The sequence below is a fragment of the Chenopodium album genome, chromosome 20, assembly GCF_948465745.1.
Source record: "Chenopodium album chromosome 20, dcCheAlbu1.1, whole genome shotgun sequence".
Lineage (NCBI taxonomy): Eukaryota > Viridiplantae > Streptophyta > Magnoliopsida > Caryophyllales > Amaranthaceae > Chenopodium > Chenopodium album.
This window is the reverse complement of record NC_137853.1, coordinates 35,728,636-35,794,635: the sequence shown is the minus strand read 5'-3', so window position 1 is coordinate 35,794,635 and position 66,000 is coordinate 35,728,636. Positions and strand designations below refer to the sequence as shown.

At 34.4% G+C, this 66,000-nt stretch overlaps 6 protein-coding genes and 1 pseudogene across 8 annotated transcripts; 3 read left to right on the top strand and 4 right to left on the bottom strand.

Annotated features, from left to right (window-relative positions):
- The first annotated feature begins 1,714 nt into the window (after positions 1 to 1,714).
- Positions 1,715 to 7,341, top strand: LOC145598656 (tRNase Z TRZ1-like). The gene is made up of 8 exons (XM_081655037.1): positions 1,715 to 1,980; positions 2,688 to 2,850; positions 2,978 to 3,048; positions 3,161 to 3,256; positions 3,885 to 3,998; positions 4,888 to 4,956; positions 5,049 to 5,123; positions 6,748 to 7,341. The coding sequence occupies exons 1-8, from the start codon at positions 1,744 to 1,746 to the stop codon at positions 6,820 to 6,822; spliced, it is 900 nt and encodes a 299-aa protein (XP_081511163.1). The 5' UTR covers positions 1,715 to 1,743; the 3' UTR covers positions 6,823 to 7,341.
- Positions 7,342 to 7,796: 455 nt separating this feature from the next.
- On the bottom strand, positions 7,797 to 8,551 carry LOC145599363 (germin-like protein subfamily T member 2 pseudogene; annotated as a pseudogene).
- Positions 8,552 to 9,708: 1,157 nt separating this feature from the next.
- Positions 9,709 to 17,943, bottom strand: LOC145597675 (putative aldehyde dehydrogenase). The gene is made up of 16 exons (XM_081653897.1): positions 17,753 to 17,943; positions 16,238 to 16,317; positions 15,827 to 15,930; positions 15,610 to 15,677; positions 15,422 to 15,479; positions 15,187 to 15,300; positions 14,780 to 14,863; positions 14,350 to 14,454; positions 13,031 to 13,144; positions 12,521 to 12,652; positions 12,351 to 12,440; positions 12,143 to 12,232; positions 10,868 to 11,077; positions 10,626 to 10,736; positions 10,142 to 10,221; positions 9,709 to 10,049 (listed from the first exon to the last, which is right to left on the bottom strand). The coding sequence occupies exons 1-16, from the start codon at positions 17,836 to 17,838 to the stop codon at positions 9,911 to 9,913; spliced, it is 1,665 nt and encodes a 554-aa protein (XP_081510023.1). The 5' UTR covers positions 17,839 to 17,943; the 3' UTR covers positions 9,709 to 9,910.
- Positions 17,944 to 27,188: 9,245 nt separating this feature from the next.
- On the top strand, positions 27,189 to 32,167 carry LOC145597120 (WRKY transcription factor 72B-like). The gene is made up of 6 exons (XM_081653286.1): positions 27,189 to 27,344; positions 27,524 to 27,619; positions 29,331 to 29,462; positions 30,100 to 30,696; positions 30,824 to 30,937; positions 31,184 to 32,167. The coding sequence occupies exons 1-6, from the start codon at positions 27,189 to 27,191 to the stop codon at positions 32,165 to 32,167; spliced, it is 2,079 nt and encodes a 692-aa protein (XP_081509412.1).
- Positions 32,168 to 34,541: 2,374 nt separating this feature from the next.
- Positions 34,542 to 44,371, top strand: LOC145596628 (ubiquitin-conjugating enzyme E2 2-like). The gene is made up of 6 exons (XM_081652836.1): positions 34,542 to 34,698; positions 35,400 to 35,533; positions 35,632 to 35,657; positions 43,507 to 43,596; positions 43,690 to 43,778; positions 44,015 to 44,371. The coding sequence occupies exons 2-6, from the start codon at positions 35,409 to 35,411 to the stop codon at positions 44,141 to 44,143; spliced, it is 459 nt and encodes a 152-aa protein (XP_081508962.1). The 5' UTR covers positions 34,542 to 34,698; positions 35,400 to 35,408; the 3' UTR covers positions 44,144 to 44,371.
- A 3,786-nt stretch (positions 44,372 to 48,157) lies between these two features.
- LOC145598998 (uncharacterized) lies at positions 48,158 to 50,768 on the bottom strand. The gene is made up of 6 exons (XM_081655411.1): positions 50,634 to 50,768; positions 50,339 to 50,444; positions 49,320 to 49,680; positions 48,778 to 49,243; positions 48,604 to 48,659; positions 48,158 to 48,485 (listed from the first exon to the last, which is right to left on the bottom strand). The coding sequence occupies exons 1-6, from the start codon at positions 50,674 to 50,676 to the stop codon at positions 48,438 to 48,440; spliced, it is 1,080 nt and encodes a 359-aa protein (XP_081511537.1). The 5' UTR covers positions 50,677 to 50,768; the 3' UTR covers positions 48,158 to 48,437.
- Positions 50,769 to 52,486: 1,718 nt separating this feature from the next.
- Positions 52,487 to 61,038, bottom strand: LOC145597576 (protein IQ-DOMAIN 31-like). 3 transcript variants are annotated; one of them, XM_081653776.1, is made up of 8 exons: positions 60,909 to 60,962; positions 58,030 to 58,063; positions 57,818 to 57,932; positions 56,799 to 57,104; positions 56,255 to 56,455; positions 55,439 to 55,513; positions 53,323 to 54,442; positions 52,487 to 52,817 (listed from the first exon to the last, which is right to left on the bottom strand). In XM_081653776.1, the coding sequence occupies exons 3-8, from the start codon at positions 57,899 to 57,901 to the stop codon at positions 52,786 to 52,788; spliced, it is 1,818 nt and encodes a 605-aa protein (XP_081509902.1). In that variant the 5' UTR covers positions 57,902 to 57,932; positions 58,030 to 58,063; positions 60,909 to 60,962; the 3' UTR covers positions 52,487 to 52,785. The 3 variants fall into 3 exon arrangements, with proteins under 3 accessions (XP_081509902.1, XP_081509903.1, XP_081509901.1); XM_081653777.1 differs by having other exon boundaries at positions 58,030 to 58,086; positions 60,909 to 60,957; XM_081653775.1 differs by lacking the exon at positions 58,030 to 58,063 and having other exon boundaries at positions 60,909 to 61,038.
- Between the last annotated feature and the right edge of the window lie 4,962 nt (positions 61,039 to 66,000).

The following is a 66,000-nucleotide window of genomic DNA, read 5'->3' as shown; positions in this document are numbered from 1 at the left end:
CTCCCCTCCCCTCGTCGGTCTTCCTCACTATCGAAACCCACCATTGAAATCCACCATCCAAAAACCTAAAAACACACATCTCCTTCACTGTTAAACGGCCGACCGACCCTCCCCCACCATCGAAACCCTAGGCGCTAGGGTTTCGAGGGTGGGGGAGGGCCGATCGACGGGTTTCACGGGGAGTGAGTAATGATATTAGAATCTAGGGTTTTTCTGGGCTAAGGAGGTTTTCGGGGGAGACCTCTGCTGGAGGTCGATGGGGGAGGGCTGGCGAAGGGCGGCGAACGGTGGGGGAGTTGCGGTGAGTGGTTTGGTGGCTGAAAAAGGTGGAAGATTAATGACTTAGGTGGTTGTGTGGTGGTGGGAGTAGTGAGATTGTTTCCCTTTGTTTTAAAACAAACAACATTGGCAAATTTTAGGTATTTTCATTCCATTCTTCTCCTTTCCCTTTGTCCATTCCATTCCGATTACCTCGTGAACCAAACGGTCCCTAATAATTTTCCATGTAATCTTACACCACTACCCTAAATTTTAAATTTGAACAGATTTTGCACTTGAGACCAAGAAAATTAACAGAATTTGCGCTTGAGAATAAGACTAATCAGTTGTCGGAGAAATCAGAGAATGAACGGTGGATGGAAAGGAGGTGAGCGAGGGAAAAGTGAAAAAGAGGGAAATGATTATTAAGGACTTAGAGTTGCTGCAAGCCTGCAAGTAAGTGTGAAAGAATTAGAAAGGGAAAAGAGATTAGGAGTTTTATTTAAGAGGCTTATATATGAAGGGGAATTGGGCTAGATAATTTCGGTTTCAAATTTCGGTTTTCGGTTTGTTGAACCTCAAAACCCAAACCGATCCGCAATCCATTTTGTTTAAATCCCAAACCGATCCAAATCGAATTGTAAAAAAATCCAATCCGAATTGCTAATATGGTTTACTTTCACTCCTGATAGGGATTTCCTTATCCTTCCCTCTATTTTCAAGCGTCAGTGTAGCCTGTAAATGTTGGACCAAAAAGACCGATTAAGGTCGGATCATGATCCTCCTTCCCAATTTTTTTTTTGGTTTTTTCTATACAGTAACCCTGTTTTTTTCACTTTTCTACGTTGTGCCCCAACATATATGACTTTCTACACGGTAATCCCAATATACTTTTTGTTTCCATACGGTAACCTTGCCGTTATCCTGCCATTAAAAAATTCCAATAGTGGAGTCCACCCTCCATTTATTAATATTATTTTTATCGAATTGGTATTCCGTCAAAGGTTTCGTGGGCTATTTTAGTCTTAAGGGTCCAAATTGAGCTCAGATTTGACAAAAAAATAACGTAAATGTCTCGTTTTGTGTGTTAAAATGTTAACACGTAAATCAAGACATTTCTTAATAAGCAAAACGAGGCATTTACGTTATTTTTTTGCCAAATCTGAGCTCAATTTGGTCCCCTCAAAACCAAAATAGCCCCCGAAACCTTTGACGGAATACCAATTCGATAAAAATAATATTAATAAATGGAGGGTAGGCCCTACTAACGGAATTTTTTAACGGCAGGATAACGGCAAGGTTACCGTATGGAAACAAAAAGTATATTGGGGTTACCGTGTAGAAAGTCGTATATGTTAAAGCACAACGTAGAAAAGTGAAAAAAAAAAAAAAAGGTTACTGTGCAGAAAAACCTTTAAAAAAAAACCATGAGTTTGTTGGCAGATGTGGTCGGCATTAGTCAAAAACTGCAATAGTACATCAAAAATGTCAATGGAGCCGAAGAATGACGAGTCGAACTGGGAATCAAATTCAGCAACAAGGAAGAAGAAGAAGAGAGGAATAAATATACAAGGCTATCAAATTGAGGGTTTATCAATTGCTGGTCAAGAAACATGCATAATCGTCCCTTCTCTCAACCTCGCTTTCGATATCGGAAGGTGCCCTCAACACGCCATTTCTCAAGACTTCCTTTTTATCTCCCATGGTCATATGGACCACATTGTATGTGCTTTCTTCTGCTCTCTTTTTAATCTTTATTTTGTTGTATTTCATGGGTTTTTTGGGTTTTTGAAAATTTTGATTTTTGGTTAATTTTGTCTGAGTTAAAGCCATAATCTTGATTTGGGTATTTATTTTTTAATAGTATTTTATGGGTTTCCTTGTTTTTAAATTAGTTTGATTTGGGGTTATTTTCTGTTGAGTTTTTTCTGAGTTTTCCAATGATCTTAATGTGGGTTTTTGGAGTATTTTCTGGGTTATGTATAATTTTGATATGTATAATCACTGCAATGGGAACTGTTTGAGATTGAAATTTGTGGATTGACTAACAGTGTTTTTTGAATTGGTGGTTGTTTTTGGAGGTTTTTTTGAAAAAAAATGTTTACTGAATTACTATGTTCTGTTTTTAGGATGTATATTACTCCCTTTGCCGTGCCTCGGTCATTCAAGTAATTGTATAACAAATGGAACACATTGTCTCTTCAATCATCTGTTGTTAAAGTAAACAAATTAACGGATAGTTTTGTTGCTGATACTGTGAATTCTGAACTTTCATAAGAGCTGAATTTTGTAAATAATATTCCTTTTTTTTTTTTTTTTTTTTTTTGACATATGCCTTTTCTAACAGACTATGGAGTATTTTATGAGTTGTGTCCATCTCCTAAATAATAAGTGTACTGTGTAATGTGATACACATAACATGATATCAGGGAGGATTACCAATGTATGTTGCGACTCGTGGACTGTTCTCTATGAAACCTCCTACAATTTTTGTGCCTAAAGCTATCAAAGAGGATGTGGAAAGGCTTTTTGATGTACATAGAGCAATGGACCAATCTGAGCTGAAGAATAATTTAGTTGGTCTAGACGTGGGTAATGTCCGTATTATATCCACATTTTCATTGTATACAGCTCCCTCCAAGCTTAATCTCTTCAATGATCATGCCAACAGTTTTTACTTAATTACTGTGCTTTAACTTTTTATTTTTATAATTTTCAGGAGAAGAATTCTATATTAGGAGGGATCTCAAAGTTAAAGCATTTAAGACATATCATGTCATTCCCAGTCAGGTACCAATTACTTCTTAGTTATATTTCTTTTTAAGATCTCATCTGTGTGGATCAAAGACATCCTTGAGCTTAAAACCACGTATACTTTGTTCACACATATAATATGTTGCAGGGATATGTAATTTATTCAGTTAAGCACAAGCTTAAGCAGGATTACCTTGGTCTTCCTGGAAATGAGATCAAGGCTTTGAAGGATAAAGGTGTGGAGGTATGTTTGGTAGCTGTATCATCAACTGAAAATTGTTGCATATACGGTGATAGGGTAGAGCCGTAGACTAAAAAGTATGTTTATTCAATCATGAGACTGTACATTCGTGTTCTCGGTTTATATCTGTAATTAGTCAGAATATATGATAAGAAGAGAATTTTGGAATGTAAGGGATAAATGATATACTCTGTATCTATTTTAGAAATGTTTTCTTACTTTAGATGTATCCATCTATTGAGTCCATGTAACCATTTAGTTATATGTCAGGGTGGATGTAGTTTGTAATTGCCAGACAAATACCATAACATTCTGAAGTACAAATTTGTATTTGTTGACTGCTTATTTACTTGTGGCTCTTTTTCTTAGTCCTTAATTCGATCAATTCTACACATGCCGTCTCAGCTGCAACTGAAGCTATAATTTGACGCCTTCTTGTGATGTGATGTCCTTTCAAAGTCTTAGGAGTAGGCTGTTATTGCATCCCCCCTCCCCCTTCCCCCCAATACCAACCCTGTAAAGCTAGAATAGTTACATAAGCTATGCAAATGCCTAAGTGATCACTGGTCAGCATTTTGGTTCTGCTGCCTTCTGCATATATCTGTCTGATGGATTGGTTTTACATTGGCAGATTACCACAACAACTACGTCACCTGAGATAGCATTTACTGGAGACACAACAGCTGACTTCATTGTTGATCCAGCTAATGTTGATGTGTTGAGGGCAAAGATTCTTGTGATGGAGGTAACTCACTTTATGAGCAGTTGATTTTTCAGATTTATTTATTGACTTTTATTTGTTCAATCAATGATGTTTCTTGATAAGTTTAATTTATTTGAGCTTCTGCCTTCTTTGTTGATTTGTTTGTTAAATTTCTGGTTGTTTGATCTGCAAAACGGATGTATATGATGTTTGTGTTGGTGAATTGTGATGTAAGATCCATGTGACCTGTGTTTATAAATTCTCTCTTGCGTATCATGCTCTTATCACAAGTTTTACAGGGAGAAGGAATACTTTTAGTCTTAGAACTCTTGGATAAACACTTTTGAATTGGTATTGGGGAAATATAGCAAGGGTTCTTGAGTTTTCTTTGTTTGTTGTCCTTAGCTGAAGACTTGAAGAGATTTAGTAGGGGATCACTTACAGTTGGAACTTGAAAGTCAACAGTTTTGGAAATGGCACAACCTCTTCCTTTTTTCAGTAATTACTTAAAAACCAAAAATGCCCTCCTCCCCACAAATGTTTTGTGTTTAGAGAGAGTTGAGTTTGGATTTTTGCTCTGTGAGTTTGCTGGATGTGCATAGCATAAGCTTATTAATAGTGCTGGATTTTGCTCACCACAACTTCAATGTTAATTCTAGAGGCAGCCTCTATTTGTGGGTTTAGAGCTATATTCATCTTATCCTTTCTCAAGGCACAAATCCCCAAACCCATTATGGCAGGGACGTCTGTGGGTTTCGGACCTTCTGGTACTTGTATGTCTAAGGTTGCTTGAATCCTCTATCAACTGCTGTTTCGTTCTCAATTTTTCTCTCCACTTAGTAGCTTCTTAGGAGAGTAATAGCTGGTTTTTTTTCCCCCTGAGATTCAAATGGTTAAATAGGCATGTTTTGTCTTTAATGCTGTCATGCAGTGCACCTTCTTAGACAAAGCAGTTGACGTGGTGCATGCAAGAGATTATGGACATACACATCTGGATGAGGTTCTTTTTCATCCCTTTGTATCTGATGTTTGCATAATGATGCTGCATTTTCTCATTGATTTCATTTGTTTAACGGTTTAACCATCATGCAGGTTGTAAAGTATGCTGAAAAGTTTCAGAATAAGGCAATTCTTCTGATCCACTTTTCTGCAAGATACTACGTAGAGGTAAGAGATTTAAAAATCCAGCCTTGTTTCCTTTTTCTAGTGGCTGTGGAATTGTTTGTTCTTTGAGATTTATTGTTTGTACATATGGAGTGAAACTATTTTCACTAGAATAAGTGCATGTCACTGATAGGAGATGACTTGGATATTTAGATCTTTTGCTGTCTGTCAATTCTTCTTTGTTTTCTAGCCTTAAGTAGTGTTCTATCTTCTAACAGTTGTGGTTTCTATCGTTCTTCGCGTAGCAAATCCACTCCTGGTTATATCTGCCCTTTACTTATTACTTTATGCCCTCAGGTTCTCATGAACATATGCAAGGTGTAGCTATCATAAACATCTGAATTTTGATGCCTTGCATTATTATATTCTGACAGCAGCTAATTAAGCTAAATAGAAATGATTTGTAGAGTAGCATTAATGTGAAGGTATTTTTTAGATGTCCAATTTATGCAAACTCCTGAAGTTGGCTTCAGTTTTGAAGCTAATTTCATAATATCGATCTTTAAGTGATTGGGTATACCAATCTATCCTTTCCCAAATTCACAAATTCAAATAGGATGGTGAGCAAGGTTGAGATGAAGTGGGGGGATTCCTGATTTTCTGGTAGTGAAATTAGTTGCTTCAATCAGGAGATGAGTTTGTTAATAGTGTTTGTTGATGGTTGTGCAGCTTGTGCTTACCTTGCAGAACTAAAGGTAATTTTTAGATTGAAATGGCTTATACCCCATAGGTTTTCTTAGAGTTGAAGGATCAAGGTGGCGGTGTGGATAGTTGGAGTGCAAGATTGATGAGTATTGTGTGTATTTTTTATTGCTTGGATTTCTGTGCATAGAAGTTATATTTCGTCAGAATAATGATTCTCGTCAGAATATTGCTGGGCTTTCTGGCATAGAAGATTATATTTGGTCAGAAATATTGTTTTTGTGTAAACCAATTATGCTGTGCTATTTGTGCTGAAGAATCCCAAGGATAATCTTTTTATGTCCTTCCTTATATCTAGGGCATTTGAGTTAAAATATTGTCATGTTTCTGGCTTGGCAATACTAGAGGAACTTGGTGGGTGGGGGGGTTCTTGCTATATAACAAATGGCATGTGTTTGGACGAAAAATCTGGTCCTGTCCATAACAGGAGAAGAGCTGAACTCGATGCCTCCAAAGATGGAGATATGGAGGGATAAAATATTTGGATCTTCACTCAGGAGCAAAAATTAACTAGTTGCATTGAAAAAAGCACCTAGATTCAGATTTTTTGCTGCATTTTTTAAGCTTAGTGTGTATATTTTGTTGCCTTGTGGTCTCTACACATACCCACCAAAACAAAAGTCATCTTATACAGTTAAATTTCTCAGCCTGATTGTGATTTGTGTTCTCACATTGAATGTTACAGAGTACCTCAGTTTCGCCTTTGCTTGGCCATTTATTTTACATTGCATTTGCTCCATTTATAACAGTGATGCTTAATTCTGTACCTAAAATTGCAAAGTAGTTACATCTTCTGACCCCTTAAATCGAATCCTACTGCTATGTTACTGTTCTGCCAATATTGTGTAGTATCACTTACTGTAAGCATTGTCGGTAAATCTATTTAGATGCCAAAATCCAGCTATTAATTATGCAGCTTTTGCAGGAAATCGAAGAAGCCATTTCGAGATTGCCATCAGCTTTTGCTGGCCGGATCTTTGCACTCACTGAAGGGATTTGATGATTGGTTTTATAATGAGGGCTTTCAGCCACATCCTTCTCCTGTACAGAAGCCGAGCTGTTTAGAACTGGTGCCTTTCTCTTCTTTTCTCCCCCTTAGCCCTCATTAGAAAATACAGGCATTTTCACATATGACATGTACTATCACCCTAGTAGATACCAAACGTGAAGATGTTACTGAATTAAGTTTCACGGTGAACCATGAAATCAATTTTGACCTCACTTTATAGCTGATTTTCACCCTAGTACTGTATAACCTTATTAAAGTGTAAGTATTAACTCAGTGCAACTCTAGTTTTAAATAGAACGAAATTTATCTCAGGAAGCTAATGTATCATGCCTGCGCTTGGTTGATAAAGAAACAACATACTCTGTATTTGTCTGTTGTCTTGTTTATTTCATATAGTCAAGGAACTCCGTTCGACTGTTTAATTGTATGACCCTTTAGCTAGTAACTAAGACTGAAGTGTCCTAGGGTTGCTAAAAGTGTTGAATAAATGTCTAATCAATACAGTTATGTTGAGCAAACCTTAATGGGTTATAATGCCTTTACTCTCATACTCTGAAATATAGTCTACTAAATTGTGTGCATTGGAGTTACTACTAAATTAAACTTTAAAAGGCTAAGTCTTGTACTGTATTAAAGACTTAAACTGCCTTTCTTCTTATGTAATGGGTGACATATTTCTTTGGCAGTTGTCAGATGTTCTCACATTCAACTATTCTGATATGACCTACTAAGACTTGCTTCATATCCTCAAAAGTTTGCATAAAAAATAAAGATATGTTTGACATCTCTTGCCAATAAGCAGGGGAATAACTCGAAAACTACATCATTTATTGTATTGATTATAATTCAATCGCATTAAACACTGATCCTTATTCTCATAATATCGTAAAAATAAATAATTAAATAAAGTGAATCTTCATACGAGTAGTATGTTTTTTTTGTTTGACATGATCATACTAAATTTATTATCCAAATTTGGATTCTATACTGTGGACAACGCTTGAATCTACTTGGAAAGTTTGGGATAGAACATGATCTGGAATTGAAGGTTGGGTGCCAAATAGAGTTGTGGATATTACCACTGTACCAGGATTCTGGCTGTTGAAAGCTGTTATAATTTCTGCTTTCTTATCTCCCACATTCTTCTGAAAATGAACTAATCCTCTGGGAATCGCAAACATCTGCCCTGGAACCAACACCTTCGAGTAGTACACGTTCCCTGTGGTCACGAAACCAACTAGAACTTTCCCTGTGATCACCACTCCACTCTCGCTTGATCGTGGGTGGGAGTGGGGTGGGTTCATCCCATTAGGTGCAAGGTCAACCCGGTTCATTGAAAGTCCAAGCATGTTTAGGGCTGGGAATGTGAGCACGTTCCCTGGTGTGACCTTCGATCCAAAAATGTTAGAAGTATTGCCCTCCTTCATCAACCCATCAAAGAAGAAGTCTTCAGAGGTCACATTTGAGGCTGGCTTGCAAGGGAAACTGGAAAACGAGGGAGAGGAGCTGAGTTCTGCTACGCAGAAGTCCAATAAGGGATCAGGATCAGCAGCGTGGGAGACAAAAGGAGCAAGCAAGAAAACTACAATGCAGAGTAAGGCAGCCATGAGTGTGGATTTGTGATAGTGTTTTGTACTTTTTTTTTTTTTTTTTTTTGTGTATGAAGAATAAGATTAAGGTGTTTATATAGGCTATTAACATGCGACTTTGTCAAGGACATGCAAAACTATTAACAAATGATGTTTACGAAGAAAAATGAAATATAGTTTTTCTCTTAATTTCAATATGGTAAGTTGTAGTGGTTGTGACTTGGAGGTAAAAGACTGATTCAAGTTGTTGAACATGGAAGAAGCTCATGTTTTGATTAGGAGTAATTTGGCTTTCACACATTGAACTAAATCAGTTACGAAAATACATATGTTATTATGTCAAATCGTAGTCTTGTCGATTATTCAATATATGAACTTTTAACCTTTTTACTGATTCAAAACCTTCTAGGCTGGTGATTGAGACTTAGGAATGGCAATTGGATTGTTCATCAAGGGTACTGGCAAAATGGCCGAGTGCATTCAGATCGGGTCAAATTAATTAAGGATTGTTTAGTTTATGAAAACTTGAGTCAAGTAACTTTCAGGTTGTTAATTAGCTAATTAGATAGATCAATCTCTCAACACATTATTTTCAAGTAGGGTTAATTTTGGTTATGGTTTGAGTATGGTCAAGCAACACGACTAGAATCAGTTTTTCACTTTTTCTAGATCTAGCAACACCACAAAGATGGAAAGGTGTTACCTTGAGCCTTAATTATTGAGATATAATACTACTTTCAACATAGTAAGATGACCATTATTTGTACACTCTTCACTTTACCTCAAATACTTATGTTGAACTCTCGACACTTAGACATAAGTATGATTATTGGACAATTCATTTTAGTTTAAGATCATAATTTTTTAACAAAATTGTCAAGTTAGACACTTGAATACGTACCCATATTAGACATACATACCCAAGATCGAGTACATAACATAGTTGAAACAGTTTACCAATATTTCTTGAATGCTTGCATAGTTGCATATTTCTGCATAAACAAAAATCAGGAGACAGACAAATTATGCGGATATATTTGTTTGTTTGGGCCTTTGGGGCACTGTATTGCCACTGATTCAAGATGAGATCACAACTTTTTGCTACCAGCATGGCAGCATCTACTTAAGGCCTGTTCTCATTTACTGAACTGAGCTGAACAAAGCTAAACTGAATTGTTTATGAGAGAAGGAAATTAGAAACTGAACTGAAATTAAGTTGTATAGAACAGGCCCTTAGTCCATTAAAAAGACACTAAACCTCGTCTTGAGCATTATACTCACTAATCGTTTAATATAAAATTGCTATAATGAGATGGAGTTAACATTGACAAGATCATTAAGACACAAAAAGAGCGTAAATTTATTTAAGATTATGTAATTCTGGTCGCAGTAAAAATGACAGTTTTTATTTGAAACCACTGTCTCCAATAACTAAGCTAATGTACTCAACTCCATTTCCTAACTTGCCACCATGCAAAAGCATTGAAACATCAGGTAGATGGTGGAAGTTTCCACTGGGAATGTACAGGACCAACATCGTATATGATTTCTCTATGGCAAGACCACACTAGCTTGATCGCTTCTGGAGTTCCAATTCCTGCACCCCTAGGATCTCCAGCAGGTCCAAACCTGGAGGATTTCAGGTCGAGAAATATTAATAAGAAATTACAATGAGCCATATATAATTAATATAATAATTGATGATAGGATATAGGGCTCACCAATGATTTTGTGGAGCTCCTGTAGTCCTTGCTCGTAAGCCAGCATAAGTGGTTCCATTTACTGTATTCCCAATAACTTTCTGCAATTGATCGAATTAACTCAGTTGCACGCAATATGTGTCATAATCAGAATTTTGTATGATTACATAATTCCCTACGTTCTTTGATTATATTGCGACAAAAGACTAAGATCAATGAACAAATTCTGTTTCCCTTGTTCATTTCCAAAATTATTTAATCAGATTCTTTGGCTTTCATGTATCATAATTATACGAATTCAGTGTCATTTACATCAGTGATTAACCCATGAAGCTATTTTAATGTTATAAGTGAATCATGTTATAAGTGAATCTTTTATTACAAAAACCACATAAACATTAGTGAGATGTCTTTTAAAAGGCCCATGTCCCCTGTTCAGTGAAAGGAAAAGTAGAAAAAACAGTATAAAAACAGTATAGAAAGCAATTTTTTTTCCAAATCTTGCCTGTAGGAATAACAAATCATTTGACACCACCGCAGCAGTTAAATGTGCATTCATCCTCTCCAAGGCTTCTAGCACCAATGGAAGCTGGTTCGCTTTATAGTCCGTGATAATCTGCAAATACCAAAGTCCATGAGCAATATATTACAGTTTTCTTAGGGACTGCCATTTAACATGCTAATATTAGGTTCTCTTTGCAGATATACACCAAAGAAAGCATGAATGAAGAGATAAACCAAACTCACTTGGAACGGTCCAAATATTTCTTTAGTCACAAGCTCAAAATTTGTGTCCTTCAAAATTTCTTCCAGGGGAACATATACAGCAGTAGGCTTAATGGCACCATATATTGAGGGTATATTATGATTCTCTAAAGCCTCACCACCAAATAGTACCTTTGATCCTGGTATTTTTAGCAACTTTTCCACATGCTCCAACATTGCTTCGGTTGTAACCTATGTGATAACACCAAGATCATTAAGATTAAAGCATAAGATCAAAGGCATTAAACCAAAATCGCTGCAGAATTGTTATTGCATGCCTCACAGATGTTGGAAAAGATACATGTCACTCCTGGGGTAAAATTATCTACAACATATCGACTATATATTTTTTCTGACAAGGTGCATGGGTAACAGGGTAAGTAGTCTCTAGCTCTCTAATATCTGAGCGATGATTAAAATCAACAAACTAGAACATCAACTACGGATATCAATTCCTCAAGAAGTTATCACCAAAAAGAAATTGCAAGAAAGGGTAAAAGCCTGATATACACACAATAAAACTAAAGTAATACACATTTACAGTACAAACACATCCAGAGGAAAGAAGGGAACATCCTCTAGCTCTCCCCTCTCCATATAAAAGGAGGGTGCTTTAAGAGGTAAAGGATATAATTGAATAAATGAAAAAAACATAAGAAGATCCCATGTTCCACTATGAAAATGACATGGATAATAGAAAATAACTGGCTGAATGTTTATTCAATAAGAACTTTTACTGTGTAGGAAACAAATAAAGAAGCACAATCAATATCCATTACTAGTGATTGCAATGATCTCTCAGAAAATAAACCAAATGTAAAGATACTTAGCAGTTTATCCAACCAAATGACATTTAGCCTGATGAACTCAGTGACATAATGAACAGCTCAGTGAAAGACATTCTCACAGATCCTCACAGTCTTGTGGCAATCAATATGTGAAAGCGGGATGAGACTGATTATTTTATTGTTGGAGTGGGAACTAATTCAAAAACTCCATTCCTTTTATTTAGTACAGGGGTGTTAGAGAATGAGACAAATAAAACATGTGGTTTAAAAAAAAGTTAAAATTAAGCCTTCTCCTAGAACATGAAAAAGAGCAGAAGCCCACCCCACTTCCCCCCCCCCCCCCCCCCCCCCAATCTTATTCTCAATCCTGACAAACACACATAATCTTTTTCATCCCCCACTGACTCTTATTATTCCAAATCCTACAAAAGCCATGAGCTGCAGCATCTCTAATGCAAATGGAACTTACAGTAAGAACAGGTCCAATAGTCAGGTTTTCTAGCTTCCTTCTAGCAGCAAGATCTTTCAACTTGGAAACAAGAGAACTTGCTGACCAGTTCTGCAATGAAAATCAGAGAAAAGATCATATAAATATACATGTAACATTGGTTTTACACTGGGGAATTACAGAAAATCACTCCTTGTAAAATATATCCATTACATTCAATAGGGTTTACCTCATGCATGAAAAGGATGGACTGTGCAGAGCACTTTTGTCCACTGCATGCATATGCGTCTTGATCACAAACCCAGGCAACATATTCCTCCTGCCAACAAGAAGGGTGGATATGAGAATTACTAAACCAAGATCATGGTTGAGATCATATGGAGTATGATAGAAGCAAACCTCCTGAACATCAGGGCCAAGGATTTTCCAATCAAATCCCGCATCCTCCAATTTAACTCGGCCCTTCAGGTCATCTGCTAATTTCTCTGCTACCCTAGAGCTTCCAGTGAAGAGGGTCATACGAGGGTTTGCCTGTACATGACATTTGGTTTGTAAACAAGTTTAAGTTGCTTTAATCAAATTCATTTAAATGGAAGTACATGAAGTCCTGGTGATGACCCAATCTTCCACCAAGACAATATGCATTATTAATGGATCTCAAAGCAGGAGATTAAACAGAATTTTAAGCAAGGTCTTATGATATGAATAGTATTCTGGTTACTAATTACAGGTAAAAGGTACAAAGATTCTAAAAAGGGAGCACAACCCCCTTATCTCGGAAAGAGGTTCACGCAATATATAAGTATACTATCGATACAGATGTTTCCAAAAGCAAATTTTGTAATGATTGTCCAAAAGCAATAAAATTAAAATTCTTTGAAATAGCATTGAAGAATGTTAGAATGAAACCTCCAACAGCAGTTTGTTCATCGTCTTGCCATCAGAGTTGATGAAGTCAACATCGTCAGTAGATAACCCACATAAGTGAAGCAGGCGCAGCATTTGTTCCATTACAATGCTAACCTACAAAGAAAAATTATTAAAAGAGTCAAAATTGTGTTCCGAACTTATGATCACAGATTTAAGAAGCAAGTCAGAAAATAAAAGTTACAACAGGCTTCAGTTATTAGTATCTCTCTTTGGACATATAATCACTTCTTTGTGCATGTGAACTTTATTATGCAAATAGAATAAATTATTATGCATGAATACAGATCATACATCACCAACAATCAACCAACAAAGCCTTAGCCCCAAAATGCATATCATACATACAATAACTAAAAGACTCGATGGATCCTTCTATACTTCTCACTGTTAAGAAGAAAAGCCAACCAATTATTTTAGTTATAAAGTAACAAGTCAACCAATTATTTTCAAAGAAAGGTTGCACGAAGAAACGAAAGTATACATACAATCACAGGGTTAGCACAGAATGCATCACACAGACAGGATTTGACATTATGTGAAGTCAATTGCCCAACAATGTATACTCTATTGTAGCAGCTTGCAAACAGATAGTATACTAGAGCCATATAAAGCGCTGTAGTACCTCTTAGAATCTGATACATTTACTTTAAGAACAGAGGCCATTGATAAATTGGTATACTAGAGCCATACATTACCTCCGTTTTATTTTATTTTTTTCAATTTACGTAATTTGACTTTTCATGCTAGGCGGCTCTAAAATAGGACTATTAGTATCTCTACTATTAGTAAGTAATAATTATAAACAGTTGATATTTGGAAACTAAAAGTTAAAATGATTCCAATAAGATCCCGCATGACTACTTTTCTTTTTTAAAAATCACCAACATTGGTCAAAGTGAAGTACGTTAATACCGCAAAAGTCAAATTGGGTAATTACAAAAAACGGAATGATAGCCTAAGATAAAATAGGATACAATGACATGTATGGCCCTCTATAACCTTTATACTGATATCAATAAAGACTGTATATTTTACAAGATAAATGAAGAGTTGCTATGTAGTTTTCTTTCTTTCTTCTTTCAGGGAATGAGAGGGGACGGCATTAAGGATTAAGGGTGAACCTGCCAACCCACACCAAATTAGGGCTAGATATTTCATACATCACACTGATTCACACCAGCTCTTATCAATATGAATGAAGCTTAATATTAACTCACACCAAAAATTAAAAAAATAAAAATAAATCTATACCACAAACATAGGCTCATGAAAATAATACAAATGCCTTTACTAAATACCTTGCTATCCACTTTGAGAAGAGGTTTGTTTCCCATGTAAAGTGCACCCATCAACTGTAGCACTGGGATTTCTAGAGGGAAATTGAAGGGAGTAATAATAGCCACCTGAAATCATAAATCGTCATTAAAAAATGCTGTCTATAAGGTATTAGCTTGATTTTGTGGGCATTGTAAATAATGGTCAAAACAGATTTTGACATTTTCAGCTACAATTGAGTTAAGCACAACAAAAAAAATGCAATCAAACTTTCAAAGGGAGACAATGTGGCAAATTATGCTAAAACTTCATGGGCAAATCAAAGTATACATATTACAATCATCACAATACTCTTTTTTTTTTTTTTTCTCTCTAATTCTACTCAGTATGCTGCATTCTACTGGTGTAAAAAACTCAAAATTAATAAGGGAATGAGTGAAGATGGTAACATACTGGTCCATAAGGCCAGCGAAAACCATGACTTTGCTGACCAAGATGATTCCCGGGTATTGCAAATGACCTTGCAAGAAAACGAACCTGACCAAAATAAATATAATCAGCAATAACATATAAATTTGAAAAAAAAATGAGTTGCTATTATAATTAAGGATATACTGCAAGATCATAGAAAAAGATAAGAAAGTACCATAACAAGTTTTTTTTTTTTTTTTTTTTTTTTTTTTTTTTTTTTTTTTTTCTCCACAACACATGATATCAAAGGTTATGCTTTCTACTTTTCACTTTTGACTGCAAGGACACAGCCTCTAGTTTGCAACCAGCTAAAACATAAAAATGGGTTTACCATTCAATAATAATATGCTAGTAATAAAGTGTTTTTGTTAAGGCAATTCTCCAGATACCTGGTCACCAGAGAAATTCTCAAGAAATTTCTGTGTAACAGATACTTCAGCCATAGCCTGCTCAAAACTCTTTGGAGAAACCCTTTGAACCAATCTAGCAAAGAACTTTGAAATCTGGGATATAACACATATAAAGTTACTAATTACTTTTCTGGAAAAAGAAAGGCAAGTAACTTCAAACAGCTTTGGTTCAAAAAAGGCAAAATAAGAAGATAAAGAATGAGCCAATGAATACCTCAGGCTGAGAAAGCTTGTCAGCTGCTTTAGTTGATATGGCTCCTAAGTGAAGATATCTGAAAATTCAGCCTCTTTGGCATAAGACAATTTCATAATTAAGAAGACCACGGTCCATAGGAAACTGTGGAGAGAGCATAATGCAACAATCATACAAGGGGAACAATTAGGAGAATTACAGGCACAAACCTTTCTGGGTCCTTAAAGGGATTATGAAGACCATGTTTAGGGCACCTGGATAAGCTATCTACAAATGGCTGAATAAGCAGTAAGCATGAAAAAAAATAAACATCAGATGAGTACATGTTTAGTGTCCGAAATGATTTTAGAGAATGGGTGAAATAAGGGGAGATGAAAAGTCTGTTAAGTATCACTAGAAGGAAAAGAGTAGAGCATCATGACATACCTTTATATTTGATTCACCAACCTCAGCAACCTTGATAAATGGTTCACCGTTCAACGGATCCACAATTGTATTCCAGGAAGGAGACTCGAACCATTTTCCATCCACTGAAGATCAAACAATTAGATTATCAAAACAACTTAGATTGAATATGCAAGTTTTTCTTAGGAATGGACTGCTTAACAAAAATTACTAATGCCATTCCAAAACAACCTAAGAGCACCAGTATCAGACTAGTTGACAAATTATAGATTACAGAACTCCTGTGAAAACATGGTCAGCAGCAGCAAGGCAAGGAGGGTGACATAATGATATATTTTGTAGTTGAATTAAATAGACAAAAAAGACAGCAAATATCCCAATTGTTAATTTATATTTTAACAAAACCTCATATCTACACTTTTTCAAACATACCCAAATTAAGCACTTTAGCTGGTTCTGAACCGGATACTTTGTCTGCATCTACAGTTTGAAAAGCTGCCAAGCTCATATACCTGCACAAGAAGGATTTTTGTGAAATTTGAGAGTTTAGGAGAAAGTGAGTCTCTCATAGTTGTAAAAATACAAGCTATTGAATATGCAATTGCAAAAAGAAAAAAAAAAGTAGAGCTGATAAAGCACAAGAAATCCCATAATGCTTGTATTTCTCGTCCTTAGTTTTGCTTTTGCACATGTGGGGAAGGCTGGCCTGAGGGATTCAAAGACCACACCGGTGATCTTCCCTCATACTATGACGATTAGGTATTATTTAATATGCAAGCACTCCTTCCCTGATCTCTAATCAACCAAACACAGCTACATCTTACATGTACGATCAAGCCAAGAAAGCATATAAATAAATTGTCAATTGCTATCTACTAATGTTTAGCAGTACTTTCCAATACCTGCCACACTGCCCAACTTTGTTAGGTACAACGATACAATAACAGCAATACGCAAAAGAGGTTTGTATGTACCAACAACTTCTCCTTAGCAGCACTCACACTGTGTGGCATTTCTATTGATTCTAGCTTTGTCTCTTATTACCTTGTTCTAACGTGCAAACTACTTAACTACTCCGTGCTACAATTACCTTAGTCATGCCAACAATGGCTGCCCTGATATTCTAATCGTTGGAAGTCTTTGCACGGCATGTATATAAGTGATCAGAAAGTTCATCTTTTACGGTATACTGTTCACAAGGTGTCCCAACACTTCTCTTATTACGAGTAAGTACTAAGTAAAGAGATGCATGTCTCTTAGGATATACTTCGTATGTGTTGTATGATGAAGTTCATCACTTCCTCTTGCTTTCTTCTTGACATAAATATGATCGTATTTGTTCATATGTATTTGCACATTGATTTACTACCTCAGTTAAAGTGTTAAACAAGCTAAATCAATTGGCCACGTCTTGGTATCTCAATAACTATATCGTGTTAAACCGGTTGTTTTCTCAACAATCAATATTAAACTATTATGAAAACAACAATGTTACTTGCCTAGAAGAAATATCTAATCCCTCCAATTCCTTGAAGGCGCATACAGCTTTCGCAAGCTAATTATAGGTTTATAAGAGTTTCCTCACTTAAGGTGATTATCAATGCCAAAAATTCTCAAAATTCATTTAATTAGCCAAGCAAATCACTATATAATCAATAAAATTATAAACCAAACTCAGAATTAACGAGAAAAATCATAAAGCCATAAATTAATACCAATCAAACAGTACAATCACAAAATAAAATTCAATAATTAAACACAGCAAAATATTGAGATGACTCGATCAAGCTAAATTCTCATCATTTCACAAAACCCTCAAAAACCCAGATACATTAACTCATAATTAATCATACCCAGAAGACCAAAATTCTCTGTAAAATTCACAGAAAATTCGTACTAGTAAATTAATAGATTGATCAACTGATACTTAAAAAAAATTAAAATTACCTGGGAAATTTACAAGAATCAAGCAAAGAAACAGTTTTTTTGGAAACAATCGACCTCATTTCTCTGCGAACTGCAAATCTATGCATGATGTTTAAGCGATAATCCGTGTAAGAAGATGATTTCGATTTTCCTCGTCTCTCTGTTTCTCTGTTCTTTATAAGTTAACTGAGAGTGACACTTTCTCCTTGGAGTTAAAGAAAAATGAACTAATTATACAATATGGGTTTAATTTACCAAAAGGTTTAAATAGAAATGGAAACATTCATTAGGTTATTCGGGTTTAACCCGGTGTGCGACTACGCGGATTGAGATTTTGGCTTAAAATAAAACCAATTAACCTCGTCATGAATTCTATCCAACCCGTGATCAATTGCTGCTATGAAAGTTTTTTCTATATAAATAAAATAAAATAAAAAAAAATCAAATCTATATTTAATATTTTAACTCGTTAATTTGATTACAGTCATGTATTATTGATTGTCACACGATGGTCTGTTTCTAAATATAAACTTGGTAGAAATGATATGATTTGAATTGTTTGAGCGGTTTTTGAAATGAATTTATACCAATTTGATCCACATACTAACTTGAACAAAATTGGTTGACTATTTTCCGGATTATGTTGATTGATTCTAATAAATGCAATTTCAAATCTTCATGCTTCATATTTTGTAATCTGTATATAAGTACGAGTATTTTGTAATAATTAAATTAAACTTGCATCGTCCGGGTTTGAAAACGGGTTAATATCATTATACAGAAGACAGGTTAAGTGCTTAACATCTTCGGTTCCTGTATGACTAACAAACAAACATCAGTAACATGTGAAATGGTAAGTTTTAAAATTTTATAGTACTGGATTTGGTGATTGGATGGATTCCTATGAAACCTTGACCGTTGTTTACGACTGATGCAAAATTAGATAAGTTGGTGAGTCATACTACAATCAGATCTACATTTACGGGAATAATTCAACGGTTGATACGCATGTAGAGTAGCAAGCAAATTTGTACGTTATTTGGTTATGTGACAAGTGTTTAACTTAGGATGCTTCTCAGCTGGACTTTGCTTAAAGACTTTGTTTTCAATTAAGATTAACCTTTTTTAATTGATAGGAAGTAATTATAAATTAATTGATAATTTATTTATACTTGGGATTTTCAATGGTGTCATTTTCATATAGTTCATGCTACTGAGTACTGACTAATTGGGCCATTAGTTAGTCCATGATCCATATGACTATAGCTTAACACTGACTCGGCCCGTGGGCTTGTGAATTAAATTAGAAGAGGGAGTAATAATGACTTCAAAGTGACATACTTGTAAGCAGCGGTGTACATAAACAAGATCGCACCTGAAAAGCGACCAAAATTGGACCTGATCCGGACCTGTAGATTCAGGTCCGACCCCGGTCCTTGAAATTCAAGGATTTAGGTCACGGTCCGGATCAGGTCTAAAATCGGGTTTTCAGGTTCGGACCTTAAACACGGTAAATTTTTTTTTTTTCAAAAAATAAAAAAGCTTATTTTTCAAAAATCAAAACAAGTCCAAATTATGCAACATGTCTAAAATCATCATAGCAGGTCCATAAACAGATCCAAATACAGGTCCAAAATCACAACACAGGTTCGTTCAGGTCCAAACCCGGACCGGATCTGTAACATCAGGTCTGACCCAAAACTGCACCTGTTGAATCAGGTCCGGTCTCCGGTCCTCAAAATTCTTTAGTTGAGGTCCTGGTCCCAATAGGTCCGGTCCGGTTTTGGATCGGTGTACAACCCTACTTGTAAGTTAAATTAGAAGAGGGAATCTTGGACCTAACCCGAATGAACTCAATCTCAACTAGACTGACTGAACTGAACTGAACTCAGCTGAACTGAACTGGACTGAACTCAGCTGAACTGAATTGAACTGAACTGAACTGAAATGAATATTTTATAAGAGAAGGAAATTAGGAGCTGAGCTGAACTGAACTGAATTGAATTGAGCTGAACTGAACTGAACTGAACTCAGCTGAACTGAACTGAACTGAAATGAATTTCAACGTAAGAGAACAGGCCCTGAGTATTGACGAATTAACAAGTTCCCTAATTTATACTTCCTCCGTTTTTTATTAGTTGACACTGTTTAAGATTTACACTATTCACACACTACACTTTGACTTGCTTTTGTGATTTATGGATACGATAAAATATATGTGCATGGGATCTTGTTCAAATCGTCTCAATGTATATCCACTTTTTATGATTTTACAATGTTGATAATTAGAAATATTAATCGTTAAAAATATGTGTTGGCAAGCGTGATAATAGAAAGGTGTCAACTAATAAAAAACAGAGGAAGTATTATCCAACAAATCGAAATCAAAGTTTATTGTACTTGATATCTAAAATAATTTAATCAACGACAAAATAGAAAAAAGGAATACCATCAAGGATTGATGGAGAATACCATCAAAGGCTATTGGTATCTAAAAGAATACCATCAAGGGGTATCTGAAACAATACCATCAAAAATTGTTGGAGGTAGAATACCATCAAAATTTATTGGAGAATACCATCAACTCATCAAGGGCGGTTGGTATCTAAAAGGATACCATTAAGAAGTTCGTTGGTATTATAAAAAATACCATCAATAGCAAAAGATAGAGCAAGAAAATCCCTAACGGTATGTTCTCGCCATGATTTGGTGCCAAAATTTGTCACATGTTGAGAACTTCATTTGTGAAAATAGTAGAAAAAAGAACTCAGTTTGCCGGAATTTCTTTATTTGAGAAATTAAGTTTTGTTCTAAATTGAACAAAAAATTGAGAAGGACATTTTTCACAGATTCTGTTTGCTTTTTCTTTTTTTGTTTTACCTTTATGTTTTTTATAAATGTTTTTTTAGATTGACCTTTTTGCCCTTGTTAGAGTCTTTTATATGACTCTAACAATTAGAGTCCAAGGATTTCCCGATGTGAAAGTACAAAAAAGAAAAAGAAAAAGGATGACAAATCATCAAAAAGAGAATAATATTGTAAGAAAGTACAATCGATAAATAGAAACAGACACATAAATTTGATGATCCTAAAAAGGAATATAGGCATGTAATAAAAGGATGGAGGGAGTAAACTATTAACTCAACTGCATTATAAGCACGATAGGGAAGCTACAATTTTTATAAATTGGAAAATCTTCTAATTACTTTGTAAGTAGTCCAAACTCTCTACTCTTTAACATTTTAAATAGGATAAAATTTAATAAAAACAATAAAAGTGGTCTATTGCTAATCATCGATCGGTACATATATAGCATAAAGCAAGAACTCCTCAACAAAAGTGGTTCATATGGAATTCATTTCTCCTCTATATATTTCTTCATCAGTAATCTTCACTACAAGATTTGTTTGTCGATTATCGTATTATGGCTTGTAACTTAGGTTGACATTTTAATCACCGGTATGAACACTTGGTTGACTTTTAAACAAGAAATGTATGTTGTATGTAGCTCATCATATCTTAGATCACTAAATAATACGAACAATATCTAATCTAATACAAGTATAATAATTCAAATGATTCAATTTGGTAAGATTATATCCTAGTTGTAGATTAAATAAATTGCAAGGACTATGGCATAATAAAAGGTATGAAAGTGAGATTTAAGATCTTATTGTAAGAAATTGATGAAATATTTAGGTCAATGGAAGCACATTGCTTGCAATTGGTTGGTGCATTGGCTTCGAATTTGACAACTAGGTTCAATCTTGGAAGCTCATTTTCACATGGATCAAATAATCCATGATTTTATAAACAAATTGCAAATTCGTGGACTAGTTGACTCCTTCCGTTTCTTTTGTTTCGTCTTTATTTGTCCAACTTATAATTTTTATATGCATTAAAAATTAATTGACCATTTGGAAAAAATTGCCAACTTAATGTCATGCTACATTATTTAGCCGCACAAGTCTCCTACATCACTTGGCGACTTGACGTATCCTTTTTATCATTTTACTCAATGAATTGGTCAATCAATTTACAAATATATATACAAATTAAAAGTCAACTTATAACTGATTATATACATTATTGAGGAAATTTATTTTATCCGATCCTTAGTAAAACTTAATTATTCATCACGACTAATTTATATTCCGTACATATTCAAGCAAGTTAGTAATACAAGTTATTCATTACAACTAGTTCATTCATGACAACTAGTTTATATTCCGTATATATTTATCAAACAAGCAAGCTAACAAGTTAATAGTTGATTTTTCTATAATTATAGGATGCATTATATAGATAAGTTTGCCGGCGTCACTTTGTAGTTCTATAAAGAATTAAAGATCTATATTCTAACAAGTGTTTTACCCAATTAAGTACGTATATACCTGTAACATGATAGGTACCTAGGTCTATTGTTCAAATTATACCATCATTAATACTTATATTAACAATATAATTCTTGAAGACGTGCCCTCAATTTTGGTAATAAGGAATTTTATCCAACTATTAGATCAACAGTACACAATCTCATAGAGTGATAGTACATACAATTATTCCATCTTCATTGTTAAACAAAGGTTAATTAAAATTTATATTTTCTTAAAACCTATTCCTATACAAAGTCTTTACTCTTTACTCATGCACTGATCGAATACTGATGTACTGCTTTATGATAGTAGCAAGAAACAACCACGTTGCATTAATTCTGCATATACCTTAATTATTTACTTGTTAATGCTCTATTAATTTTTATTATTATTATTATTATTATTATTATTATTATTATTATTATTATTATTATTATTATTATTATTATTACTACTTGTATATGTCTTTTCCAAAATTCTAAGTTTTTTTTTCCCTTCCTAATAGCTAAAAATATATGGACTACAGAACTACTACTTATCAATTTATCATAATAGTTCTCTTAGTAGGAGCTTGTATGACACCCATGCAAGTACTTTACGTACACAACTCAAAGGTGTTCCTTATCTTAAATTGTTGACCGTAATGCACTTAGGTCCCCACACGAAACAATTGGAGTATATACTGATTTTGACAATAGAAAATTAAAGAGCAGAAAAGTCTAAAAAAAATAAATACTAAATGATATGTACTTTAATATTTTTATTAGCTAAAAAAAATACTAAATAATGATACTTTAATGTTTTTATTAGAGCTGATTATCCAACAAGTTTGTAATGAAATCAAAATAAAATTTCGCATGCATGCATGCTCGAAAAATTCTTTTTTTCTTTTTTTTTTTTTCATATTGAATATGGCGTTATAAAAAAAATATGAAAGAGTGATGATTAATTTAACGAACAAGATTGAGAACCATCTAAGTAATCACATTCGATATCAAGCTTGCTAATTGAATAAATCTTTATCCTAAAAAACTCATACTTCAAAGATCTTCTGGTAGATAATAAGTTTTTTTTTTTTTTTTTTTAAAAAAGAGTATTTACGAGTACCATAATAATGTACTTATTTGTATAGTATAAAGTGGCAGAAAAGACCAATATCTTCGGATCAAACCACGTTTGGGAGTCAATTATTAGGCGTCAACGGCTTAGATCCCAATGCTTACTTTGGCTCTCATTAAAGTTGCTGCTATGCTACCACTTCTCACGCTCACAATTTATTTAATTCTTAGCTTCACGTTATTATTATTAATCAACAAAAATCTTACAAATCTGTCATCACTGATGAAGAAGATTTCCAAAGTAGTATATTAAGGAAAATGGTTAAATGTAATTATCAAGTAGAAAAATCAAACATCCAATAACACTAGAAGATATGAGCACTTGACTTGATTTTTCAAATCATATGAATTCTCATACATTAGGAAACATACATATGTATGCTATACACATATGTATGCTATACACGGAGAGTATATGTTACTTATTTTGTCACAAATTATATTATATGTTATACGTCACAAATCTCACATTAATAAAGCTAATATATGAGTGAACCATATATAGTTTATTTTCATCACAGTAAAACTTAAGTTGAATAAATGTTTGATTGCTTTGTAATTGTGATAGCCCTTTTAAACAAGACTCATGTAAAGTAGTAACCACACATGTTGTTACATATCGATCGAGAGAATATAAAACATATGTACTGTCGGTATAACTCAATAAGTTAGTTGAAATTAAATCATCAACTTATATATATATGGTTATTGGCTGCTAACTACTTCATGCAAAAAATGATTTATAATACTCCGATCCAATTCAAGTACTGTCAATTAGGGTGCAATTAATTGCCCTAGATAAAGGGTTTGACCCTTTTTCTTTCAACTCATGCAATGGACAACCCAACATTAAATTTGATTATGGCATCATGCTATATATAGTATATAAATGCGAAAGGAAGGTTCAATGTCATGCGATGGGGAACAATTTGTAGAGCAGATACCAATTATATTTAGTTATTTACTTAATATAGTATCATAATTATTAAGTTAATACAAGTAGTAAGTATATTCTTGTGTGAACAACCTATTATTCTCTCAAAGAGCAAATTGCGCCACCTATACCAAATTGGCTAGAAAGTAGAGGAGTTTGCATGAATTAATTAAATTGTTTACTCGTGCAAAATTGTACTACTAGAAGTAATGTCATACAATTTGACATTCATTAACGTAAATTTTAACATGAATTTAGCTAATGATGGCTAAATTAGAGGGTTGAGCACATTATCCTATAGCTAGCCAATTAGCATCCCTATCAATCTATCATGTAAAGCTAATTAATTAAGTAGTCAACTAGCTAATTACGTTAATTACTCAATCGTATGCTGTTGGATAGGTAACCCTTGATAAAGCTATTTGGTTTGGGTTGTACAAGAAATAGAAGACATTTTTCTTAATTACTTACCCTTGATCAGTGCGAGGTGTTTAAAAAACCTTCCATTTTTCGTAATTCTCGCTTTGTGAATATGATTACCTCCTTCTGCGTTAATCTTGATTCTCTCAGCCAGTTTTACCCCAAGTCCACTTGTCCAAACAAAAAAACAAAATTACACGGCATGTTTTGATTGACTGAATTGGGCCGAACTAAGATGAACTGAATATTTTATGAGAGAAGTTTATTAAGATAAGAATTGAACTGCACTGAACTGAACTTATTGGAGCCGAACTGAGCTGAAAATAATAAGCTGAAGAGAACAGGCCCCAAGTCTAATTTTGCCTCCTTAAACCTACCACCACGAAACCACAATCACCTACCAACTCATGCTACCATCACCAACCCAAGCTTCAAGCTTGCAATCAAATTCACCAAGCTTTAACGTATAAGTTACCAACGTTAACGTACCAGCCAATGGCTCCACCTTTCGTTCCATTGGAGCTACCATGCACTAGCTAGAACCCGACCACCTCCGCACCTCCATCAAGCTAAGGTTCACCAACACCAAGAACCTTAGCCCGAGAACTCGAAAACTTCACAAACATTGCAAAAATTATTACTATAGTCATCACACAATGAGTTACTTTACAATTATCTCATCTACGTAGTATATAATATCTTTCTCTAAAATTAGCAATGAAGGTTAATCATATTATCATTCACCATGGATGATATGCACTTGGAATTATGATAACAGTCCAAATTAGTAATCAAAATATATGTTTTTGTTCAAACTTTTATTGAAATTTTATTTCTTCTTCTTTTTATTATATAACTAATTTATTTAAATTCTATTAACTAATAAGATTATATTGTTACTTTTTATAATTATTTTTTACATTGAAATAAATAAATAACTAATTATCAAAGTTATGCTTATGCACACACACACACACATATACCTAAATCAATTGATAAAATGGTAACAAAGGGATTATAAATAATATAATTACAAAGACAACTACAACAAGGTAATTAAAAAATTACAAAAGTATATATGCAAATTGAAAAGGGTAATTGAGCATTAAGGTGTAGAGACTTTTTCTAAATATTTTATAGATCTTGAAACCTCATCCCTTTTCCAATGTAGAAGAGCCGCCATAAAAAAACAAACAAATTAAATAAATAAATATAATAATAAAATAAATAAATCTATATTATTCCTACATAAAATTATACTGTGTTATACTTTTTATGCAATAATATAAACCCCTACTATAATTAATTAACAAGGAAGAAAGGCTTAAAAAATTGTAAGACAGAATTTAGAAGTTGAAGTTTGACCTTAAAAATTAATATCCGACTTCCTTCTCCTTCGGCAACATGTGACTTCTGTAATGTACGAAACTTCAACGTTCACTCGTACAAAAAGTCTTCTCTCTGTACCACTTCTTTTCTTTAACCAATTTTTCAGCTGACAAAATTTCAACTGTGATGTAAATGATAGGATTTTATGTTAATCTAATTTTAAATCGTTGAATTGGACTAGTTTTATAGTTGAAATAATGTTAATATCTTGATATTACAGCATTAATTAATTAATAATTAATCTTCCATAGTATGGTGTATATGGATCGGAATAATATATACTTTGTATATTATATAGATGAGCCACATTAAAATCTATACTTTTCACGAGGGAGGTATGGTGCACATGTGCATGATGTTACCCTTGCGATGACATACAATAGACGCCATTTCTTGTTGAACTTTGAAAGAAGAAGTAATATTTATTTGGCAATAAGTAAGGATTTATTGTGTATTATATATAACGATCAACTTAGTTTGTAATAATTAAAGTCTTTAGAATATATGATACTTTGTACAAACCAAATTTGGTAATCGATTATCACATACATTGCATCACTCGGGGAGCAAAGTCAGACTTAATTTTGCAATTCAATTCATAGATAAGAAAATCATCCAGCTTAATTAAATTAGCTTTAACGAAGTAGAAGTTAGGTTTTATTCTTAAGAGACCCCTTCAACCTCGCCTCTAATTAATATCATTATACAAAGTACCCCCTCCGTCTTTTTATTAATGTTCACTTTCTCTTTATTATGTGAGTAATTAATGAAAGAAACTGGACATAAATAAAGTGACGGAAAGAGATATCTTTTGTGACTTTTTATAAACCAAAATACTTGCAAATTGTAATAAATGAAAATCAAACAAATCAAAAGATGAGGGAGGGATGAGGGTAATAACTAATAAGTGTACCTTGATCAACATGTAACATACAAAAGAGGGAGTTCTTCAAGGACATAAACCTTATTATATTAGTATTATAGTCGATAATGTTGAATACTCGTATAAATTAGACTAATATTAATTAATAACTCATATAGTTGCAACTTATTTTAATAATGTAATCAGAAATTAAATATAGCTTAAGTCAAACAGTTAAGGCTCCCTTTCATTGCTTGCCTCTATAATTTAAAGAGGCAGATAACAAACACACACAATTTACAGTTTGAACACGACAAACAATTAACAAAAACAAAGAGAGCTAGAGAAAGAGTAAGGCATGTCGACGACGATTATGGAGCAACATGGAGGAGCCAACTCTTCTCAAGATGAAGGGAAAATCAAAGAAGAGAAAGATGGTTCTAACAATGATCGTCGTAAAAAGGTTGAATCATCATCATCCCCTTCAACTAGCTTCAACGATGAAACATATAAGGTATATATACATATATATATACATACAAACCTAGCATATAAACCGATTCATCTATTATTATTTGATCTATTAATTCTTATTATCTAAAATGATGAATTAGATAGTAATATAATTGTTAATTAAATTTGTAACTTGTAAGCCTCTTAGCTTATTGTTGTTGTTGATATGTATAATTGCAGAATAATGGAAAGGATGCTGTAAATAATGATGAAAGTTTGACACAATTATCTACTGTTGAGCATAATATTGAGAAAGATTCCGACGTTAATAAACAGGTAATTAATTGATCGATTATCGTTTGTGTATTACGTACTCCTATGCTGTAAATCTACCATGATGGTCCCATCTTTTTGGAAACCATCAAATCTAGATGGATAGAAAATATAAATAAAAAGTTCTTTAATTAGTACATTGATTTTTATAATTAGATTTAGATTTATTTTTCCCTATTTCTAGTATTAATTAATCAATACCGATGTTTTGTAAGAAATAATAATAATAATAATAATAATAATAATAATAATAATAATAATAATAATAATAATAATAATAAGTAATATTGTTATTGTTAAATACCTATGTAGATTTTTAAAAAATAAAAAAATAAAAAAAACATGCATACTAGTTTTCCTCTTATGGTCTTATTCCAAGTAAAATTTACTCCATTTACTCATTCATTATTATGGATGAGATTAGGATGGGATATTCAATATGACCTTAATAAATGGTTTACTTATTAGTTGTATGAAATGATGATAAAAGTAAAAACTTTTGTGTATGTACTTGTACATTCGGTTTATATTAATTATTATTATTATTACTCTGTATTATCTTTATAATATACATCTGTGTTTTTTTTTTTTTTTTTTTGACGAAATCTTTATATTATACATCGGCCAATTATAGGTAGGTTAACTTTAAACTTTTTTTAGCTAAGGTAACTATAATAATCTGTTTTTTAATTGGAAGATTTTTTAGGAATATATGAAGTTTTTCTTTTTTATGATTGGTAATTATAATATATGATTACATAGTTTTATTCCCTATGAGTCAATGAGTGATCCATACGGTGTAATTCTTGTAAAAAGTGTAAATACATACGGAGTAGTATACTACTATATAGCTATTGAAAATTTGAAACAATAGAAAAGGGGTCATTAACATTTTCATAGAAGTTCTAAGTGAAATAACGGGTTAATTTTTCTAAAGTAAGTGAATGGTAACTAAATTAGGGGTCTATAAATTTGACTTATATGATGAGTAGATTACAAATATAATAAAATGTAATTAGGATTAAATTTTTTTCAAAGTCAATATATATATGTACAGAGTACATGCTATATTGCAAGATATTTTTATAAAAACCAGATATACAATAATATTGTCTCTTCAATATTTTAATTTTTTTACAATATACCCAGTTTGTTTTACTATCCTCCTTATATCCAACCCGAAGAGTATAAAAAATTCTCAATGGTAGCCCCCCGTTTTTGCTTATTTCCAATGGTAGCCAATTTTTTTTTCGATTATCTTTGGTAGCCCTCTACTATTAAAAACTTACATCCGTAACCTTATTAAGCCTAAAACCGTTAACTAACCGTTAACTTTAACCATGGTCAACTTTTTTGTCTCTATTCAACCATTCTCTTTCGTTAGCATCCCTTCTTTCATGGCTTCCAGCCTGCCACCACCCAACCCCAAAACTCCCACGACAACAAGCCAACCAGCTACCGCATCTATGCCGAAGCCCAACCACGGCAGCAGCAGCCCCCTGCCCCTCCCTTAAATTTGCCGACTTGCTGACCCTGCTAGTCTGACCGTCGTAGTAGATTGATTGAGCACCCTAGCCGCAGCAATGACTAGCGGCGTAGCCACGCAGAGTGCCTAGCCACGCCATTGGGGTCGGGGTTGGGGTCGGGGTTTGGGGAGAGATAAAGGGTCGGGGTTAGGGGAAACATCGTGGGGTCTGATTTGGATTGCTGGCAGGAGGGGTTATTTCGAAGGTGGACGGAGGGATTGGGGATGTTGGTCGATGGTGGCCAGCGGGAATCTGGTGGTTGGTCGGTAGGTGGTTCCTGGGATGCTTGTGAATGGAGGTCAAGGCTGGTTGGGGAATGGGTATTTTATTTTCTTAATAATTTACTTTTTAAAATTAAAATAGTTAATATTTTTTTAATAGTTTAACCTTAGTTGAGTAGTAAGTTAGAATTAACGGAAAAACCATCATTAAGGTCACGGTTGTAAAATAATGAAAGTTTAGGGCTACCAAAGATAATCGAAAAAAAAATTGACTACCATTGGAAATAAGCAAAAACAGGAGGCTACCATTGAGAATTTCCCTATAATTAATTATTTTTTACAAATTATATAAGATTTACCACTTGTTGAATAATTAAAATTCTCCTATCTTATTAGCATACTACTATATAATATGAAGATATGACGACTCAAGTTTCTAATTACACGATTTCATTTTATGAAACAAAAATAATAAGATTATCCGTATAGTTTTCAAGTTTCGTAGTATAGGATTTACTATCATTCTTTCATTTTATAGTTAATACAATACAAAAACATGATGTATAGTTGACCATTGTACAAGAAACTTAGATCAATTAGGAATAATCATTATAATAATTGAATACTTTTATTTTTTAGACTTCATGATTATCTTAGGAGTATCTTACTAGAAATATTTCTTATAACTAATGATTTCTAATTAATTATATACACACATTATATTGCTTTGATATAGGGCAAAGAACTTGAGTCAACAAAAGCTGAAATAGGTGAAGTAATGGAAGAAAACCAAAGGCTTAAGCAATACCTAAATCAAATGATGACTGATTATCAAATGTTACAAAGCAAATTCTATGAAATTTCTCAACAAGACTCAAAACAACTCAAGGTTAAGCAAATGGCCGCAACTCCTCCTCTTCCTTCTCGAGCTTCATGTGATGATGAAGAAGAAGAAGCAGATAAAGAACTTGTTTCCCTTAGTCTAGGGAGATCTCCAAGTCTCGACTCTAAGAAGGGATATACTAATAAGTTAAGTTCACCATCCAAATTAGCAACAAATCATAGCAAAAATGTTGACATGGAAGCTAATGAGAGAAGCTTGGATCTTGGATTAGAGTGCAAGTTTAAAGCTTCAAGTACGGCGGATCATCCTCAAACCCTAATGCCAAGTTCAAGTCTTGAAGACAACCCTAATGAGGCAAAAGATGGTGAAGCTCTTAAGAGGAATAATGCTACAAGTGGTGGTAATAGTAATGGAGACGACGAATTAGTACACCAACCCCCTATGAAGAAAGCTAGAATTTCAGTTCGAGTTAGATGTGACACCCCAACTGTAAGTATAAATGAAGTACTCTCCTAAATACACGCTATAATTTTTATATTATCTTATGTATATCATCTTAATGCGGTTAATAGTAATTTCTCTATTGACTAATCTTTTTGTTAAATTTGGTACGTAGATGAATGATGGATGCCAATGGAGAAAGTATGGGCAAAAGATTGCTAAAGGAAACCCATGTCCTCGAGCTTATTATCGTTGCACTGTTGCTCCATCATGCCCAGTAAGAAAACAGGTACAATTTTTGCAATACTCCATATAAAGTATAAAATTTCAAGAAGCGGGTTGTATCTAACCTCTTTCAATTCATTCTCTTCCAAAATGATTCTACCATGAATTAATGACATATTTTTTTTAGTCTATGATTCTACCATGAATTGATGACATTTTTTTTTTAGTCTTGTTTACTTTTTGATATGCATGCTTTATATATAAAATCTTTTTTCTAGCTAGATTCTAACAAATTGCATGGTAAATATAGGTGCAAAGATGTGCTGAAGACATGTCCATCTTGATCACCACATATGAAGGGGCACATAACCATCCACTCCCAATCTCGGCAACTGCCATGGCTTCCACCACTTCAGCAGCAGCCTACATGTTAATGTCTAAATCGTCGACATCTTCAAATGTCGGATCACTCCCTTCTACAACAACCACAACGACACCTATCGGAGAACAACTTCATGGAGGCCTTAAGTTCAACATTCTCAATAATTGTGAACAAAATTCATTTTTTTCTCCAAACTCCTCTACATTTTCTCCTACTCCTATGCACCCTACAGTAACCCTAGACCTTACTTCAACCCCTTTATCATCCACAAATAACCAATTCAATAAGGTTGCTCCAAATTTAGGTTCAAGTTATTCTTCCACAAATAATCTCACCTTCAATTTTTCGGAAAATTCTAATAATCCCCTTTATTCTTGGTCTAATGGATTACCTAGCTATGGAACTCAATCCTACATCAAAAAAACCCTAAATAGCCCTCTAAATAATATTGGATCATCAAATAATACGTACAATTTTCAAAGTAATCTCTTGCAAAAGAATAATATCTCTCATAATAATCCTCCTAATCACGATTCTTTGCCCGACACATTTGCTCAAGCAGCCAAGGTTCTTACTTCAGATCCAAGCTTCCAATCAATTCTAACCGCCACCTTGTCATCCTTCATCAATGGAAATAATGGCAATGCTAATAGCAAAATAGTTGGAAATTACACTAGCAATCACCATGAAGGAGGCGGTCGTCATACTTCTTCTACAAATAGCTCATTGTTATTTCAATCCACAAGCAATAAGGATACTAATGGATATGTTTCAAGCTTGTCTAGCAAGGTTCCTATAGCACCAAATTCAGATTTAGCTCAAAGTAGTCATATGTTTCTTACTCCTTCATTGCCTTTCCCTTCTACTAAAAGCACATCTTCATCTCCTGATAATATAAATCAAACAAACTAAACATTCGAAAAAAAAAAACTTATTGTAAATTGTAGATTTTTAGAAAGCAAACATTGATTTGTTGATTATTATTATTATTGGCTAGTGAGATAATTTAATATTAAGTCTTCTAGGAGTTTTGAATTAGAGTTTAATTTATTTCTTTCATTATACATTCCTTAAGACCTTAATTATCTTCCATATACTGTGTAATTCTACTTTGATCATTTTTTTTTAGTTTGCATTGTGGATGAGAATTTGTAATATTGACTATGTACATACTAATGTAATGCTAGGCTGCTAGCTAATATGATTGTATATTTTTGTATAGCTATATTACTTACATATTATACAAGTTAATGATAGATTAATTTGTTAAAAATCAATGAGAGAGATTAATATCTTTATAATGAAAGAGAGATCGATTAAGTGTTTGTTCTTGCTGTTCACCTAATTTTCACTTATTTCAGGTGTAATATATAAGTTCAGATAAGTTTTCTTTCCAACAAAAAAAAAAAAAAAAGAGTTCAGATAAGTTCAGTACAGGAAAAATAAGTTCTAATAAGTAATAAGGGGGCTATTCAAGTACAAATTACAACTAAAATAACTTTTGATAAGGTTTCACAAGTTCAGATAAGTTCAGGTAAGCTTAAATAAGATAAGATAAGTTCATATTAGTGAAAATTAGGTGAATATATAGAACCCACCCTAATTTAAGTTTATCTCAAACATGAAGTACACTAGACACTTTCAATTTATTTAATTTTACAAAAGCTAATGGAACGATGTTGAGCAAAATTGCACGCACTGATAATTTTTTTTATTACTATTAGGGATGAGCTCGACCAAGTTTGGGTTGGGTTTTAAATCCATTGTCATTCTTATGTTATACTTGAAATCTTTTAAGTTTTAGGAAAGTTTTTCAACAATATTTTTATATTAGTCATTTTGTGAGAATCAATGACATTATGGGACTAAAAAATTGTTTTTTGTTGTGGTTGTTGTTGTTGACTAGAAGCTTTGCCCGGATTTCGGTCATTGATTTTGGATTTTTGGCCATGCCAATGCCAACTACGTAAGTGACCTATGACTTTGATTTTTCCCATATTTTTCCCCTAATCACCAATTCACCATGTATGTCCACCACCCTTGCCATGTCTTACCATCATCAACACACCATTCCACCATCAACCATTGCATTCCTCTTCATCATTGGATCGGATCAACACCTCCAACATACACAACCACAACACACACCACCCACACAAACCCCCTAAATCTATGGTAGCTTGCTGCTCCTTTCTTGGCCTCTAATCCTATCTAAACTCACCATGTTGTCGCAACCCAAATCAAAACATCATCCTTCATAAATCATACTTATGAAATAAAAAGGTTCAAATAGTTGTCAAATAGGAAGTATATCATCATTATTAAGATTGCTTTACTTACCAAGCATAGCTTAGTCTAGTGGTCAAGTTTGCATCTCAGTATCTCACAAGTCACAACTAAGAGGTTGTGGGATCAAACCCCACTAGAGACACTTTGGGGGTGGGGATTCCCTTACCTTCCCCCCCTCCCCCACTTTCAAAGTGTCTAACCCACTAACCCGGATCGAGAGGACCCGTGAGAGATTCTAGCTCTGTAGGGACTTTCTCCTTCCCAACCAAAAAAAAAAAAGATTTGCTTTACTTAGGTGTAGGAAAATGGGCAGGAATATATTGAATGACAAAGTAACATGTGTCTTTTTATCAAAAAAGATTGCTTTACTTAGGTGTAGGAAAGTGAGCGAAAAAATATTGAATGACAAAGTAACATGTGTCATTCTATAACCTAGGTGCTTCTGTTTTAATATGGTTATAGTCTTATAGAAGATTCGACACCAACTGACTTCATATATTGTAAATCCAAATAAAGCTTTCTATGGAGTGATAGATTATATAATCCATGAATGATAATAAAAGCTTCATACTCCGTGTTGTCGATCTTTGAAACTTATGCTTTTACAGTTAGATCAATATAGATATTATGCAATCACTCATTTAAAGCACATAATCTCACTAAATTTCTGGACTTAATTTTCGTATCGATGGCCAAACTATTATGCGAACTCATGCTAGTCATATTATCCACACACGAGCACCTCAATCAACTTTCATCTTTGCTCTTGTCGTAGAAAGGCAAAGGTATCCATTCTGAAATCGAACTTTTACTAGTGTTGCTATGTGCGCGCAAGCCCCCTAATCCACAAGCTAACATCCTCCAACCTTACTTCAAAACATCAATCATCATCAACCCTTTCATGGTCACTCTTGTAAAAAATCAGCCAAACAGGTCCTACTCTAATTAGCATCTTAATTATAATTATTATTAGCATTATAATTATTACAATAATCAAAATAATCAGCTAAAATATCAAGGAATCTATGATATCATACCATTATTGTCTTCCTTCTCCCCTAAAAAAACCCTATTTATTTTCTCTCTCCTCCTTTTCTTCTTCACCAGCAGTCATCAATTAGCAGCAAAATTCTCATCGAATCTTCTAATCAGGGGTAAATTCTCTCGTTTTCTCTTCAATTTGTCTTGAATTTGTCAATTTTCTTATGATCAATTGATTTTTCAGCTTCAGATGAAGAAAATGATGGTCTCTAATTTCATATTAAATTGCAGAAATTTGTTGATTTTGTGTTGATTTTGTGTTGTTTTTATGCTGTGTAATGATTTTCTGTTGCTGTTTTGTATCTTTGAAACAAGTAATTTGATTGAAGTGGAGAATTTAGGTGTTAGGGTTAGAATTTGATTAAATTGATGCTTTGATTGCTGTTATCGCTGAATTTTAACGCTGTCTGAGTTTCTGGAGCTGTTGAAATCTGATTTTTGGAGGTTGTTTGCGTGAGTGTTTGTTTGGGAATTGTGGGGTTGTTTTTTATTGTGGGAAATGTAGGCTGAGTTTATAGGTGGGAGAACAATCAGAACACTGGAGAGCTAACTTTTAGTTCATTTTTAACCGCGTCGTGTTTCGTTTATCAGGAAGGTTTTGCGATTTAGATTAGTTGGTGTGTTGGTGATGATTGATTATCTTTGTGGGAGTTTGCTATTGTGTTAATATGGATACCTTAATGAAATGAATGGAAATAACCAATCAGAGAATGAGTTTTTTTGAATTGTTCTTAGAATCTTAGTCGTTATCAAAGAGTGTCTTTGCAGCTGTACTATTAGGATTTTGATCTGCTAATGATGTTGTTACTTACAGGTAGTTACGATGTCTACTCCCTCAAGAAAGCGGCTCATGAGGGATTTTAAGAGGTTGCAACAGGATCCTCCTGCAGGCATTAGTGGAGCACCCCATGATAACAACATAATGCTTTGGAATGCTGTCATATTTGGGTAATTATCCTCCGTTGTTGTCTGTAAATAATGTGCTAGTTATCACTTATAGGTGATGAATAAGCTGACTTTTCTCGGTTTGTGGTTTATTTTTGCAGTCCAGACGACACTCCGTGGGATGGAGGTGAGCTAGTTATAGTAGTAAAATTAAATGTCAAGCCTCTCCCCACCCCCAAAAAAATGAGATAGTTTGTGTTATTTTTTCTCTAAAGTGATTGATGTGTATGTTGAAAGTGATGGTCTTGGCATTATACTAATGCAGATGGTTCTTTTGTGTATGTAGTTATTGTTGACCATCATCTAAGCCTCTTGTCATTTTCCGTCTCAGTTCTTCATTATGGCCATGTGTCTAGGAGGTACTTAGAAGTTGGTACATTGAACAACATTCAATCAATCAATCAAAGCCTTAATCCCAAAAGTGGGGTCGGCTAACATGAACCAAATTTGATTATTCCGTGTAGTCATCAACATAAATCTTTCTCCTCCATCCCTTACGATCCAAAACTTCATCCTCACGTAAATCCATGCACTTCATATCCTTCCTCACTCCTTCCAACCAAGTCATCTTTGGTCTCCCTCTTCCTCGTTTAATCCCTCCATGGTCCCACTCTTCCACTCTTCGCACCGGTGCACCCTCGGGTCTCCGTCTTACATGTCCAAACCAACGCAGACGATTTTCCCTTAATTTATCTACAATGCCCGCCACACCTACTTTCTTGCGAATAACCTCATTTCTGATTCTATCTCTTAAAGTGTTTCCACACATCCACCTTAACATGCGCATTTCCGTAACCTCCATCTTTTTAATATGCTCTTTCTTAGAAGCCCAACATTCTGTACCATAGAGCAACACTGGTCTTATGGCAGTCCTGTAGAATTTTCCCTTCAACTTTAAGGGAATGCTGCGGTCGCATAACACTCCCGTGGCCGCTCTCCATTTAAGCCACCCTGACTTAATCCTGTGGGTCACGTCTTGATCAATGTCACCATTCTTCTGGATGATCGACCCTAGGTACTTAAAACATTCACTCATGGTCAAATCCTTTCCATCCAAATTCACCACTTCATTGCTTGTCCCCCTCTGAGTGCCAAAACGACATACCAAATATTCAGTCTTACTCCGACTTAGCTTAAACCCTCTAGATTCCAACCTTTGCCTCCATTGCTCCAACTTGACATTAACCCCATCCTTAGTCTCATCCACCAAAACGATATCATCTGCGAACAGCATACACCATGGAACCTCATCTTGAATTGGTCTAGTTAATTCATCTAGAACCGTTGCAAAAAGAAAAGGGCTTAATGCAGACCCTTGATGCAATCCGATTGTAATAGGGAAATCTTTTGTCAACCCTCCGCATGTCCTCACATTTGTTGACACATCCCGATACATATCCTTAACTAGGTCTACATACCTTCGTGGGATACCTTTCTTCAACATTGCCCACCAAAGTATCTCTCTTGGCACCTTGTCATATGCCTTCTCTAAATCAATAAAGACCATATGAAGATCTTTCTTCTTTACCCTATAAAACTCCATCATTTGTCTTATCAAATGGATTGCCTCCATAGTAGATCTCCCAGGCATAAAACCAAATTGGTTATCTGAAATGCTTGTGCATGCCCTCAACCTTTGTTCAATCACCCTTTCCCACAACTTCATAGTATGGCTCATAAGCTTAATTCCTCGATAGTTAGAACAATCTTGAGCGTCTCCTTTGTTTTTATAAACCGGGACCAAGGTGCTCTTCCTCCAATCTTGTGGGATCCTTGTAGCCGTCCATATCTTGTTGAAAAGGTTTGTTAACCAATCAATACCAATCTTACCCAAACACCTCCACACCTCTATCGGTACCCCATCAGGGCCAACCGCCTTCTTAGGTTTCATCTTCCTCAGTGCAATCTCCACCTCTACTCTCCTAATCCTTCGCACATACTCCATGTTGATTTCTTCATCACTCATAGAGGTATCTCCTATCACAACTCCATTACTTCCATTAAATAATTCATCGAAGTACCCCTTCCACCTGTCCTTGATGCCCTCCTCTTGCACTAGGACCATTTGGTTCTTATCTTTGACACACTTCACCATGCCAATATCCTTCCTTGCCTCTTGTCTTCTCTTTGCCATCTTATAAATGATCCTTTCTCCCTCCTTGGAATCAAGCTTTTCATAAACCTCCTGATATGCCTTTTCTTTTGCTTGGCGAACAACTGCCTTTGCCTTACTCTTAGCCTCCTTATACGCTGCAAAGGTTTCATCACTCCTACATTTTCCTAAGGCTTGATAGCATTCCCTTTTTTGCTTAATTACTGCTTTCACCTCTTCATTCCACCACGAAGTATCTCTCTGTACCGAAGTTCTTCCCCTTACTTCCCCTAAGACCTCTTTGGCCACTCTTAGGAAACAGTTCTTCATTCGTAACCAAGTCATGTCCGGATCCACCTCTCCATCCCAATCCGCTTCTTCAATTACCTTTTCTGTAAAAACCTTAGCTTTTGCATCCCTTAGGGTCCACCATCTTATCCTTGGTTCTTCTTGTCTAACTTTTTTCTTCGCCTTCTCTTTCAGACGAATAGTCATTACCAATAGCCGGTGTTGGGTGACCACACTCTCCCCTGGGATAACCTTACAGTTTATGCAACTTTGTCTATCTATGCTCCTTGTGAGCAGGAAGTCTATTTGAGTTGCATTTGCTCCATTCCGAAAAGTTATCAAGTGTGAATCCCTCTTCTTAAACCAAGTATTAGCCAAAATTAAATCATATGATTGGGCAAAATCCATAATAGCTTCACCACCGGCGTCCCTCTGCCCATACCCAAAGCCTCCATGGACACTCTCATAGCCATCTCGGCTCGCCCCAACGTGCCCATTTAGATCCCCTCCAATATATAACTTCTCTGAGTGGTGGACACCCTGCACCACCTCGTCTAGGTCCTCCCAAAATTGTCGTTTCTCTTCTGCATCTAAACCCACTTGGGGAGCATAAGCACTGATAACATTCACAATCTCCTTGCCACATAGCAACTTCAGCCTTATCAACCTATCGTTCTTCCGATAGACCTCGATCACCTCTTTTGCCAACCTCTCATCGAGAACCACACCAACTCCGTTCCTAGCTCCACCATTCCTTGTTCTGTGGCTCGTTTCTTGCCCAACATACCATACCTTATACCCCAAAACCAAGCCTCGAGCTCCTTCTCCTGTCCATCTTGTCTCTTGGAGGCACATGATGTTCACGCGTCGTCTTTTCATTACTTCTACCAATTCTGCTGATTTTCCCGTAAGAGACCCCACATTCCAAGAACCAATCCGCAAACTAAATTCTTTTCTCCCACGCTCCCTCCTGATCCCAACTCCAAGCCCTTGATTATTTGACACCACAATTGGGCAATATGGCGCGTCGCTTCTGGGCGACGACCTAGCAACCCTTACATACTTATCACTGCACCCGGGTCTGGGAAGTGCAGCGCGTCGCTCAGTAGGGAACGCCCCAATGGCACGCCCTTGCTCATTTGACACCACACTCGGGCAATGTGGCGCGTCGCTTCTGGGCGACGACCTAGCAACCCTTGCATACTTATCACTACACCCGGGTCTAGGAAGTGCAGCGCGTCGCTGAGTAGGGAACGCCCCCACGAAAATATCTGTTTGGCTCATGTCATGGGATGTGACGAAGTTTTATACTGGCTGTCACTGGCCTACCGTAACCCTCCTCCTTTATCCAGGCTTGGGATTGGCAGCGGGAAACCCACTGGCGGAGTTGTACATTGAACAACATTGTAACGACAATTTGTTAAAGGCTGTTATATAATTTTTTTTTTCTTTAAAACTGATGAATGAGTGCATGATAGTTTTTTTTTATTTTCCATATCTGCTTGCATGTGTGGATTTTTCTGATAGGCATACTTCTCTTGTTTAAAAACGTCTAGAAGACAGCCAGGGAAATATGCTTGAACAATTAAATACTCTCTCTATCTTTGTTTATTTATACCTGATTTTTACAATTGAATATCATTAGTGTTTTATTAAGAGATGAATGGGATCTGGATAGCATCATAATCTTCATCCTTCTTTTATCTTATTAAAGTGTTTTCCTAATTAGTACTACCTCCATCTTTTTATTGCAACGTGGAGGGGATGCATTGATTTTAGGAGAGGATAGAGATAGGGAGAGATAAACAGAATGACCCATGTGATGCGGAGAGAGATATACGGTATCATTGGCTAAGTAAAATTATTGCAATTACTTTGCAATTTTACTAAAAGGAATGTGTTGTGACTAAAAGAACGGAAGAAGTAATTTTGTTTCTTGTTCAAAAAGCACAAAATCTATATTATTATTGACTTTCTTTTCTTTATACTATTTTCAACCTTTAAGTAGTATAAGGCTCATTTTGTCTTCATCCATCATATGTACTGGTTGATTTAGCTCTTGTATGGCTGGGATGAATCAAAATTTGTGGCTAGTTGGAGCTAAATGGAATAATTGGAGCGCGCATCTAATACGAAGGAGGATATTAATTAAGAATTCAAGATATAGTTATACTAGATATGGTTTGGAGTGGGGTGGATATTATGGGTTAGTGATTTGAATTCTTGGAGTCTATCATCCATAACAATTATTTGACCTAGATTATTGCCTTTTGCGTTGGAACAAGTTTTGCTGGTTTAAATGGAAATATTCTTAAACACTATGTGATCTCTAGTTGTCTTTAGGTTTTAGAATAATTTCCCAGGATAGTATTTGACCATCTTTATTAGTGTAGAGCTCAGGAACAGTCATGTTATAGGATAACTGTGGCAGAAATGTATATATTGGGTTGAGTGTGTGGTAATATATGAAAGTCAGAAATTCTGAATCCTACAGAGATTTACAGTGGAAATAGACAGGTATTTATTTAAATTTGAGGATAGAGTCAAGAGTTGACTGTCAAATTGAGACATAATCATTGCTGTGCTCAAGAGGCACTGGTTTGGATAATGAAGAGTTAAATAATGCAGATTTTGAATGAGGTCAGGGTAGATCGGATTGGTTTTCCTTGGAAAATTAAGAAGCAAAGGCAAATTCTTTTACCTGTAATGGTGTAACCTAAATACGCTCTTATTATGCTTGGATTTGATTTTGTGTTTTACGAGAGGGTATCTGGGGGGGTGGGTGGGGTGTAAAGGAATGAGCTGAGTATGGAAGTACTCCAGTGAGAGGAGGTGCTCCTAAATATCCTAGGGAAACTGGTGTCCTGGGCACGCAAGTCTACCACAGCTTAGGCAGCATCTGATGTTGATGTGTTGTGGACTTTGTAGTTGCAGCAAGAAATCATGTAGCGTGGCAGCCTGTCTCATTATTTAAACAGTCGCAATAAAAACCAATATTTTGGCTGTAGACCCTAGTTATTACTAAATCCACTACAAGATGGTGATAAATGTAAATGCATTGAAAGAAATACTAATCAAGTTTACATTAATTAGAATGAAATGATTATGTGATAGTGTGCGATACATGTATGCACGAATGATATGATAATTTTTAGAGAGAGAGAGAGAGAGTGCGTGTGTGAATAATTAAGTTTGACTCTTGAGGACTTGTGAATTATGACCAAATGGATTATATTGTCATTTATTTGGGAAAAATAAATTGAGATATTATTTATTGTCATTTATTTGGGAAAAATAAATTGAGATATTATTTATTGTCATTTATTTGGGAAAAATAAATTGAGATATTATTTATTTCAGGGCAAAAATTATATCGCGGGCTTGAAATGTAATTTTTAGATTAAATACAGAGTAATAAGAAAAGGATTAATAAGATGGAGCACATGCTATTAGATTATGGATTGAGATATTATTTCAAGGCAAAAGGGATATCGAGGGCTTGAAATGTGATTTTTGGATAAAATCCAGAGTAATGATAAAATCATGAAAAATGGGTCCAAAAGATGGAGCACATGCTGTTGAGATGATTTATAAATCCATTTGGTTTAGTAAGTGCTGTTCGATAACTTATGTATTATAGCCATGATAACTGATAAGTACGGCATGAGTATGAAATTGAAGAAACAGAAAACAAGCTTATTTTTTGGCCAAGTTTTTTGGAGACCTTAATAATATTAAATTAAGGCTGTGGTCAAAGATTGATGATTTTTGGAGATTATTTGATGTCACAATCAAAACAAAAACCGCATCAGCTATATGCATACAAGTAGATTATAAAGCCATTTAACCAATGTCATGTAACAAATTGATTTACCATAAGGTTGTGGACAGCTGATGGAGCTTGCTTAAGATGATTTTTGGAGCTTAAATGATAAAGTAATAAGGGGCAAAATCTGATTAGTGGATGCTCCCCATTGGGCAGACTAGCTTCACTAAGGCTATGACATTGGTGTAAGAGAGCCTTTTCCTCTCCCTAAGCTCTCCCCATACCTAACTCCTTTCTCCCTCGTCAGAATTCTTAGCTACAAAGATTGAGGGTATGTAAAAGAAACTAGAGTAAGAAAGAGAGGGAGAGTCGAAGAAACGAAGGTCAAGAGTGCAGCTTGTAGCTTAGGTAATGTGCTTACTTTGAGCTTTGATAACTTCTTAATTTCTTAACCTTTTGGAAAAATGTCTACCAAATTTTCACCTAGGTTAGACAGATATGACAGTTAATACCAACACAAATTAGCAGTATTGAATTTCTTTGTTATGTCAGGCATAGATGCTACTTCTATCTGAACATGCACTTCTAGTTTTAGCATGGGCGGTTCTGTACTCTGTGGTTGACAGGGTCTAAGAAATCATGTTTGATCAATTTTGACATACTCGGTGCTAATTTTTTTTGCTGTAAAGTGGATAAAAGATTTCTGATTTTTAAAGTTCAGTGTTAGCTACTGTTTATAATGGGGGACCTTGCAGTTTTGGGGTTTTTAAATGAAACTATGGGGGTTGGCTGTGAGTTGAATGGTGATGGAAATAGTCATGCCTTGTTAAAGGTTTCCTTATAGTAGAGTTAGATGTGGGGATTTTCTTAGTTTCTCTTATCTGCTTCTCAAGGGAGTTAATGAGGAGGTTGAAAGTAATATGGAAATATTAGGGCCTAGGAGCATCATAATTGCTTTGATGGTTGTCCAGTAGAGACAGGTCACTGGAGCATCGTAATTTCCTTGTGGTTGATGCTGTTGCTTCTAAGGTTTTGCATGTAAAGACTTAATACCTGCTTCCCATATGTTACTTCTCTCGTTGAGAATGGTTTTATTTCTGTTATGCTGGATGGTAGTTCTCTTCATGGGGGAAAGTGGCTTGTTTGTTTGTGAAAAAGATACTGTCAGAGAGCTTAGTAAGTGCTGTTCTAAAAGCTGATCTAAAAGAGGTTATAATCATTATGGGTAGGATGAGAACTAGCAAGCTATAGTCAAGGTCACTTTCAGTTATATGTGCTTTAGATAGTCATATGTCCAGAAGGAAGGTAAAATTTGGTTTGTAGTTGTAATAGTTCAGTGCAGTCCTTTCTATATTAAATGGCCACTTTCTATGGGGTGTCTCACTTCCTATTGATACATTTCCTTTTTCTTTCTCCCGTTGTATCAACCAATTTTCACTTCTCTTTCCCAATACGACCTGCCCCCCTCTCCCTCACACCCCCACCCCACCCCTAGGGCTCTCTCTTACCCTCCTATGACTTATGAGCATGCTATTCTACTATGTGTAAACTTAATTATGAGTTGGAGAGTTTTTGTAGTTCCAATTATTGGGAGTTTACTCTATATAGCCTCAGGAGCTCAGTATACTGTAAATATCAGTGCTGGAGTACTGGGATTAGGAAGGGTTGATTTTGCATTTTGAAATAGCATATACTCCATTTGCAAAAATCTGGTAGTTAAATCATAATTTCTTGTGATAAGATTGTAAAATTTTGGTTTATGTAATGTCAGCTCTTTACCTTTCTGTTATGTAGTGAGTTTCTCCAACTAAAAGTTTGTGAGTTTTTCAGGCACTTTTAAGTTGACACTTCAGTTTACTGAGGATTACCCAAATAAGCCCCCCAGTGTTCGTTTTATTTCTCGAATGTTCCATCCTAATAGTAAGTGACATCCATTTTTCTTGTATGAACTTTCATTCATGTAGGTGTTGTTTCTCACTTAGTAATAACTTTGTGTTCCTGTTATGTGTCCAGTTTATGCTGACGGAAGTATCTGTTTGGACATCCTACAAAACCAGTGGAGTCCAATCTATGATGTTGCAGCTATTCTTACATCCATACAGGTTAGTTGTTGAGTTTATAAACATGCTACTTGCATAGTTGCATCCATTCAGATTAGTTGTTGAGTTAGTCAGCCGGGTGCACAGTGCTCATGGTGTACCCGGTCAAAATAACCACATGCTCTTTGCCTTAACCCCCATATTTTAGGATGTTGGTTATATAGATCATTAGTCATTTTCATGGCTGTGTGCATTGATGCCTTCTTTATAAATTCTGACATTCTACCCTGTTGCTGCAGTCTCTGCTTTGTGATCCAAATCCCAACTCCCCTGCAAATTCAGAGGCTGCAAGACTGTTTAGTGAGAACAAGCGAGAGTACAACCGGAGAGTCCGGGAGATTGTGGAGCAGAGCTGGACAGCAGATTAACATCATCCTCTGGTGCAAGAGCAGCATTGGAATGCTGTGAGGCATGTTCCCATGTCTCTCTCTAATATGTATACATTTTAGTACCGTGTTCATTATTTAAATTCATACATTCTGTCATTCTGCGGATGTCTGCTTTGATATATGTAGAATTGTAGATGAATGATCAAAGTGCAGCCCCTTGTTTGTAAGTTAATGGTGTTGAACAATGTCAATCTCCAGCCTTTTGTAGATTGTTTCAGGGTGCTAATTTGAATACAAGAATCTTTGTGAAGGAAAAGAACATGGACAAAACTAGTTCATCCCTGCTAAATCTGGCCAGTATAGGTGTAGCGTGTAGGCCACCGGATACCGGATGGCATATTCCCAGTAGTAACCACCCTATAGAGCTTTTTTGTTAGAGCCCATAGGAGCTGCTCCCTGCTGGCTGATTCCTTTTCCTTAAATCCTTGTTTGATAGAGTTAAAAACCAACGTAGTATGACCTCAAACCTTATTATCTAATATCATATACAAGCTATAGTACAATTTGATGGATGATCTACATATCAAAATTAATTTGAATTCTAATTTCACCAAATCCATTGACTAATTAACAAAGTTGGACATGCATTATTGCTTTGAGACATCAAAATATAATAAGAAGTTGGGGTAATGTGACAATTATTCATAAAGATGGTTCATTATTATAGGAAAACAAAATATCTAGTATAACAAAAGAAATCAAATAGTAAAACAAGTGCTTTGATTTTCTTGTTGGCAGGAAGAGCCATTAAAACAAATCAAAGTTCAATTTCGCCTACGAACTCTGACAATCCTTCTATGAACTCTGTAAACCATCCACTACTCTCCTCGTCTTCATCCTCCTCCTCATCCTCCTCTTCCTCCTCCTCTTCCTCTTCCTCCTCACCTTCCTGCCCCGACTTTCCATTTTTTTTCCGCCCTTTTCCCATAAGTTTATGTGTTTTTCTTGCCGCCAACAAGCCGGTAGCTATAGCTGCATACTGTTTTTTCTTGTCTTGATCACTGGCACTTGCGCCCGAATTCCCATCTCCAGCTTGATTTTCCTTATTATCATCCTTCTTTTGCATGAACTCCTTAGCCTTTTGCAAGCATGCTTTGTAACTGCTTCCACCATCATTGTCGCCAGCACCCTTAATGGGTGGCGCAACTGAGGGTTCCGAAGTTGCTGAGGATTCGGAACCTTGGGAACCTTGACGTCTGTGAAGATACTTCTCAGCTTTCTTTAAGATCTTTCCATATCTTTCCCTGCGGCTTCCTTCCATTGAGAAAGACTGTTTACAATATATTGTAGAATTTTTGATGTGAGATATTTTAATTTGAAGTTTCTCATTTACAATGTATTTATAAGTCAAATATATAATATTCATGGTTAGAGAAAATTTTGGAATCCTACATAAATCATGGTATGAGAGAATTTGGCGGATTATTAAGACAAGAAAACTTTACAAATATCTACTTTCTCAAGCTTTTCAGTTTTTACTATTATTATTATTAAACATTATGATCGAATGGTTTTGTTTTCACGACGTATCAGATATTAAGAACCACTTACAAAAATTATTATTTTTAGTTATAAAAATATTGCAATGCAAATAGCAAAATAGCCAATTTCGCGATTTTTTTTTTCTTGGTGAAATAAACTTAATTATGAATAACATTATACAATTCATAAGCATTGAGAATGGTGCTTAATTAGACACGTATTATAACATAACACTAGCTTGCTCCTATATCATAAGCATTGAGATTATTTTTACAATGTTGATGAACAAAGGGTCATTGACCTCATCGTGAATAAGTGTTGGATCGACATTATAGTTAGTGTTCTCTTGTACACCTTAAATGTGTTGCATAATGCATACTTGTATATGATATTGAGTATTACTTTAGACCTTTAATTTCCCTTTCTATATATCAAGTTATCAACTAGAAGCTTATCTTTTATTAACTAACTAGTTTGTCTAGCACTAACATTCATCGACCTTACAAGTATGCATAGTAAAATGCAATATACTCACTTCAATACTTCATACAAGTATGCAAAGCTAGTTAAAATGCAATATACTCACTTCATAAATTTACGAATCAAATTTAATACAAATATCATATTGTTCATGTACTTAAACAAAAAATTGTTACAAAATGTGAGTATTTAAAATCAAAATAATAGCAATACAATTAAAGCTGTAATATAAAGTTTTCTTCAGAAAAAAAAAAAAAAAAAAAAAAAAGGTTGTAATATAATGTTAGACTATAACAGAAATTAATACAATCATGAATAAGTAGTCATCATGCATATCATCTTCATTCTTCATTTAATCCTTCAACAAATTCTTGAACTCCCTCCATTAATTCTTTAAACCAATGACTCTCTTCCTCCTCCTCTTCTTCTTCTTTTTCTTCTTCTTCTTCTTCCTCGATTTCGCCTTCCTCTTCAGCTTGTTCTTCCTCATTTTGTTTTCCATGTCTCTCTTTATGTTTTTTAATTTTCTTCAACATGGCATGAGCCAACTTTAGATGCTCTTTATGATCATGTTGACCTTCATTTTCGCTACTCGAATTCTCATGATGATCACCACCATTCTTTTCATCTTTCTTATCCTTTTTATCCTTCTTATCTTTTTTATCTTCCTTGTCTTTTTTGTTTAAATAACCTTGAGCCTTTTTGAAAAACTCTAAATGACGAGTTCCATTACCATTATCACCATTTATTACAACCGGCGGAGTTCCTGAGGCCGGGGATGAGTGGGAGGCTTGATACTTATGTAGATAACCCTCCGCCTTGGCAAGGAACCTCTCATATCTTCCATCGGAGCGGGTGGAGGTTGACTTTACATTGGCATCCATGCCCATAAAATATATGCAACTATAATCGTGGTTGTGGTCGTGGTCGTGGACGTGGACAATGGTTGTGATTGTAGTTGTGCAAAAGAAAATAAAATAGAAGTAATAAACAAGTTTTATAGATTAAAAGGAGAAAGTTGAGTGAGAGGATGATTGAGAAGATTGAGATTATATAGTGATAAGTTGGGTGCTAGAGTAAGGGCATTCGGCTAGTTGTGGATTAATTAATTATTTACGCGGTATTGTATATGTTTGACGTAGATCGACAGCCAAAACTTACTTTCTATGATAATGGTTGACTTCATCAATTATACCAAGTCAATAAATTCTACAAAATAACATCAATATTTCATGTTTCATTATTTGATATTTTTTATACTTGCATTATTCTCAATAGTAAGTACCTACCCTTTATCTTTAGTGAATAGTGATCGTTTGATTATAGTTTTATCAAACTTGTAACCTTTGACCATAAATTCTCACTAATCTATTACTTTTGTATAAATGTTTAAATTACATGTATTTTAATTGGATTTGTTTTAGGTATAACTTTTACTACCTTCATTTTGTCAAAGTATTCATGTGTTGTCAAGAACCTCTTATATACACCCGGATGTACATAGAGTTAGGTGTACTTAGAGGTGTTTTTTTGCTCCATTTGATATAATTTCTCATTTTAGATTATAAAATGAGCAAAAATAATACTCCCTCTATTTTAATTTGTTAGTCCTATATACTATTTTGAGCGTTTCAAAAAGATCTACCCATTTTGAATGAATTCCACTTTAAACTTAGTTTTTATTTCCTATTTAATACACATTAAATCCTGATTGGTTATAATAATTGCTTGTGAATTAATGACATGGCTCTAAGTAAAGAATTTACTCCCTTGATTTATGCAATTATGGTTAATGCTTTCCTTAAAAAAATCAAAAAGATTAAATAAGGCAAAACTATTTATAAATTGTTTATACTTTAATGTTAGATTCCAAATATTATCCTTTTCTTATTTTATATTATTGATTCCATATGAGACTATTATATTGAAACGGAGGGAATATCAAATAATACCTTACATCCGGGTGTATATAACAATTTTTACGTGTGATCTAATCAAACTCATACTAATTCTCAGCTACAGCAATAACGCAGGGAAGACCAATGATAAGGTAAAATACATACTACTAGTATTAACATATCACTGTATGATAAGTAACAAACACAAATTTGCAAAGATTCACGCCCACCTGTAAAAAAATACAAATAAATGGGAGAAGAAAAAGAGTATCTTGCACCACAACTGCTTGTTTAAACCTTTCTACAAACAGGAAAGCTCTCCACTAAAAACTATGAAGACAAACCAATACTAACACCATCAAATACTGCATCTTATATGACCATATATTCAGCATTCTAGGTGCTGATTACGCCTAATTTACTTCTGTTGTCGCGCTTACCTCTCCCATATGTGGAGCATCCTGCATAATTCGAGGAAAATGTTAAGAGATTGAATTGGCAATTTTCTATGTACAGCAAGAGTATAAACATGCTAGCTTTAATTGATGGGAAAAAAGTTTAGGCAGAAAGTATTGATACCATGTTTTCTTTGTTTCCCTCCAGTGTTTCTTCTATGTCCAATGCTTTGGCTATGACTGGAATGCAAACAAACAACAATATTAAGCTCTAAGTCAATTGGACTGCAGTTATAATGAGTATAATGTATAATACATGATTATAAGCCGCAGCATTTGCTAGAATGATGTAATGTACCTTCTTCAGAGACTGGTTTTTCATCCTGCTTGATGATTTTCTCTCCATTGGACTCTTGCTTGCCTGGCTTTTGGACTTTCTTCTTAATATTATTTCCCCCACTTTCAGTGACTAATTTTGGCTTAGCAGGGTCACGATTTGATGCTCGAGTCTTAATTACTGTGACAATGCTTGGTACATTTTCCTTCTTGGAAGAAGCTTTAGCTGAGGAAGCTTGAGTATCAGTGTTTAGAGATTTTGGTTTGAACTTTTTGGTTGCCGCTGTAGAAGAGTTGCTCTGAGCATCCTCACCGGAGACAGTAGTTGCATCTTCTGGTACGTTAGAGCAGGTCACAGATTCTTGCAATTGTTCAAAGGTTTCAGAGATTTCATAGCCCTCGAATAAGCTTCTGACAGTCTCTCCAAATTCGGCGAGGTTGTGCCTCTGCACATAGGATTTTAGCTCCTCACGCAGACGCTGCATAGGCTGAACAACAACATATAAATCAGAAAAAATAATCAAGTCTCCAATCACAATATCAACTACTCACAAGATGCAATACCTCACATCCTGCCTCGAGGGCAAGCTTGAAGAACCCGAGTGAAATCGAGTGTTTAGCAGCAGACTCTGAGAGCTTAATTTGTGACAGCCAGTATGATGCAGATGACAAGATATTAAACTTCCTTCGCGTTGATGATCTAGAAACATCAGACAGCGGCGTCACACATCTTTCCGGTCCATTACCAAATCTCTTGGACCTAGCTTCTGATATTGGAGTAATGTTGTTAGCAGCTTTTTGCAGAGGGCTCACAGATGACTTTGCAGGAATTGACAGTCTTCTCGGTGGCTTGGCAGCTTTCTCCGTGTTCTTGCCGGACAGCTCAAGAACACTCACACTTTTGCTAGTATTAGGAGTCCTCCCTCTAAAGAACACATATCATACCAATCAGGGAAATTATACCAAAACACCCAAAGCATTTCTTTTTCTCAATTACGGCAAATTTCCAACAAAATTCATTTTGACAACAAATCCCATGATTTTATTCACTCAACAGCATAGAATTTCAAAAGAGAATCATATTACTGCTAGTCTGCTAGACTGCTAGTATTTGGACCGACCCAAATTCCAAAATAATGACAAAACCTCTATTATGCACTCAGATATACCTAAGCAACAAACTTTAACGTAACCCTTTATCAAACAATCCTATTTAGACCCAAATGACTCGGTCATTGTTACAACACGAAAGATTTGTACATGATATGACAAAATGTGTATTTTAATTAATTCTAAATTTGGCATGAAAAATTCAAAAAGAACAACTGTAAATGACATGAATTCTGATATAATAAAAATTAACAATTAATAGAAGATAATAGCCAGCAACTACACAACTAATCACACCTTAACATCATTGACCAGTTCTTAGAAGATAATTCCTAATCAACAACACACACATATATACAAAAACCTCAATTTAAATTTATGTAAAGTGAGTAAATAAATCAAATTTGAACTTGAATTCCAATCAATTTCATGTAAAACTACCCAATTACATAATTATAAAGTGTAAAGATTACCTCTTGGAAGCAGCAGAGGAAGAATTATTAGCAATTTCAGGGGATTTGTTAGTTTGATCCTTCAATTTCGAAGCAGAACGAAGCGGATACCTAAGCTTAGATTTTGCTGGTTTTCCAAAATCCCATAAAATGAAACAAAAACAAAATCAAAATCAGATTAATTCTTCGGAAACAACATTCGCAACTTGTTTGGTAGACGGTAATAAATAATGGTAATGAAAATGAATTTAAAACGTCCGTATAATAACAAAATAAAAATAAAGAATTCTCGAAATCGAACTCGATAAAAACTTACCAGCAGAAGCAGAAGATTGTTGAATTTTAAGAGGTTCTTCCATAATTACAGAGGATTTTAGAGAGAGAAAGAAGAGAGATAGAGAGAATTTAGAGAGAAGTAAGAAGTTATGATAGAAAGAGAAACTTCCTCAGTTTATTTATCTTACTTGAGCGGGAAAATTTCTCAATTTTTTTGTTTTTTTTTTTAATTTTTGAATCTTAAACGTTATACAGTTTAATTAATTAAACAAAAATTATAGGGTTTTTTATGAGGTTTTTGCTGACGTGTTATGTGATGATTGGATTAAAAGCTGAAAATTGAAGGAAGTTAATGATGTTAAACGGTTGGATTTTTGGCGGGACCCAATTTCTTTTCTAATTCTTTTTGGACGCTCCACTTCTTCCTTTTATTCTTTTTTTTTTTTTTGGATTCGAAATTCAAATTTAGAAAATCCTTAATTTATGGGGAAATAGTCAGCAATCTGAGCATGGTACTTGTTTCTGCAATTTGATGACTGCAACAAAATAAAATGGATTAAAAATCGATTTGGACCGGAGTCATGGATTTTGGTCCTAGATCTAAAATGAGTAATATAACGTATTATTTGTTGAAAACGGAAATTGATTATAGCATACTCTTAATTGATTTTGGCACACTCCTATGTGAGAAGAGTATAGAAAACTGTACTCTTACGTAGAGGTGTGCTAAAATCATTTTTGGTATGCTAAAATTATTTCCCCGTCATAAACTATCTAACACCGTCATAGACCACAACCATAACCAATTGACCATAGTTTGCAGCTTGCCACTAACCACCAGGCTACCACACCTTAAGTTTCAAAATTTTTGTCTCGATGGTGGTAGACTGTAGGGTGCGTTCTATTCACCTGATTTTTACTAATTTGAACTTATCTGAACTTTTCTTAACTTATTTGAACTTTTTTTTTTTTTTTTGAGAGAAACTTATTTGAACTTACTAACCTTTATTAGAACTTATTTTATTTATAAATTAAATTTAGGTAGGCTAATTAACCTTATCACAACTTATCTGAACTTATTTTTCTTAAACTTATCTTATCTAAACTTATTAACCCTTATCTTAACTTATTAACCCTAAAATAAGTAAAAATAAAGTGAACATAACATGATCATAATTAGTGCTGGCATCAATAGATTTTATGTCATGGACATAGGCACATAGCTATGTTAGATGATTTAGAAAATATATTAAATGTGACAATTTTTTAAAAAATACTGTATCAAATTCTATATGATATTTAATATTACCTCCGATTTTTTTTTTTTATGCAACTTTGAGATATTATTTGAGAGATATAAAATATTACAAAGTTACAACTTACATAAAAAATCGATAATAATAAATAAAGTAACCAATTTCAAATTGTGGTAAATGTGCTTGGAATGGATTGTGAGCACATGAAAAAGTTTGAATTGGGATGAAAAGAGTGAAAGATTTGGAAAGAGAATGTTGGAGCGTAATCGACTAGAACACTAGAAGAAATGTACGTAATGCTAATATTATACCGCTTTTTATGCAAGCAAGCAATTACCTAAAACTCAGTCCGTTTTAAAATATTTACATCACTTTAACTTATGCACTATTGACATACCGTCTTTGACTCAATTTTATTCACTACTATAAAATTAATTTAGACGTATACGTAAAGATGAGGGACGCAGTTTGCTATTTCAAGTAATGACCATATGTAGGCAAATATGCAACTACAGCCTTTGCCGAGCTTTTGTTTTCATACAACTCATAGATTTCATTTAAAGCACAATGAACCATAAAAAATCAGAATGAACAAGCCAGAAAAGTAAAAAAAAAAATGGAGGAAGAACGAACAAGATAAAGAGAGTAGACTATACACAACCTTAATACTGCAAATTCCACAATGAGACGAGACAACATAGTTCATAGAGCTAAATTTACTTAGGCAGAATGAAAACAGTGAAGCCTGCAATTTACATTCACTCAAAAGGCACCCAACTTACACAAGAAAGCTGCTATGGTATCCACACCCAAATATATTAGTAAGTCCCAGTAAGTTCTTAACCTAATTAACAACATAACTAAGGGCCACATCACAAACTGCAAAGAAACTTTAACCTTGACCATGATTGAACCTGAGTCATGTCTGCAATGCCATCACCTTCGCCATTGTGCTTGGCCAGACTTCGCTGAAAATACGAAACAAATGCAAGTTACAAAACTGAAACCAATGCACATGCTTTATGCCTCTAGGAATTTTAAATGCAGATGGAAAATTGGGTAATCACCAGCCAAACACGGATGGCGCCAAACAAAAACACACATACTTGGAAACTCTAAAAGAATGATTCTCTAGGTGGTAATGGTGCAGAGCGAAGAGCTCTTAAAAAATTTGCGCTAAAATTGTGGTGTTGCCAGTGTACAAACTTTAATTCGCAAAAGGAAAGACACTCAAGCTTCACTACAGTGCCCTTGAATTAGTTTCTTCGGCCAAACAAGCCACTTAATATTTTAAATATACCCACAGACCAACCTGATATCGTTTGAATGTCTGGATTAGAGTACTAAGGAACAATAACAGATAACCAGGTCCCCCAGTAACTTAGAGATTGTTTTCAGGAGAATCTCACTTTATTGGAAAAACATAATTAAAGACCCCAACACAGAAAATTTGTAAAAATTCGAAAGGCTTACCACTTCCATCTCTAGAAGATAACAAAGATTTCTCAGTTTTGTTTCCACTCTTTCCACCACTACCTTGAAGCGGTTTCTGTGTCCTTGGTGACACTGAGCTGACTTTTCCATTTGGTGCAGATGGGAGTGAATGACGTCGGGTCGCATTGTTTTTCTCAGCTTCATCTTGTACAATTTTAGGGGATCCCTGTGCTCTTAACTTTGCCTTGGCAGATTGGGTTGCTTGCATATAGCTAGGGAGCTTAGGAGTATTCTGCAAGCCATCCTCCATATGCTCCTGTTTTGCTGGAAAAGAAGCCCTCCTACTGGATTTCTGATTTTCGTTTGATGCAGAATCTTCCTTAGTTTTCAAGACACCATTTGGCACAGGAGTATTTTCATCCTTGTCATTCTCAAAAGACTCTGATTTGACCAGGGTTCCATCATCGTTTGAGAATTCAGCAGACTGACTTGTCTCTAAAGGCTCCTCAGTTGTCTCCTCTTCGTCTGGCTTAGAATAAACAATAGGTTCTTCCTTCACAGTCATGCTGATTTCTTCTTTGGCATTCTGAACAACATTGACCTCATTTAGAGCCGAAACCTCCTGTACAATGGATGCACTTACTTTCCCTTGACTCTGAACTGGCTTCTCAATTACCTCAGTCCGAGCCTGTACAATGGATGCAGTTACTTTCCCTTGGCTCTGAACTGGCTTCTCAATTACCTCAGTCTGAGGCTGACCAGGGCTTTCAGACACAGGGTTGTGAACTTTTCTAAGGCTACGTTTAACCTTCTCAAGCTCAAACTGCGGATTATCTTGTACAGAATCTGCTGGCTGGCTTACAACTTTCTTCAGATTTCTCCGTGGTTTCTCTACTTCAGAGGTGGGCTGCGCTGACACATTATCATATAGGGATGGAACCTTGCGAACACTACGCTTAGGCCTACCTGTATCCCCATCAATGACCAGTGAGTTCCCTTGCTTTTTCTGGACCTTAGAGCTAGTGACTTTCTTAGGGGGAGAGACTGGTTTCCATGGGCAAGATATTGACCATCTTTCCAACCAATTCTGGACTGAATTTGAATCTGTCACATCATACTGGACTCGCAGAGGCATCACTGCAGGTGATGGAGCTAGAAGCTGTATGGACAATAATAAAAATAAGAAGAAAAAAAAAACAAAACCAATGACTACGGTAGCAGTTAATCAAGAAAGGCCAATTCCATGAAATTTTTGTAGATTTCACCTTCAACAATGCTAACAATATCTCAAATTTGTGATTTCCTCCAAAAGTTTCTTTCTTTTTTTTTTAATAAAAAAAAAAACAAAAAAGAAAATCTCAAGTTTGTGAAATTTCACAGTTTTACCACAAGAAGAGATAGAATTCATAACGTAGCAGGGTCAGATGAATATTACTTAAGTTGAACCTAAAAATCACACAGAAACCGTTCATCTATTCAAGGAAACAAACTTGCAAAATCTTAGCCATTCCAGGTCAAATTTATCTTACTAGTCGTCAACTATGGTTCAAGAAAGGCCAATGACTACGGTAGCAGTTAATCAAGAAAGGCCAATTCCATGAAATTTTTGTAGATTTCACCTTCAACAATGCTAACAATATCTCAAATTTGTGATTTCCTCCAAAAGTTTCTTTCTTTTTTTTTTAAATAAAAAAAAAAAACAAAAAAGAAAATCTCAAGTTTGTGAAATTTCACAGTTTTACCACAAGAAGAGATAGAATTCATAACGTAGCAGGGTCAGATGAATATTACTTAAGTTGAACCTAAAAATCACACAGAAACCGTTCATCTATTCAAGGAAACAAACTTGCAAAATCTTAGCCATTCCAGGTCAAATTTATCTTACTAGTCGTCAACTATGGTTCCGGACAAGAACCCTCTCCCACCTCCGCATTTTACCATTCTTACATTGATATATCCATATATGTATCTGACAGAGAAGAACATTATGTGAGAGAAATGGTTGGACAAAAATTCCAGTTTCAGACAATGTGATTTGCCCATTTCTCGTTAGTTCATCCAATTAGAAGGTACTAATATATCTTTCTTATACAAACTTTCATGAGAATATTGGTATGTCATTACAGTAATACAATCAGAACATGGCCAAACTTACTTTTTTTGTAAATGCATTCACTGACAAGCTTGTGGTGCCAGCAGACACGTCTCCATGAACACCAACTTTGCCATCCTGAAAATTAGCAGTATTAGTAGCAAAGTAGCAACAGAAGCCAGATTTTACTTAGGCTGCCTATAAATGACACATCCATAAAATACTTGGCTGAAACTGTTTGTCTAATGAGAAAGTTCACAATAACTAAGAGTAAAAGCAACCAATGGAATTCGGGACAAACTTCAAAGTCCTTTTTTACATTTTAAGCAGATCAAAATTAGAATGGGGCCAACACTTCAAGATGGTGGTTCTAAGATGGTTCCAGATGCAAGTGCCCCTGAATGCAATCTTAAAGTGAAATATTTGGTATCAGCAATTAAATGCTACTGGACTTGCCCCTGACAAATCTACTTCAACAATACATTACTATAAAATAAATCACAACCACATGATAATTAAAAATTAGTGCCAGTACCCTGAAGGATGCAACAAACTCAATCCGCATATAAAATTATTTCACTAGAGGTATGAATCAGCAGAGAACAATGAGAAGGCAAGACTAGCAGTGAAACTGTGAAAGCATGCTAATTCCTTTCCACCAATTATTAATTACCAACATGGTCCAAAAACGTTGCCGCTACCCATTTAGTACTATTGGTGATCTCCATGTATTTTAAATTTGAAATTTCACAGACATCAACAAAGCATGCAAAATCAAGTAATTTTCACAAGTGAATTCATACAAAGATTCCCTCTTTAACAGCTTCAGATAAAGTATCCAGAAAGAGAAACTCCTTATACAACCATTAAGGGAATTACCAGAGGCTTCACTATACAGACTTTCTGAACTTCAAGGCCAGCATCAGAACACCTAATTTTTGACCCACGAACAAGCGCTTGTAGCTTGACAACGCCTATAATGCAATACAAGGTTGAAACAGCTTGTCTCCTCACCAAATGTCCACGAATAAGAGCCTGAAGCCTTATAATGCCTTTCAGGGCCTTGAATGCACGTCGAGCCTTCACAAATATGCTCAAATTAGAAAAGATTATCAAGTACCAACAAATTCTGGTAGATTAAGCAAAGTTGATATGCCATGGAAATAGACCAAGACATGCACACACAAACACATGCCAACAGAAAATAGAAAACTTAATCAATCAGCCAGAACATCTAGCAATTAGCCTGTTACCCAGACCAAATACTCAACCATATAGCCCTTAATAACTATGAAGTAATTATTACAGATTATTTTTTATTTCATTATCTAATAGCTGATAGTATGAATACAAGGAAAAAAAGTTTGTATAAGTATGAACATAATATTCTTATATATCATGTCACTACAGATGCAGAACTTACCAAATAACCCCTAAAAGCAGCCTGTGTCTTAGTTGCAGCCATTTCTAACTCTATTCTCTCATCTTCAGTTAACATATCTGTTTCCTCTGTTTGTTTAGGATCAGTACATTGATCTCCAGATACTGGTATATCCCCATCTGGCTGGCCAAGAGAAGACTCTTTGTACTCTGACCTTAAAGTTTGGTCATCCACATGAACTGCATCTATAGCAGCACTTGATACCTCTGGAGGATTAACATCGTTATTAGTTGATTCGGTTTCAGGAGCCCTAACACGAACATGCACCTCTTTCTCGTTGGTGGATTTCTTAGCACAATAAAAAGAAATATTAATCAGAATGTGAAAAAACAATTTTTTTTAAGAATAGGCTTATCCTAAACTAAGTTTGACAATCACTAGTATGCTTCAGTGCTTCATTGATGCAATCCGCAAAAATTTCTTATAAAACTAAATATATATTATTAATATAAGACAATTCATACCAGATTCTGAAACTCTATACTGTGTAAAAAATTATATTTTCTCCGTTCTTTTTTAATCGCAACATTTGAGATTTTGCACTATTCACATGCACTCCTTTGACATCTTTTGTGATTTTATATATTAGGGAAGATAAGTCATGTGGGGTCTTGTTAGATTCGGCTTGATTAATACTCTCAAACATATCAACTTTTTATAAAATGTACATTGGCAAGCGTGAAACCCCCAACAATGCAAAGGAACATATTTACTAGACAATCACCTAGATTTTGAAAAATTCTATTAGGTTTATAGGAAGAAAAAAAAAAGAAGAAGAAGAAGAAGAAGAAGAATAAATATCTAAGTTAATCACACAGTAAGACGGAAAAGAGGGAAAACATAGGTGCAAAACACGCAATGTACTAGCTTTAGCATACCAGACAGTTTTGCAGAAGTAACATTGAACATTGAAGCACTAATAGTACGTAATAGTAGTTATATAGAAAAAATTTGACATCTAAGGGACCAGAGTAATAACCAAGTAAGTCTTCAGCATGTACCTCTTTACCCTTGGCAAAATTGGATTTGGATGGTTTCTTCCCAAAAATTACAGTCTTTATCCACTTTCCAGGTGACTTCCCCATTGTTGAGAGGCCAAATTTGACTTAACAAAACCTTCAGCACAAGATATCACTTCAGTGCATTACTAGAGGCAAAGAGCAAATAGAGCTAAGCAAATGAAAAAAGAATGATATATGGCAATTAACAAAACCTTCAGCACAAGATATCACTTCAGCGCATAATAACTAGAGGCAAAGAGCAAATAGAGCTAACTAAATGAAAAAAGAATGACATATGGCAGTTAATTGTGAAAGTTTGATGAACACCCACAGGGGATAACAGAAGCAGCGTGATTAAATTGAATATAAAATCCTACACGAACAGCTGTATGTCCATTGATGTCAGCATGTCATATAGTTTCAAAGAAAAAGACCTTAACTGAATATCCCTCTCATTGGACAAACCACTATGATGATTTCACTTTCACTACATAAGCCAAGCATTGAACTGATTGAAGCTCAGAATCAGTAGACAAAAAAGTTAAAAGTAATTTTCTAGAGAGGAAAGGGCTCTACATTTATCCCTTTTTCTACTTTAATTTTCATGATCAAAGGCACTGATACCATAAGTCCCTAATTGCACAACAAGTAACAAATGCTTGCATATGCTAAGGGTCACAAACCCAGTTCTGCATATCCTAAGAGATGGTAAGTAATATTTTCGAGGAATGACCTGTCATTTGAACATGATGGAAAATTAGTGCTACTAAAGCTTACTGAAAGGTAGCTCTACACACACGATGGATTATCCAACAAGAGAGAGCTACCTGAAAGAGCATAACAACCAACAATACAAGCACGATATAAACAGCGAAAAGTTATGCGTGCTTCTAACCAAGGAAGGAAAAAAAAAAAATCAACCTTAAGGTTCGAAGTTAACTATTTGAGTGAAAGTCCTTATCTTTCAACTTAATTCTCCAAGTAGAAAACTCAACAATATGGCATCTTAGAATAATGCAATTACCTATCCTAACCAAAAGTTCTTATCTTTCAACTTAATTCTCATTTATCATCGAAGGTAACTATTTGAGCAAAATGTATAAGTATCCAAGTACCTATATTAGTATATTGTAGGCTTCTCAAAATATCTCAGCCACAAATCGTGAATGCAATAAACATGATCTTTATGGGACCAACTATAAGAGTATCTCAACCATCAAAATCTTCAATACTCCACCATCAATTTTCTTCAATAACTCCATAAGATTTTAACCAGTTAACCATCAGAGAAATTTTGGAAGTACGGAAGTCAACAATAACAACGAGAAAAAAAAAAGGATAAAAAGTGAACCCAATGTTGCACATGCACACATAGCAACTTGCTTCTAAAGGGGTCTCCATGTATTATTGGCAAAGAAAAGCAATCATACCAAAGCATCTAAAGCTAGCTCCAACCAGAAAACTCAACATTATGGCATCACCCATCCCCTGAAGATAAGCCCTTATTGAATAGGTTTCTGTAAAGATCCTTATTCACTAGTCATCTTCCTTAAGTTTGAACTACACTCGTCATAAATATGTGCCGTCATACTAAGCACATTGTCTATATGTACGGAAAATAAAATAAAATAAAATATAAAAGCCATAATATTCTCAGGAACAGCCCTTTAGTAGTCTCTTTAATTGCCCTTTACTGGTTAGAAGTAACGTTGTGTATATCTAACCTGTCAGCAAGATATATATTGGGTTGTTCTTGTCATACAAAAGAACCATTAGACTTCCATTTTATACTGTGTAATAGACGTACATTCTTGACACCCTATACATTTAGCAACTATATGCTCCTTTGATTTTTTTCTAAATTATCTTTTTTAATGAAATGGATATTAACATTTGCCTCTCTTTCCTATTCAACCTCCTTTCTCTACCAAGGAAGAAAGGCTTGGAATTAACAAACTAGAAATTCTTTTAAGCACATGGGTTGCGTTCACCAAAATCACTTGATACACAACTATAGGTCTCTCCCAATCAAGCCCAATATCTACATTGCCATAAAGCAATTAACAAAAAGGATTATGTCCCAAGTCGAAAAAGAAAATCTAGAAGCCCTTGGCTGTGCATACAAGTCTAGGAATTACTCGACCAGCTGCTATATGGTATACTCATCCTATATTGATCTAGCCCTACAGCAGCCCAGATGTGATGTGGAGACATTCAAAACCCAATAAAATAGGTAGTAATCATAATGCTTCTTCATCCATAGCCAATCAATATCCATAATGGAAGGTTACCAAGACTTGTACATACCCAATCCATCCGAAACCTCTTATTCAAAATCCACAAATAGCATACTTATTAATCCGTAATGCGTAAAAATTTCATATCCCAATCAAGTACAATTGAACGACGATAAGCTTCACCATCAACAAATTAATCTTAGAATCTTAGTTGTATGCCCACAGAATAACAGATCACTATCAAGCATAAAGCCATTGGCTTTATAACAACTAGGTTAAACATAATCTCCCTGAAATGCAGCAACATCCTTAAAAAAAAAATTACAATGGTGACCTATTTAACTATTAAGCACATCATAATTACCTCAAATAAACCTAACTCTCTATTTCCCAAAATAAAATTTTCAAAAAAAATCCATTTTTTTCAAACCCTTTTCCTCATTTCCCCCCAATATTCCCTAACAACCAACAAAACCTAAAAACATCAGAAAAATAAAATACAAACATTACCAACTAAAAAACAATAACCCAGTAACAAAACCTAAGTAAAGATCTACTTACAAGTAAGCACCGACATTCAACAAATTACCTTAAAACAAGCAAATAAATGAAAATATGAACAAAACCTACAGTTTCCATAATTTAAAACACTTAATTAACTTTAATTAGCAATTACCCACATTCAGATCTATAACTTACCAAACAAATGCAGATAACAAAACCCACAAAATCTAGCAAAACACCCACAATAAACTAAACTGAAAAACTAAAAAAAATCCAATCTTTTCAAAAAATTTACATGCTTTATCAGAAAATAAAATAGAGGAGAGAGAAAATAAACCATGAAAACAGACCTTGGGAGTTTAAGCGAAGGTGATGTAGCAGATCATTACTACTGCTACTCTGTACTGAAACACTGAAATATACCCTCCAAAAATTTTAATTTTTTTAATTTTTTTTGTTTTGCAGACAAAAAAATAAATAAATATTAATGGCAATGAAAGAGGGTCTAATATGGTATGGACGAGTACATGGTAATATGACGTAAGCTTGTTGAATTCAGCCGTTTGATGGAGGTCATTTGATACTGTGATGAAAATTAACGGCTGTGATTTGGAGTTTGAGAAGTTTATTTATTGGAACTGACAAATTTGAAGTTTGCTTCACAAATAAGGGAGTGTGGGGATTCTTTGGCTTTAAAACAAAAATGACAATTTTGCCCTCCAGGTTTTATTACTCCATATTTACTTTCTTTAAATTTTTTTTTAATTACAAAATACTTACCTCCTCTATTTTATTAGTACAACCATTTTTTCCCGATTATTAAAAGTAACTTCAACTACTAATACTCATACTTGGTTAATATGTATTCATTCTGTCCCTTAATTACATGTCTATTTCTGTTTACTCGCATAAGAAATAGGCATGTAAATAAGGGGCAGAGGGAGTACAATTACAAATTATAAAGCTTTGGCTGTTAAAGAGACCAATTTTTCCCGATTATCAAAAGTAACTTCAACTATTAATACTCGTACTTGGTTAATATGTACTAATTACAAATACTAAAGTTTTGGTTATTAAAGAGTAAAGTATCAAAATAAGTTAAGCTAATTAAACAATATCCAATATAGTAAGTTTCATATATGATTGGCCGGGTTATTTATTCGGAGGTTACTCAGTCGGCTAGAGAATATTCAATCAATAGTTACTCACTCAGAGTTACTCAATCATGGATAAACACATTATAAATACGTAGTAATATAAATCGTAGAATGTATAATACTTGGTATAAAAAAAAGGGTTGAACATTTTTTTCAACAGTTTAATTTATTTGTAGAAAATTTATAATAGTATTTAAGATTTACCCTCCCTTAAAAGGAAAAATTGAGTGTAAAAGAAGAGCCAGGCTGGAAAAGGAGGCATAAGTTATTAAAAAAGGGGGAAAAGTGGGAAACGTAGCAATGTGGAAGTTGGTTGAACAACCTCTTTACTTTGCCCTTGCTATATGGGGAATTAATTAGAATAAGAAGGCGATAAATACAAGTTTTTAATATCCTTTTTCTTAACACATACTTGTGCTTAGAAAGAGACAAATGACAATGAAGGAATCTTAATTTTCTTTCTTCTTCTTCCTAATTATTATTTCCTGTAATTATTCAAGCTTTAGCTTTTTTAATTGCAATATAATGCATGCATTATATGGTTATTATGTTATTCAAATGTATAGTTGTGATGATGTCGGTGTTCAAGTGTCACTTGCAACTTTGGGAGCTACATTTTAATATACAATGGATATGGTGTTGTTTTTTTCATTTTAATAATATAGCAAATTCTTGTAAAAGTTGGTTATTAACAAGGCGGATCCTACAAAGAAGTTATTTTGCACATAATAAAGTTATGTTTTTCACCTAATTTCACTTATTTCAGTTTTGATAAGTGTATATAAGTTAGGTCCGGTCTATTTTATTCATCCTAATCTCACTTATTTCAGATCTAATAACTTCATATGATAGGACAATGTAGTCTTCATTTGTAAGACATAAAAACGTTATATGGGCTTAGACGAGTTACTTTATTATATTGTTTCCTCCGTTCTGTTAATATTGCAACAATGGACATTTTGCACTATTCATCACTCTTGTTTGACCATATAATACTCCCTCCGTCCCCTTTTGATAGTCCCTTATGGGCATTTTTCATGGGAATTAATAAACACAAATAAAATAGTTAAAGTACATTGAAAAAGTAAATTGACATTGGATATGCAAAAAAGTAGAGAGAGAAAGTAATAAAAGTACATGGGAAAACAAAATTTACATGGGAAAGTTAAATTTGCACAACTATTGTTGCAAATTGGAGGAAATTTTAGTAAAAATTTAATATTAATGGTTGTTGGAAAAAGCAAATGGGGTGAACATTTTGGGACTAAAATTTGTCCATAAGGGACTATCAAAAGGGGACGGAGGGAGTATGATTTATACGTTAAGCAAAATATAGTCATGTGGGATCTTGTTGGATTCGTCTCATAAAATACTTTCACAATATCAACTTTTTATAATTTTTACTATTACACAATTATAGATATTTAGCATATAAAATGTGTATTGGGATGCGTAATTTCCTACTTATTGCAATATTAATAGAATGGAGGAAGTATTTTTTATTATATACCTAGTTTACCAAATGGACTTGCACTACATTTTGCATAACATTATTACATTTTGCATAACGTTAATGTAGCTAGACTTGTAGTTTTTGTTTTTCTTAGCCCGTTATATATATATTTTTTTAACATAGAAATTATTAATTATAAGTGTTAAACGACGCAAGATGAGTAGATAGTAACTATAGAACAAAATTAGATAGTAACTATATAACAAAATTGTCAAATGGCTACAAATTTGTTGAACATCTCTCTTTGAATTGAAAATCTTTAATTTTCAGCATTGTACAAATTATTGGATTCAACTCAATCAACTTTGAAAAAACTCTTTTGCCAATCAACAAAAATAATTATTTTATGTAGTCAGCCCTTTAATTCGGTCAGATCAACTCATTACCCTCTAAATTGGTTAAATTAGCTCATAATCTCTTTCATAACAAACAATGCTGAAATTGAATGACCTAATGTTACTACAATAGTGTAATGCGGTGCTCAATATAATGTTGAATTGTTGATCAACTTTGAAAACTAATCCACATATAATATCTCGACTCCATGCTCAATGTTGAATTGTTGATCAACCAATTTTCCCTAACTAATTAATATGTTTGGTTATTAGAATGAAACATAACATCAATGTTAGCTTTTAGAATGGGCGGTGGGTTAGATTTGTGGCTCTAAATGCGGATACATGGATGTTCTTAACATGAATTTGAGGTGTTTTAGCGTATTTAAACACAACTAATACTACTATTGCTACGATGAATAGGGCCGTTAGGAGAACAACAATAAGTATGACACAAAATAATTGTGCATATCTAACCGTCCATCGTTTTGAGGCCAAGGCACCTTGTGGCATGGGTGCTACATTCCCAGCCTCCATTGATGTGGGAAGGCTTAGCCTTTCATTCTTTGTGCTATTTTCTTGATGTAATTCTTTCCCCTTAAAATATGCTAATATATCTTATTTAAAGTTATAGTAAAGGGTATTTTAGCCTATTATTAAAAATTAAAAAAATAAAAAATAAATAAAAAAAACTCTGGCCTCAAAACATACCACACCATTTTAAGTAGATTTTAGTTAAGGGATTGGAATCTTAATTGGATGGTTGTTAGTTGCAGACATGTTTTTTATGCATATCTTACTACTTAATTAATTTTCTATGTACTAGCTCCATCACATATCTATTTTATGCTGTCTTAAAATAAATAATTTTATTTGTTATGTAGTATATTACTTCATAATTTTTGGCAATTAAAATGTAGATTCTATTATAATAGAAAATCTTACATTATAGATTAGGATTGAATTGCTTGTTAACCACAAATTAAAAAAGTAAATTAAAACATGCTATGTGGACATGCGGTAGACCATTCTTTTTACTCATTGTTTAATATCTCCCCATTTTTTCCTGTTCTATTCACTTGCATTATGTTTGTCTCTAATGTACATATTTGACTAATTATATACTCATCCAAAATTTTACTTAATAAAGTTGATTTTATTATTACATATGTTTTTCTTGATAAGCAATTATTAATATAAAATTATATTAATTCATGGACAAAGATTTAATTTTTCTAATTGAAACCAATTATCTATTTGACTAATAGTGATTTTAGTGAATACAATTTATTCAAGAAAAAGATAAGAGTTAAGTATAAAACTAGGGTCTAACCTTTTCATTTTTTCACGTTTTGGGACCTCTAGTTAATTTTCTGTTCATTTAACCCATCTTTGATCCACCAGAAAAGTGAGTACCTTAATTGACTATTTGACCCAAAAAAGTTAGTCGCCTCATTATGCTCTACTCTGCTTCAATCTGCTCTGCTCTGCTTAAAAATAATACTTAATATTGAATTATAATAATAATTAATATTTAATAATAATAATAGTAATAATAATAGTAATTATAATAATGATAATAACAGTATTAATAATACTTATAATTAAAGTATTAATTATTATAATAATTGATTTTTTTTAATAAAAATTAAAATTTAAAATAGTAGTAGTAGTAGTAGCAGCAGCAGCAGCAGTAGTAGTAGCAGCAACAGCAGCAGTAGCAGTAGCGGTAGCAGTAGTAGTGTGCTCGGCTCTACTTCAATCTGCTCTGCCTATAAGCTCAAATCAACAGGGTCTAAGTCTTTTACAAAATAAAGTTAGTCCCTTCATAAATAATCATCCGCCATATTCAAAAGAAGAGTATATTCCAAATATGCCAATGAAATTAAAAGCAAAAAATAAAAAAGTAGTTGTAATTATCTAACTAGTCTTCACTACAACAAATCATCACTTGTGCGATGAATTATGTCACGGGAATTCAAAATTCGTGGCATAATTTCATCTAGCCACGGAAATAACGAATTATTATACTTAGCCAAAATAAGAAGAAAACTTATGTCATGAAAATTTATTTCCCCGTGGCAAACTTTACATTTGTGCCAAGAGTAACTATTCTCCAGTGGCAAACTTTACATGTGTGGCATGAGTAGTTTTCCCGTTACTTTCTTTTTCTCATCATCGAAATTTAATTTTTCAATCTAGGGTTTTGTCCTAATTAGTTCCTCATTAAAAATAGAATAAAAACTTTCAAACTGATTAGATTATGCAGTGATTTAGAAATATGTAGTAGTACACGTAATACTCTGTATATTATACAATGTTCAATTGAGTTTACTTCAAATTCCAACTTCAAAATTCTCCCACTTCTTATTCTCGCAACTGCAAATTCTCACTCCATCATTGGTTAGTTTGATTTTAATTCAGTTTGCTTTCACGA

What these genes read in the sequence shown, in the direction of transcription:
- LOC145598656 (XM_081655037.1), top strand. Translation starts at nt 1,744, where the DNA reads ATGTCAATGGAGCCGAAGAATGACGAGTCGAACTGGGAATCAAATTCA. An exon ending in ATCATGTCATTCCCAGTCAG is followed by an intron (nt 3,049 to 3,160) that starts GTACCAATTACT and finishes AATATGTTGCAG; the next exon opens with GGATATGTAATTTATTCAGT. An exon ending in CAAAGATTCTTGTGATGGAG is followed by an intron (nt 3,999 to 4,887) that starts GTAACTCACTTT and finishes GCTGTCATGCAG; the next exon opens with TGCACCTTCTTAGACAAAGC.
- LOC145597675 (XM_081653897.1), bottom strand. Translation starts at nt 17,838, where the DNA reads ATGCATAGATTTGCAGTTCGCAGAGAAATGAGGTCGATTGTTTCCAAA. An exon ending in TTGGTGAATCAAATATAAAG is followed by an intron (nt 15,678 to 15,826) that starts GTATGTCATGAT and finishes CTGCTTATTCAG; the next exon opens with CCATTTGTAGATAGCTTATC. An exon ending in CCATCCTTTTCATGCATGAG is followed by an intron (nt 12,233 to 12,350) that starts GTAAACCCTATT and finishes TTTTCATTGCAG; the next exon opens with AACTGGTCAGCAAGTTCTCT.
- LOC145597120 (XM_081653286.1), top strand. Translation starts at nt 27,189, where the DNA reads ATGTCGACGACGATTATGGAGCAACATGGAGGAGCCAACTCTTCTCAA. An exon ending in TTAGATGTGACACCCCAACT is followed by an intron (nt 30,697 to 30,823) that starts GTAAGTATAAAT and finishes TTTGGTACGTAG; the next exon opens with ATGAATGATGGATGCCAATG. An exon ending in CATGCCCAGTAAGAAAACAG is followed by an intron (nt 30,938 to 31,183) that starts GTACAATTTTTG and finishes TGGTAAATATAG; the next exon opens with GTGCAAAGATGTGCTGAAGA.
- LOC145596628 (XM_081652836.1), top strand. Translation starts at nt 35,409, where the DNA reads ATGTCTACTCCCTCAAGAAAGCGGCTCATGAGGGATTTTAAGAGGTTG. An exon ending in TCGAATGTTCCATCCTAATA is followed by an intron (nt 43,597 to 43,689) that starts GTAAGTGACATC and finishes TTATGTGTCCAG; the next exon opens with TTTATGCTGACGGAAGTATC. An exon ending in CTATTCTTACATCCATACAG is followed by an intron (nt 43,779 to 44,014) that starts GTTAGTTGTTGA and finishes CTGTTGCTGCAG; the next exon opens with TCTCTGCTTTGTGATCCAAA.
- LOC145598998 (XM_081655411.1), bottom strand. Translation starts at nt 50,676, where the DNA reads ATGGAAGAACCTCTTAAAATTCAACAATCTTCTGCTTCTGCTG. An exon ending in TCCTCTGCTGCTTCCAAGAG is followed by an intron (nt 49,681 to 50,338) that starts GTAATCTTTACA and finishes TGTGTTCTTTAG; the next exon opens with AGGGAGGACTCCTAATACTA. An exon ending in CCCTCGAGGCAGGATGTGAG is followed by an intron (nt 49,244 to 49,319) that starts GTATTGCATCTT and finishes GTTGTTGTTCAG; the next exon opens with CCTATGCAGCGTCTGCGTGA.
- LOC145597576 (XM_081653775.1), bottom strand. Translation starts at nt 57,901, where the DNA reads ATGGGGAAGTCACCTGGAAAGTGGATAAAGACTGTAATTTTTGGGAAG. An exon ending in CTGCTTTTAGGGGTTATTTG is followed by an intron (nt 56,456 to 56,798) that starts GTAAGTTCTGCA and finishes ATATTTGTGAAG; the next exon opens with GCTCGACGTGCATTCAAGGC. An exon ending in TGAATGCATTTACAAAAAAA is followed by an intron (nt 54,443 to 55,438) that starts GTAAGTTTGGCC and finishes TTGTCCATACAG; the next exon opens with CTTCTAGCTCCATCACCTGC.